Source organism: Chiloscyllium plagiosum, chromosome 24, assembly GCF_004010195.1.
Source record: "Chiloscyllium plagiosum isolate BGI_BamShark_2017 chromosome 24, ASM401019v2, whole genome shotgun sequence".
In the NCBI taxonomy this organism is placed as follows: domain Eukaryota; kingdom Metazoa; phylum Chordata; class Chondrichthyes; order Orectolobiformes; family Hemiscylliidae; genus Chiloscyllium; species Chiloscyllium plagiosum.
The window spans coordinates 40,180,340-40,252,428 of NC_057733.1; the positions used below are offsets into that span (position 1 = coordinate 40,180,340).

General features: G+C 40.0%; 1 long non-coding RNA gene across 1 annotated transcript; it reads left to right on the plus strand.

Moving 5' to 3' along the window:
* The first annotated feature begins 14,478 nt into the window (after positions 1–14,478).
* On the plus strand, positions 14,479–47,782 carry LOC122561929. The gene is made up of 3 exons (XR_006315157.1): positions 14,479–14,687; positions 15,562–15,611; positions 47,707–47,782. It is a non-coding gene; the product is annotated as an uncharacterized LOC122561929 (long non-coding RNA).
* The last annotated feature ends 24,307 nt before the right edge of the window (positions 47,783–72,089 follow it).

The following is a 72,089-nucleotide window of genomic DNA, read 5'->3' on the forward strand; positions in this document are numbered from 1 at the left end:
GGATAGACATTACAATAATAATCCGACATCTGTGTTTTCCCATGTGCCAAACAATATATTAAACTCTTGCTGTCCTAAGGCACTTCAAACATTATGGAGACAAGAGGAATTGTAAAGAATTGCTTGTAGTTGGCAGCTAGGAACATATTAAAGCTGTATTCCTTTGGATAGCTTTATTAAAATGTTTAAAAAATTAACAATTGTCCAATACTTGAATATGATTCATGGAAAGAAGAGTTGCTTTGGAAAAGTGTGAGTGATCTGTTCAGTCAGAAAGCAACTGAAAATCAAAGAATCTGCCAAGTCACATATGCTTGGGATTTATTTTTACTTTATTATTATATGACTGGCAACCTTTTGGTACCTGAAAAAAATCAGAAAATTGATCTCATTCTGGCCAGTTATTTTACTGTTAAAACTTTTTTGCTTTTTAGAGCTATTTGAACATAATGCTAATTTTGTTTTTGTTCTGAGGTGGGTGATAGTTTCAGTATCTTCCAAGGCTCAATCCTCCCAATCTCTGTAGTCTCATCCACCCACCAAGATATCTGCACTCCATCCTTTCTGGCCTCCTGAATGACCCTGATTTTAATTGCTCCATGTTTGGCAGCTGTGACCTGAATTACAAAGTCCCAAAGCTCTGGAATTCCCTCTCAAAACCTCTCCACCTCTCTTTCCTTCTTTAAGCTGTGACTTAAAACCTAATTTGTTGACCAAATGTTTGGTCATCTGCCTTCCTTTTATAGCTCTGTGTCATTTTTTTCTTTGTAATGTCTCTGCGCAATGCTTTATTTTGGTCAAGGCACTCTATAAATGCAAACAGCTGACTAACCTTCAACACTGCTCACCAGGCATTAAAACATTCGTTGTCATGACTAGGAATTGCAATTGCCAATGCAACTTTTATACAAGGGATACAGGGAGAGTGCGGGTAAGTGGCTTTGAAATGGCCATCAGCTGTGATTGAATGGCTGAGTGGACTTGATGGGCCGAATGGCCTTAGTTCCACTTCTTTTTCTTATGGTCTTATGGCCTGGAATGAAGAACACATACAGTACGTGCATGGGAGTTCAAACTGAATATGGACTTTATTATCAGACTTTAATACATGTAACGATTTTTTAATATTAGTAGGAGCAGAAGTTAACATCATAGCATCACCAAAAAGAATCAACCATTTTTATAACTTCACCCTTACTCTGACAACTTCATCGCAGCTTACATCATTCTCCACTTATGAAAATGGCTCTTCTGTATGACCTTTACAAGTGTGTTCATTCTGTTCACTGTACATGAGTGATCAGGCCTGATAATGGGCTGCAAATTCTCTTCACCTTTATAATATTCACTTGGCATTTCTCTCTCTGTCAGCCGCTGTGTGGGAAACCATTAAGAATTGGAACACTAAAGTGGAACATGAGCACAAATGTCAGCATGAACTTCACCACTGTCAAAAAGGTATATAATCTTCCCACCCCAACTGAACACATTTCCACTTGGATTGATGGCATTTATTGTGAAAAGATGTGATTTTTTTTTAATCAAGGTGTTGGATGACAAGAGTGAGGCCATAATTTTCATGAGAAGAACAATTGAAGCTTGTTGTAAAAATCCAGTTCAGCATTAGGCATAGAGTTCTGAGGGTGGGTGAATAGTTAACTTACTTGGTGATGCTACTTCCATCTCCCTCTGTGGAGGAATTAGCTGGTTTTAACATGTTTGTGTGATGAATATCAGAGAAACCAACCCCTAATATCTCCTGTCATCATAACAAGATCTTGACAACATGATACTTAATGGAGACTGTGTTTCAAACCAGCAACATCATTATTATGAAGCATAGAATTATTAAGCATAAAGGTAAAAAACAATCTGTTCAAATACAGTAGGTGATACTCCAAGATTTATTGATCTTCCCTATTGCCCAGATCAAATATTTCAAGGAATTGTAAGATGTCCACCTTATAGATTTTTGGAATAGCCCTCCGCAACCCCAAGAAGCTAAATGAGTAAGTGTTGATACTAAACATGTAATGTACATTATAATTTTACCTCGAATACACCAAGTCAAAAATCACTCGACACCAGGTTATAGTCCAATGGGTTTATTTGAAAACAATAGCATTCGGAGCACTGCTCCTTCATCAGGTGTTAGTGAGCTCACTTACACTTGATGAAGGGACTGCCCTCCAAAAGCTAGTGTTTTCAAATAAATCCATTGGACTATAACTTGATGTGATTTTTGACCTTGTCTAACCCAGTCCAATGCCGGCACCTTCACATCATAGAAGTCACCAGGCACTTATGTACAAAATTTCTTTAAAAGGAAACAAGCTTCTTTTTAAATACAGTATTCCTCTTTGTGTGGACTTTCCTTTCTTATTCAGGAAAATAAGTTGTCTTTTTTCCATTGAATTGAACACCTAATACTAATTGCAATAATGCAGGATTATTCATGGCTGTCACAAAATGTTGTAGTGTAGTTAAGTATTCCCTGGAGTATGGATGATATTTAAGAGTGTTTTTCAGTACAGAACTGCTGGATTCTTGTACTGTCACTTTGGACTGTGCTCAGCTAGTTGCTTTATAGAAGAGCCTAAAGGGTTTTACCAAGTTTCACATTTTAAGCAAACCTTCAAAATGTCATCTTATTTTAATTCACCATGATTCTATCCAACACTAGAATTTGATACAGTCAATATTCTACCCTTTTTTTTTGTCACAACAGGTTTTAATGTATTTCATATGGCCTGATGTCATTGCCCTTCCAAAACAACAGGGATTGGTTAAAATGTAATGGCACCAGATTTGATCAATATTGTGACAATTAATTCCTTTATAGTTGATGGTTAGCAGGCCATCTGTATTTGATTGAAATAATATTGCAGTGGTTGTATATATAATAACATTTACACAGGCAGCATGGTGGCACAGTGGTTAGCACTGCTACCTCACAGCACCAGGGACCCGGGTTCAATTCCCACCTCAGGCAACTTTCTGTGGAGTTTGCACATTCTCCCCGTGTCTTCATGGGTTTCCTCCGGGTGCTCTGGTTTCCTCTCACAGTCCAAAAATGTGCAGGTTAGGTGAATTGGCCATGTTAAATTGCCCATAGTGTTAGGTGAAGGGGTACATGTAGGGGAATGGGTCTGGGTAGGTTGCTATTCGGAGGGTCGGTGTGGGCTTGTTGGTCCGAAGGGCCTGTTTCCACACTGTAAGTAATCTAATCTAATTTCTTGTTCCTATATTCAAAAATAACCTCTACTTCTGCTCAGATCCATGCTGGATAAAATCACATCCTTGCCAAACCGCCTTTGGTTTGCTGATTGATACTGGTGATGTTCAAAATGATTGGAGAAGATCCTCCCAAAATCTCTTGAGATTCTGAAGACAGTTGGTTTTTGCCATATCTATTTTGAAGTAGGATAACATGAGGCAGGATGCCGAAACAAAGTTAACACAGGATCATTGAAAGAACAATGAACCAGGAAAGTTAGCAAAAGTAAACAAAATACTGCAACACAGAGTGTGAGAGATCTAAAACAAGGAAGCAATGGAAAAAGAAACAAAGAAAAGAGAGGTGACAAGAACAGGACAGCGAATGTGGGTGTTGATGAAACTGGTCTGCAAAATTAAGTATTAAAAAATGCTGAAAATATCATTATGTTGAAAAATCATCAACCTATAATATTAGGTTCTCTTTTCATAGATGCTGCCAAACCTGCAAAGATTTTCCACTATTTTCATTTTAGATTTCTAATATCTGCAGTGTTTTGCCTTAACATGAAAGTGAATTATGGTCTCACCTGTAATAAAGAACATGATTTTGGTTATTTCCATTGTTCGCTCGGTGATTTTAAAGTTCACATTAATTGTGTTCATTTTAATATAGTTCAGTTTAATATATTCTGTTTAATATGATTCTGGAAATCTAATTAATATGGTTTATCTAGTCTGGGATATCTAATTTCTAGGCCTAATCAAAAGCCTGGAATGCAATAAAAAAATTAAGTTCTCATGGGCAGATGTTCTCCATAAGCTGATTTTAGCAAGCATCAGTCCAACAGCAGAATATCTGAAGGTTTCAATCTCAGTCCAGATTAGTGAACTCTCCAGTGAGGTGAATCTCCTCCATCGAAATTTCAAATCATCACTGGCAGGTTCACTCAGTTGAAACTACAGTAGATACAGATCCTGATCCTGATATGGTGCTTAAACTACTGATCCAGATCTAATTGACTCTTAAATTCAGAAAAGTACTTTGCTCTCTATGGCCTCATTCCCATGTTTTTGATTTTGAATTGGCTACTGAAGTATTATTTGTATGATCCAAATACTCCCAATCAGAATTGTTAATTTTCGTACATGGAATAGCTGCAGTATCTGCTATAAAATCTTATACCACCCAAAACTGGCAGACACCAGACACCATGTATTTAGTATCAGCCTGTTCCTGATTTTAAGTGGCCATACTATCACCATTTACAAATAGCAATTAGGCAGCGTAAGCTCAGCTTTAGGTATCGTACCACTGTGGCACTTTATTTATCCCTGAGAGAACACTGCACACTGGTTACCCACAAGAGCAATCACTATATGGCAAAATATTAGACTGATGTTGGCCAGAACAATTTTATAATCATAATAGTTTGGAAGTTCAGTGAGATTTATTGAAATTTCATACTTTGTATATTGGTTTCAGTTTTTCTCCTTACTCTGTTTGTACAGACAGCCATGTGCTTATATTGAGTATAATAATGACCAGAAGTTCGACTTGGAGGGACTTTGCTTGTGTTGGCTCAGTCTGACTAACTGCAGACAGACTGTTGGAGTTAATTACATTAAATGGTGAGAACATTATTTGACCTTACTGGTGGAGTACCAGATGGTATCCATTGTACTTTCTTAAGTCTTAGGGTTTAATGGCAGCCTGATATCTGAGCATGCATGGAGCTGTTTTTGGCAGGGGAGGCAGGGGGCAGATTTTGTGGGTGGTTGTCAGCTGACCAAGCTTCCATTTTTGTCGTATGTTACATTTTGGCAGAAAGCAGCAAAGTTATGTATAATTTATTTTATAAAATGATTTTATTGGATTCAGGAACTATGCAATGTGGATAGGTAATTCTGTTGAGGTGAAGATTCAAGATTCCAGCTGGACTGAAACAGAAGAGAGAATGTTCAAATAAATTCAGGTGATGGGTAATAATCGACCTCCTTTAATTAAGTATCAAATGTAGCTCTGGATGAATACTCCCCAGTTAGAGAACCAGGAATCAGATGGTGCATCAAAAAAACAGCACAGCTGCAAGCTGAACTAAACTGAAAGTTGACTCTCAGCCTCTAGCGGCAAATGTTTAATATGTTGCTGCTGGTTTTGAAGGGGATTAGAGTAGATTCTCTACAGTATAGAGACAGGCCCGATAAGTGCACAATGACTCTCCGAGAGTAACTCACCCAGACCCATTCCCCTTGCCTAAATTTACCCCTGCCAATGCACCTATCACTATGGACAATTTAGCATAGCCATTTCACCTGACGTGCACATCTTGTGGATTGTGGGAGGAAACCCATATAGACGCAGAGAGAATGTGCAAACTCCATACAGACAGTCGCCCGAGGCGGGAATCAAAGCCGAGTCCCTGGTACTGTGAGGCAGCAGTGCTAACTACTGAGCCACCATGCCACTCCAATTTTGTTTATTCTCTGGTCAACCAAGTTATAGCTACAATTATCCATTTGACAAAATGTGCATTTGGAAAACACCACTGGGTTTTCCTCACAGGTAGGAATAAATTAAGACTCCAGTCTGCTCCTGCACACCATTGGTATAGGGTCATCTTCCAGCCCTGGAATGGTAGGCACCTAACAAATGTCTTTGTTGTTCTCTTCTTCAGAGCTCGACTTGAAGGCAGTCTTTTCCATATTGCCATATGATCTCCATTTGTGGGTAGGGCAAGGAGGCAGGTCAAAATCCACCCTATCACTGCAAGCAATGCCCTTGCTGTCAACACCAATCTGATCCACATTGGTGATCCAGGTCAGTAATCCCACTAGCACCCCCACAGGGAATCTACATTGCTGTATGACCACTTTTTTTTTTGAGATTGGATTCCTCACAGTGTGGAAATAGGCCATTTGGCCCAAACAAGCCTACACTGATCCTTTGAAGAGTAACCCATCCAGACCCATTTCCTTCTGACTAATGCACTACATGCATGTTTTTGTTGAGCTATGCATAGTGATGGTCGAATCTCCAATTTATCTCCATCACAAAATAGTGAATTTCTCCCGCTCTTATCACCTGCCACTGATGTATATTTGAAAGACTTACAAGTTGATATTCAACAAAATAGGTAATGTGGTGGGCAACAAATAAGATTAACTTAGAGAAGGGATCTTGATCAGATGGGCCAGTCGGCCAAGAAGTGGTAGATTGAATTTAATTTGGATCAATGTGAGGCGTCGCATTTTGGTAAGACAAATCAGAGCAGGACTTACACTGTTAATGGTAGTGCCCTGGGGAGTGTTGCTGCACAAAGAGACCCAGTGGTGCAGATGCATAGTTTCTTGAAAGTGGAGTCTCAGGTAGAAGAAGGTTGGTACACTTCCCTTCATTAGTCTGTGCATTGAGTGAAGGAGTTGGAATGTCATGTTGTGGCTGTGCAGGAAATTGGTCAGATCACGTTTGGAATACTGAGTTCAATTCTGGCTTTCCTGCTACATATTGTTAAACTTGAGAAGGTTCAGAAAAGATTTACGAGGATTTGAGCTGTAAGGAGAGGTTGAATAGGCTGGGTTTTCTTTGTCCTGGAGTGGCGGAGGCTGAGGGATGATCTTATAGAGGTTTATAAAATCATGAGGGGTACGGATAGAGTGAATAGCCAAGGTGTTTATCCCAGGATAGAGGTGTCCAAAATTAGAGGGCATAGGTTTAAGGTACAAGGGGAAAAATATAAAGGGACCTGAAGGGCAACTTTTTCATGTAGAGGGTGGTGCATGTATGGAACGAGATGCCAAAGGAAGTGGTGGAGGCAGATAGATGTCATTTAAGAGTCATCTCGAAGGGTTTAGAGGGATATGGGCCAAATGCTGGCAAATGGAACTGGATCAGTTTAGAATATCTGATGGGCATGGGCAAGTTGGATTAAAGTGTCTGTTTCCATGCTGTATAACTCTGACTCTATTATAGCCATATTATAAACCTTGGCTGTTCACAGGAAAATGACCCAGAGCTCCTGCTTCAGAGACAGGTAGGCCATCCTAAACAATAGCTCTTAGATACCTCCTCCTATCTCCCCTGGACCATGACCCCACCATGAAACATCAGGCTGTCATGCCCACCACTATCACTAATCACACGTCATCTGGTGATCTCCCCTCCATTGCCTCCAAGCTCCCAACCCCACACAACTTGCTTCAACATCCTTCCCAAAATCCACAAACAAGACAGCCTGGGTAGACCAATTGCTGTTGCCTGCTCCTGCTGCACAGAACTCAACTCTTCCTATCTCAACTCGATTCTTTCTCCCCTTGTCCACTCCCTATCCTGTGATTCCTCTGACACTTTACGTCAATTTCAGAAAATCCAGTTTGCAGGCTCCAGCCACCGCCTCATCGCCATGCATATGCAATCCCTTTACACATCCATACCCCAGTAGGATAGTCTCAGGGCTCTCGCATCTTCTTCCTGGAAAAAAGGTTTGCACCGCTCCATCCACCATCACCCTCCTCTGCCTGACCGAGCTTATCCTCACCCTGAACAACTTTCTTTTAGCTCCTCTCACTTTCTTCAGGTCAATGATGATGCCAACTTCGAGAAAGTGGCCTCTGAAATGTCCACCTTCTTTCTCAACCAAGAATTCCCCAGTACTGTAGCTGACAGGGCCCTCAACCAGGTCAGGTCATCTCCCCACTTCAGCCCTTACCCCCTCTCTCCCATTTCACTACAGTGATAGGATCCCCCTTGTCCTGACCTACCATCCCATCAACACCCACATCCAGGAGATCGTTAGCCACCATTTTCACCACATCTTGTGGGATCCCATCACAAATACCTATTCCTCTCCCCTCCTTATCAGCCCCAAAGACTGCTCCCTCTGGGACACCCCTGTCCACCCACCTTCAGTCCCAAAACCCCCTTCAGATCCACAGTACCTTCCCCTGCAACTACAGAAGGTCTAATACCTGTCTGTTTACTTCCTCCCTCCTCAGTTATCAAGGGCCCAAACACGCCTTCCAGGTGAAACAGCGCTTTACTTGCATTTCTCACAATTCACTTCTCACAACGTAATCTCCTCTACATTGGGGAAACAAAGCATAGACTGGGTGACCGCTTCACAGAACGCCTACGTTCTGTCTGTGAAAAAGACCCTGGGCTTCCAATTGCCTGTCACTTCAACACACCACCTTGTTCCCTGGCCAACATGTGCATCGCAGGCTAGCTGCAGTGCTCCAGTGCAGCTCAGTAGAAGCTTGGGGACTCGACAGCCTTCTGGATTCAATATCAAGTTCAACACTTTTAAGGTTTGAGGCATCTTCACATGAGCTTACCCCAAACCCTACACAGCAGGCCTTGTTATCACATGGTCGACTATTACACATCACCCATCGTTAGCCGCTAATTGTCCACTAATTAGTGGCTTTCCTTCTCCCAGGCCGACTGTTATCTACTCTTCTGAGTGTCCAACTGATTTTCACTTCATTTGGGTTCTATCTGACCCATTGTTTACTCCTTATCGCCTCCCTTCAATCTCTTTTTTGCATAAAAACCAACATTTACCGAGCTATCATCAGTTCTGCGGAAGGGTAACTGAACTCTGATTTCTCTCCACACATGCTGTGAGACCTGCTGAGCCTTTCCAGCAATTTCTGTTTTTGTTCTAGGTATGCAATAGCTGCGCCACAAGACTCAATTAAAGATAAGGGAGGATGTATTAATCTAAAAATTTTGGGAGCAATACAACTTTAAGAAAAGAAAAAAAAAATCTTTAAGCATTACAAATGAAAGGCTTGTGGCTTGTGTGCTTTAGTGACAACTGATTGGAACCAGCAGGAGCTCCTCAAACATAACTTACAAATATATACTGAACAGCTCCTGCTAACTCTAATGACTTAAAGGTGCTTTCCTGCACATTTGCAAGCCTGAAATTCCTAAATACACAGCTGAGTAGCTTAAAGGTGTTGGTTGAAATGTAAATTCACCATAGTCATTTACGAAGGTCTCTTCTGCTGTCCAGCTCCAAGGGTGTAATCTTCCTCAAAAAGAATACATTTTAATAAAACAATGGCAGCAAACCTCCATCTCTGTCACCATCCGTGGTTTTGGACTAGTTACTGTTTACATGCTGGAACTTCAGTCGACTGACTTTGTTATTCATGAAAACCATATGGCTTTGTTCTAATGCTCTATTTTAATTTTAAAAAATGAAGACTCACTGCTATAAATTAGGTGCTAGAAACAATGATGTTTGCTCATTATATGAAAGAAAGAGTGGCCAACCAAAATCTAACAAGATATAAAATGCACATACTTTCAATCAGACTCAGTAGCAGGAAGTCCATTTAACCTTCACATTGCTGTGGCCATTGCAAATGAACTGTTGAATTCTATTTGGGTTGTCTCCACATTATGTTCATCACTCGGGTCATGAAAAGCTTATTCGTGATTGGGAAACTATAGCAGCTCTTTCACTCTGGGGCCACTCTTCATTATAAAGAATAGAAGAGTTAATTCCGGTGACTTGATGATATTTATCCCTCAACCAGCAACACGAAAATGAATTAAAGCAGAAACTGCTAGAGAAACTCAGTGGGTCTGGCAGCATCCATGGAGGGAAAACAGAGTTAACATTCCAAGTCCAGCAACCCTTCTTCAGAATACATTATCTGGTCATTGTTGTTTGTGAGACCTTTCTGTGCTCAAGTTAGCTACATATTTCCTGGCATTGCGACAGTTACGATACTGCAAGCTACTTAATTAGTTTGAAAGCACTTTGGGATGTCATGTGATCAATCACACAACTACTTAAATGTAAATTGTTCTTTTTTTTTGCTTGATATAATATGGTTGATCAAAGTTTTGAAAAACATGTATTTTACATTTTAGCTGATGGAAAATTTCCCAGTAAACATGTTCTAATTATGACACATTGCGTTATAGAGAACATAGAACAATACAGTGCAGAACAGGCCCTTCGGCCATCGATGTTGTGCCGAACTATGAACTATTCTCAGCTCGCCCCCCCCTACACTATCCCAAAATTATTGTGACCACAGACTACAATTTCATTTAACTACCTTCATTGCACATAATGAAATTCATTAAGCTATCCATGTTTTAATGAACATATTTTCTATAAGTAATCTTGAGGCCAGAGCTGTTGCTATGCAATACAAGGAAAAATCTAGTTGTTTTAAAATTACAATTTTACAAAGAAATGTTATGAATCCTTGTAATTTAGCAACAAAGTAGTAATTTAGTCAAAAGATTTATGGGAAGGCCTTAAACTGTGAGAGTGAAGTTCAAGCAGTGCATGTTCATTGTATGAACCCTGAGTTTATGTTGCTACAAATTCCCTTGCATCTGTTATTAGTTATTATCTATGCCAGGTTATGTATTTTCATATTTTCTTTAAAAAGATACTTCTGTGCTACTGAGACCCATTTGTTTGATTTTCAGATTTTCGGATATTGTTAAATTTGAAAGTAATGTCATGTGACATATGACAAAGAACATTACCATTCCAATTTTGTATGATCTGAAGGTATGTTGATGATGTGACAGGAGCTGTGTCATTGCCAACTTCTCTTTCTAAGCAGGTTTTTTTTTAAATATTCTTTCACGGGACATGGGCAACATTGACTCAGCTGGAATTTATTGGCCATTCCCAAATCCATTTAAGAAAGTGATTGTGTATCGGCTTCTTGAATTGCAGGAAGATTACAGCATATTTACTACCTCTTATGGACTCTATCCTGGCTCTCCCCAACCTCTTGGTGCAAGGAAGTTTTTTCATCTCTTCTCATGAGGCTGCCTGAGATATGATCACGCATATTTTCACAGACAAGAATTACAAAAGCGAATAAAGTGATCAGCATTTTGATCACCAGAGATTAGCGGAGACAGCGCACTCCTACTTTGAAGAATTATGTGCCAGCATTTAGTGCAGTTGTCAAAAGAAGGGAAGATTTTACATGGTAATTCCTGCTGTCATGATGAGGGCAGGTGGGAAGCAAAAAAACCTGGCATTTTGTATCCCATTCCTATTGGAATCTCACTGTGTATAATCGTATTTAGGCTGGTACTAATATTGCCAACAATTTTCCAATATTTAAATACGGCTTTAATGGGTGAATAGCAGATTGTGTGTGATTTCTAGTTTTTGATGGGATGACACTTGAAACTCCAGTTTGCCCACTTGGATTAGGCAGTGAGGAAGTTTCATGAATAAAGAAGCCAACCAAAAATTCAAAGGAACATCTTTTTGTCAAAGGTGCTGTTTTTCTTACGGCAATATTTTCCGATGATTTTTGTAATATTATTTTTCTTTGTGTGTTTCCTTGCTTTTATTTTCTCTTTTGGCAGCAGAACCAATTGGAAATGTTTATGTGACATTAAAAACAATAGAAAATATTTTCTGAGAAATCTCTATTTTAAAGACTTCAGCAGAACAGTAAAGTAATAAAAAGAATAAATGTTAAAAAGAGGAAATATAATGGAGGCATTTAATCCAGTTCAGTACATCAGACATCATTCAATCACAGCTTGTTTGTCACTTGATGGGTCCACAAATCATGTAGAGTCATCGAATGGTTGCCTTACTGAAACAGGCCTTTCCATCCTGTCAGGTCCATGCTCTCAGCACTAGTAAGCTAGTCTCACTCTATTGTCTTTTCCCTGTCAGCTTGCAATTTTTAATCTCTCCAGATAAATGTGAAGTGCCTTTTTGAAAGCAAAGATTATTTTTATCTTCAATCCATTCTCAGACAATAGGACAGGTTTTCCCCCCACATACTCTCATCTTGATCCCTTGTGACTGTGGAAAGTTCTATCAAATTCCTTCTCGACTTTACGTTTGACAAATCTGGGTCTGCTATCCCATATATCCCTGTAATTGAAATCTCTTATCCTCAAATCTACCACTGTGAATCTTTTCTGCATTGTCTTTGGGGCAATCAAGTGTGATGGGGAAAGGGCAGGAAAGTGGATGTGAGGAGTGTTGGATCAACCATGATCCTATTGAAGGGTGGACCAGTTTCATGTGGCCAAATAGCCAACTCTTATTCCTTTTTCCTGTTCCTATTTCTTACAGTCTTGATGCCTTTACATCACTTCTAAATGTCTGTCAGATAGAATTGCTCCAACTTAGGCTTATCTATGTTTCATAACTGTTCAGCATTGTCGCTTTTGTGTTTGAGGAGTAGAATGTTTTGCATTTACAGCTAAAATGTTTTGTCAAGTGTGATTCATGGTGCTTTTCCGCCATGACTTGGAGTGACTTTTATCAAGAAATCCTGACTTCATTAATTAAGTATCAGCACCATTCTCATGGAATCATAGCAGTAGAGGTGGAAATGCTCGCTACTGCTAAGATCTACCAACATTCATGCCACTGGTGACGTACATCAATTCATATGCTGCGAGACAGGACCAACCTCTCATACTGCGGTGCTCATCAATATCAACAAAGGAATGAGTCGGAAAGGTAAGCTAGCTCCCTGCCTTGCATCTAGGGACCTAAAGATGCTGCTGGATAGAGTGATGGAGAACAAGGCTATTCTTTCTCCTGCAGATCACCAAAGAGGCCACACCACCAGTCACAGGCAGCTTGTGTCCTTAGTTAAACAGAACACACAACAGTGTGGGGAGACGGTTAAAAGGCACCTGCATTCCTCCCAGCTCAGTACCATCATCTTGTCTCTGTTACTTCACACTCAAAGGGCCACTACTTACTCTAACTCTGCCACGACACATGCACCAGTGCTCAGGGACTATGATTCTCACTTTTTTGCAGATATTTGTTCCAACTGCACTTCATTCTCCCAAACTACTAACTCTTTCCTACCATCCAGACTTCCTATCCACTCATGGGGGACATCTCACCACCTCTCCTGTCCTAGTATCAGCATTAACTGCTCTTCCATCCACCTCCATCAGTCAATCCCTCCCTTTGTCTCACAGGAACAATTGGTTCACAACTAAGTAAAGACCAATAAAGGTGCAATGGACATTCAGGCCCTCACACCATCCTCCTCACTCCAAAGTGGTCAGAGAAGAGCACAACCACTCACAGATGGGAAGATCGCAATATCACACCACTCCATTAAACTTCACTGTCCTATGCTGTACTCCTCTTCCATTATCACCAACACTAACATGTTCTGACTCATGTTTTCTGGAAGAGATTTACATATCATAATAATTCACTGCATTAAAAGTATTTTCCTCACCTCATTGAATTTATTATCCCATCCTTTTACGCATAAAGGTGTCATGTCACGGATTGTCTCAAGGTTCATGTTTTGTTAATCATTGATCTCTTGTGAAACTACAACTCTGTCAATCTGAGTAGCTCATTAAAAGACAGATACCTAACAGAGCATCCACTTTTGTAAAGTTGGTGTTGTATGTTCTTATAATAGGGACTGCAGAACACTGTCTGTACGTTATTATAATGGGGACTACGGAATACTGCCTGTTTGTTATTATAATGGGGACTGCAGAACACTGTCTGTTCAGTTATGCTTCCTACATTGCAACAGGGATGATACTTCCCGGGTACTGCATAGGTTAAAAAAAATGTTCATTTAAAAATAAGTTATTATTTATTTATAGAATGTGGATGTAAGTCCTGCATTTATTGCCCATCTTTAATTGCCTGTGACAAAATGGTAGTTTGCCAGTTCTTTAAGTATAATGGAATGGCTGGCTTGGCTATTTCAAAGGGCAGTTATGAGTCAGTCGCCTTGCTGTGAGTTCAATATCATAAACGACCAAACCTCATAAAAGTGGCAGATTTCCTTCTCTAAAGGGCATTGATAGGTTCTCATTGCAACCTCGTGGTCACTGTTACTTACACAAGATTATTTTATCATTTCAAATTAATTTATTTAATTGAGTTCCTCAGTTTCTGAGACAGAGTTTTGAATTATGTCCTTAGATCATAAGTCTAACACTGTTAGTGCACCAATGTTGGGATATGCTGAGATTGTGAAAGTCTTTCCCTTGTTTAAATATAGAGTCATTGATGCTAAGTATATATTAATGTCGTTCGCTGCAGATTATGTTCAAAATGGATATATTAGCAGCAAAGTAATTTCAGCAAATGCCCTGCCAATAGCAGGTAAATGTGGAAACAAGCCTGAATTTTGCATTATTTCTTAATTTAGACATTTTACACTCTAAAAGATTAATTGTTCAGAGTCACTATAAATTAAAATTGTAATTAAGATAATTCTTTTATTGATGTAGTAATTTTTTCCTGTCGCACTGAATAATATTGAGTTAACTTTATTGCTGTACATTAGCTGCAATGTAAGTTTTCCAAAAGGATTTTAACTGAACTGCTTAATATTATTTAGTTGCTGAGAGTGCTTCCTTATAAATACTCTTGTGATGGACCTAAAGCCGAACGAATTTGCGATCTAAGTGTGAACACTGGTCATACACATGCTGCAGTTCAGACACGGTTTGTATAGACAATAGAACTGGAACTTTATTCTTTTCTGCATGGGTAAACAGTAGTGTTCAGTAGTTTCTTACGCCTTCCATCAAAAGTTGGGACACCCAGAGATGGCAGTCACAGGATAGACATCACAGAACTTGGCACTGGGCTAAGTAACTTGTCTTAGCTCCAGATTGAAACCAGCACGCTCTTTGCAAATTACATTTTGTACACTAGTCATCTGAATGAGATTCTTGATTTATTGTCAATTAAGGCAAATTGGGGACAGTTTTCTGCTGTTGGCCTAAACTCACTGTAGGATTTGGATTGAGATTGTTCAAACTCACTTGAAAGAAGACTTTCATAGTCAATAGACAAGGGGGTCTTTCATCCTTTCCCTTCGGCTCAATTTGAAGCAGCTCCCAATGGTGCATAACAGCAATATTTGAAACCTGTTCTTTAATTTGGCAAAATGGACTTATTGAGCACTAACAATTTGCTTTTGAAAAAAATACAACAATAAACTATTCTATATAGCTTGATTAGTTGTAGACTTACTTATAGCAACCGAGTGCAATAAATATAATTATAATTATGATAGATGGAAGAATCTGTTTTGTAACTTGTCATATTCTGCTTGTGTACATTAGGTTAATTCGTCAATCTTATCTCGATTACCAAAATATGAAAGCTCTCAAACAGCTTCCATAAGCATTACATACTTTTGTATAGAGTGACTAGGTTAAGTTTGCATTACAAACAATGAAACCAAGAATTTACTGTGAAAATTCAACAAATTATTTATTTTGTATGCGATAGTATATAGTATATGTTTTGTCATTTGCAACTATAATAGCACTAATGAACAAAATTCCATAGTGTGTTTCTGTTAATACAGATTGGAATGAAGTCAACAGTAAAGAAGCAGAGTGGGCAGTTGTCAATGAGGTAAGTCGTGAGCAAAGTCCTCACTGGCACCTGATTTAATGCATCACCACTTACAGAGTATTTGTAGCATCTGTGAGTGAAACATGAGATAGGTAGTCTGCTCAACAAATCAGATTGAAGAATCCACATAAAGACAAACAGAATCTAAAAAAAAAGCTCAAAGCAGAAACTCATCAAAGTTTATTACACTATATAAAAGCATATGGTGTGGGGTCATAGTAGGATGGACAGATGATCAGTTAGCTAGATAGGGTAGGGCATAAATTGATTGTTTTCAGGTTGACAAGTAGAGTGGACAGGTTCAGTGTTGGGCCTCAACTATATCCAGTCAAAACAACTGGTTTGGATGAAGGGGTATAGTGGTTAATTTGTTGATGGTGGGATGATAGTAGGAGAGAAACATGTAAAGAGGACATGATGAATCTGCAGAGAGACATGAGTAGGTGAAGTGAGTGGGTAACAATTTGGCAGGTGAAGTATAATGAGGGAAAATACGAACTTATCCACTTTGGCGGGAAGAAAAGAACTGGTTTTGTCTACTTCTTGAAGAAAAGATATACACGTGCTACAAACAGTTCAGAGAAGGGTCAATTGATTGACACCTAAGATTGAAATGATGGAATATCTTCTGAGGAAAGGTTTGGCAGGTTAAACCTGAATGCATTGGAGTTTAGAAGAATGAAAAGTGATTTAATTGAAGCATACAAGATCCTGTGTGGACTTAGCAGGATGGATGCTGAAAGGATGGTTCCCTTTGTAAGAGAGACTAGTACAAGGCGGTACACTTTAAAAATAAAGGATCTCCCATTTAAGATGATGATGAGGACAATGTTTTCTTCCAGATGGTTGAAAATCTTTAGAACCATCTACCCTGAAAAGTTACAGATGCAGGGTCATTGAACACCTTTTACGCAGAGATATATTCCTGGCTAATAAGTGAATCAAAGGTTATTAGGGAAATGTGGAGTTGAAGCCAGTAGAAGAGTGAACATGAATGCCAGAGCAGGCATGAAGGGCTGAATAGCCTACACTTGCACCTGATTCATATGTTTAATGTTCATATCAGGAAACACAGTTAATTAAAAAAAAACTCCATCGTAAAATGACTTCTGAAGAAGTGCAATTCCACACTTGCAAACTGAGTTTTCAGGATTAGAGTGATTGTTTGACGGAAGTGATGAAATGCATGTATTTCAATGCTAAGTCAATGGATGAATTCAATTTTCTCATCTGTGGTAAGTATGACGGTGTGGCATTTAATCAAATGAGAGAATAGTAGGTGGGTCAAGACCACATACCTCCCAGTATTGTCATAAATTCATGTCAGAAGATTTGTCAGATAGCCTTCCAGTCCTTCTATCAATTGACGTTTGAAGCCATTAAGTAGGCAAGTCATTCCTCAGCCACTACCACTGACATTGACCTAGCTACAGCTGTGTATGGTGGGATCCTCACTATACTGGGAGTATGATAAGCAAACCTATGCATTGTTATACACATGCTCCTGGGGAGGGTGCCTCATTCAAAAGCACTCAGTACCTGACTGAGGGACCTGGCATTGGGAAAATAGAGCCTGCTAACAGCCAACCTCTTGATGTTCACCCTCTCCACACTGGTAACCCTGACATCCTCTTGCAATCATTCACTTGGAGCCTGGAATCAAGTGGATAGCGTATTGGCACCAGCCACTGTCTCCCCATTGACCAAAACAGTTCACAGAGCTGCAGGTCTCTGATTCACCGGCAGTGCCTGGCAACAAGAGTTTGGCCTCTGGGTGTCTGAAACCACTCCTGTCCTGCTCTGATGTATTAATAAACCAGAGTCTTGAGTTTGGAGATAGTTCCCTTAACATCATGGATCTGATTCAAATTGAGCTGAGAGCATATTGCATCATTCAATCTACCTTTACTACTCAATGTTGCACCAAGATGGAACAACCCTTGATATGAAAGAGCTTTGTTATTTTCAACTTGCTACTGGTTTCGACACTGTGTTTTTAAAAAAAAATTGTCCTAATGTTTTTCAGTTCATAAAATGCGAAAATATTTCAGCATGCACCTTTATTGACGTTCCTAATATAGACTGTCACTCAGGCAGAGCAAAAGTAAATAATTTCTACAAACAACAAGGGGTAGGTTTTCAAGTGTATTACACTAGATAAAAAAGAATGTAATGAATGTAAAATGCAAACTGTTGTACATATACTTCATTATCACATTGTCAGAACATCACACTATGAATCCCACACAATATTTGGAGTGAAGTTCAGTGACTGCTGCCAAATAGATAATATATGAATCAAAACATCCATTAAATTGACGAAAGAGAATGCTTGCATTAATATGGTGTCTTACCACTTGCTCAGGCCATTGCTATGTGCTTGCCAACCCATGAATTACTTTGGAAATGCAGTTGTCGTCATTAAGAAAATAGCAGATCATGTCAGGTATCTTCTTTCACCTTCCTGCTCCTCTCAAGTGTTGCACCAACCAGGTAGCAATCCCAATTAATCAAGTGTGCAGGCGATAGAAGCATTACGTGTTCCAAACACTGGAATTTAGTACGGTTGATTGAAAGAGTCTGTGGGCTAAGAATAAATCCTGCAAGCCTTCTTCAATTCCCTACTGTAGTCTGCAGGCCACATGGCATTATCTTTTATTTGATCAGGCGTTCCCAATATTAAACAAAACTGATTTCTTTGGCATAGAGTTTTTTTTCAGTTAACATTCATGTATTTCAGCTTCAGTACAGTTTAACACCTGGCAGCTGCCTAGCTCCCCAGCTAAGTCAAGGTATCCTCCATTGAGGTTAAAAAGATGGATGTGCGCCAATCGGAATGTAAGGCTGTCTAACAATGTGAGTAAGAAAAAGCATTAGGTAGCAAGTTTGTGTTAATGTTGTAGTAGCTTGGCCACATTGTACATGTTCTGTTCAACTGTTCTTTGGACGCAACAAAAAGAAGTTACAATTTCTTTTTTTCTTTTCTTGGACTTCCAAAGTTTCCTTCTTGGATATAATCAACAAAACTTCCCTCCCTCTCCCCTACATGCCAATTACAACCAAACATTTGCTTATGTCAGCAAAAATCATTACCCAAAGCATTTGAATTTGGAATATTCAATCACACCCTGATAAAAGTACTACCAGGGACATAGTAAACTAATGATGCTGCATCACTGAGGTTTGAATCCACCATCTCTCCAATCGCCAGCCTGAGAAGGGTATAACGTACAATTTAAATAAACTTAGCATAGGAATATGAATAGCAAGGAACATTTGCTGAGTCAAAATGAGGCAGATATTTGAACAGTAATACTTTTTGTGTTTCATATGAATAACCATTGGCTTGTAAACTTGCTCCACAGTGTTCTCGAAAATCCATATTTTGGTTTGTTGATTGTTTCAAATTTTCTGCACAAATGGAACTATACTGGAGGCATTTACAATGGGAATAGAAGTTTCCATTACACCATTATTGTTTGGTGTGCAGTCCATCAATATATACCGTTTTAAAAGTTCGTTTGATTCTTCGTTTCCAGTATATTTATTGGTACAATGTCAGTAACACAAACATGCTGCAGTAGATCGTTAACAGTTAGGATTAGTGTTCACTTCATCATTTCCAGTTATCTAATTCTTTTAACATGCACTTATTTGTCAGTTAACTGAATGAATTGCAGAACAAATGTTTACTTAGCAAGTTAATGTTCTTATGTAATGAGCAGCCTAATATGTTAAATTAATTAGTTATATTTGTGAAGGAATGGGTTATTGGAAGGAGTCACAGCATCCTATCATTGTCTTCGGAAAGGCTTCAGTTACAAGGAAGAAATCATTGAATCATAGAATGTCTACAGTATAGAAACTGGCCTTTTGGTCCAACAAGTCCACACGGACCCTCCGAAGAGTAGCCCATCCAGACCCATCCTCCAACCCTATTTCCTTACATTTAGCCCTGACAAATGCACTTATCTTACACATCCCTGAACTCAATTTATTGGCAGGTGTGGGCTATGAAAAGAGAATGTGTCATGTCTTTCAAAAGGTCTCATGTAGTTTTTCACAGCCCAAGACAGATTGTGATGAGCACTCTTTATGGGGAACTGTGTGAGTCAAACACATAATGCTGAGGACACAAACTTACAACTGTATCAAACATTAGATGATGTTACAATGATTTTTCCAAAAATCTCTATTTGCTCCTACTGACAAACAAAAATGTAAAATAGCAGGGCAATTACTAGCACTAACTACTTCAAACACATCCTTTTCATGGAATTGATGGCAAAACATATTTAGTCATACAGTCATAGAAATGTCCAGCACAGAAACAGACCCTTCGGTCCAACTCGTCCATACCGACCAGATATCCCAACTTAATCGAGTCCCATTTGCCAGCATTTGGTCCATATCCCTCGAAACCCTTCCTATTCATATACCCATCCAGATGCGTTTTAAATGTTGTAATTGTACCAGCTTCCACCACTTCCTCTGGCAGCTCATTCCATACACATACCACCCTCTCTGTGAAGAAGTTGCCCCTTAGGTCCCTTTTATACTTTCCCCTCTGACCCTAAATCTATGCCCTCTAGTTCTAGTTTTGTCTATTTATCCTATCCATGCCCCTCATGATTTTATAAACCTCTATGAGATCACTCTTCAGCCTTGGACACTCCAGGAAAAACAGCCTCTCCCTATAACTCAAATCCTCCAACCTTGACAACATCCTTGTACAGAGGAACCTCGATTATCCGAATATCAATTATCTGAATTTCAGATTATCTGAAGAAGATCTCAAGGTCCTGATAGAAACATTGCATTAGAGAGGTGTTAACAACACTGATCATGTCATTTGTTTACAATGATTAAAAGTGAATTTGGCTTACTGAAATGCTGCCGAGAACAGTCCTGGACATTGAGGGGAGCCCAGGCACAGTATCCAAATGACTGACCTCCCGTGCTCTCTCTCTCTCACACACTCTCTCTCTCTCTCTCTCTCCCCCCACACTTTCCCTGGAGTTCTACACAGGAGTGTACCCTAAACCACCCTTCCCTAAATAATCTCTCCAACATTGTCCTGTACAATGTGAAAAGGTTGTGTGTTTGCACATGTGTGTGTGTGTGTGTGCGTGCTATTTTGAGACTCACTCCCAAAGGCAGCAACAGTTTTGCTATTGGTGTTCAGTCTGGCTGCTGTCTCCATTCTGGGGGCAGGGGTGGGTGGAGGTGGGGGGGAAGCAGGGCGAGGATGGCGGTGGGTGCAGGGGGTTGCGCAGTGTGCTGCTGCCTAGTCTCCTGAACCGGGAATGGACACAGCAAGTGCTTATTCTGTCAATCCCATTGAAGTGAAGCAGCGGTGGGGAGAGGCTTCAGCAATGCTGCAGGTGCCTTACATACATGTGTATGTCTGCTCAGAAACAATCCCTGAGACAGAGAGAGAGGGAGCAAGGCAGGCAAAGTGAGGAAAAAGGCAACTTCAGAAAACGCCAGGTCCCAGAGGAGAGGCATTGAATCAGTTATCTGAATAATCAATCATCCAAACGAAATACTGCCCGCCCATCTCATTTGATAATCGAGGTTTCTGAACCTTTTCAAGTTTCACAACATCCTTTCAATAGAAAGGAGATCAGAATTGCACGCAATATTCCAAAAGTGGCCTAACCAATGTCCTGGTAAAAACAATGACTGCAGATGCTGGAAACCAGATTCTGGATTAGTGGTGCTGGAAGAGCACAGCAGTTCAGGCAGCATCCGCAACATGACCCCAACTCCTGTACTCAATACTCTGAACAATAAAGGAAAGCATACCAAATGTCACCTTCACTATCCTATCTACCTGCAAATCTACTTTCAAAGAGCTATGAGCCTACACTCCAAGGTCTCTTTGTTCAACACCACTCCCTAGGATCTTACCATTAAATATATAAGTCCTGCTAAGATTTGCTTTCCCAAAATGCAGCACCTCGCATTTATCTAAATTAAACCCCATCTGCCACTCCTCAGCACATTGGCCCATCTGGTCAAGATTCTTTTCGAGCAAATCCATTTACTGGTGGCTAATCTTTGCACATTTTAATTCCTCAGTGCAAATACATTTCTTCATTGGATAGTTTAAGCCCAGAAACTCTACTTTACAATTACATTTCTTCCATCACTAATGACTGATGCATTTCTCCTCTTGTTACAGTCACATCTCTTCAGGACTGATTTTATGTCTGCTCATATCACCACAATTGCTAGTGTGCCTTCTGATGGCCTTGAAGGAGAATGCAACTCTCCAGGGTGCTAACTTGCCAAAGATTCCTTTCTTGGCATCACTCCAGTGAGCAACTGTAGAGAACTTACAGAGAACGCTGTCATCAGCTGCCTGCAGTCTGTTGCCACTTGGAGATTTCTGAGGGCAAATGTGGTATGCGTTTGCCCAAATATCTAGGGACTGAGTCAATGAGACATTAATGGCGTAAAATGCAATGTTTGTTTCTATCTGATCAAGTTATGTAGAGATGTTACAATGAAGGATTTGGGACTGAATCTTACCAGGAATTGGCTGCATGTCATTTTTGGAAGGTTTCTTAGATGGTATCCCTCTGTGAGGGGGAGCATGTTTTCTCAAGTTACTGTCCCAACTTTCCTCATTAGAGGAGAAAATAAGGACTGCAGATGCTTGAGATCAGAGCTGAAAATGTGTTGCTGGAAAAGCGCAGCAGGTCAGGCAGCATCCAAGGAACAGGAGAAGAAGGGCTGAAGAAGAGCTTATGCCCGAAACGTCGATTCTCCTGTTCCTTGGGTCCTGCCTGACCTGCTGCGCTTTTCCAGCAACACATTTTCAGCAACTTTCCTCATTAACCAGGTACCACACCCCTATGGTGCCCCATTCATCTACTGTTAGCCTGCCTTTCCCACTTGCTGTAGAGGAAAGCGCTCACCACTGCCAGGGCATCATTGGTTATGCTGCCATCTTTAAAAGGTCATTATGCACCCAGTGAAGTGCGGGTAGTATGGAACAGCCATGATTGGGTTGCTAGACTCGCTCCAGACATAGCAGATGAGGAGAAATTAGCACCACACTTTGCAGATAGGAACCTGAAGGTCCTAGTGGATGGAGTGATGCAGACAAGGGCTGCTTTCTTCCCCCAGGACTGCCAGAGGAGGCCACAACCCAAGTCTCGGCCAATCTGATTGTTAGTAGGATTGTTGTAGTTTCGCCTCTCTGGAGAAATGCCCAATTTTGTAGGATCTTTTCCATTCATCCAGGTTAAGTGCCATCATCATCTCTCTGCTACCTCACATTCACTGTGCTTTTGCTACTGCACCCACATCCCAACAAAAATCATCCTTCCCCATGCTCACATCTTCCCTCACTCGCTCTCAAACACCCAATCCCCTCCCTCCCTTCGACCGCTAACTCTGGATGGCCTCTGTGCTTCATCCTCCTTGGGATGCCTCAGCACTTTGCCCCACACCAACACTAGCAGCTGAGGCAGCCGCTTTCATCTCACTCAATCACTTTGTTCGTCTCATTCCAGAAGATGGCCCACAATATGTCAGAAAGAGCCAAGACAAAAGGAGGGGTGCTTGATATTCAGCTTCTCATCCAGTGTGAAGACAGCACCCTGACCATGACTGCCCGGAACAGCTGACTCACCATGCCTAAGCCCCTGCAATGATATTGGGTGATACTGTTGACCTCCTGCCTGAAGGGTCTGTCACTTGATTTGACTTGAATATTCTCCTTAGATTTGAAGTAACGCTATTTGGTTGATGCACATGCAGTGCGTTTGGCGCATTCACTGTGGGTACATGGTGCAGGTGTAATGTAGGTACCATATAGCAAATCTTCAGACCCTCATTATGACAACTATGACAAGCTGCCCAGCCTTGTGCCTGGCCAGGCAAGACAGAGGTACTATGAGCCTGAAACACACAGAAACAGAAATTACTGGAGGAACTCAGCATCTGCGGAGAGGAACAGAGCTTACTTTTCAAATCCAGTGAACTGGATCCCGGGCTTGACACATTAACTCTGTTTTCACTGCACAGACGCTGCCAGACCTGCTGAGTTTCCCCAGCAATTTCTATTTTTGTGTGTTTTCGATCTCTGGCATCCACAGTTCTTGGTTTTGTTATTGTACTATGAGTCTGTTAGCTCTAACTGAGGAGCAAAGTATAGAAATGCCAGGTAATGCAAGGCAGGGATGCTGTGAGCATCTAAGTAGGCTCAAGGTGGATAAGTACTGAGAGAGCCCTGAAATGCTTTTCATTCCATGGGGACCAATTCCTGTGGGCAAACTGTCCATGCAGCAGCACTACACTGAAAGATGCCAGTAAGCTCCAAAGTGTAGCATTAAAGTGCAGACAGTATTGTGAGTGAATGTGCCACAATCGTGTGATGAGGCTGCTCTAATTTCGATGCTAATGTTAATGGACAGAGAGCATGCTGGGAATTGTTGCCATCTTGTTTCTAACTGGAGGGTGGGCGAATAGGAAACTGGATGGTAATTAGCTCTGAGGTTCATCAATAATGAGGGTGCAAATGACGGATAATCCATACAAATAAGCCTCTCGCTGCTCATTTGTGAGAATTATGTATTGCCATCTGTCTTGAAACGCAAAGTAATTCCAAGAGGTTCTTCGGATTCGGTTAAGTGGAATTAAACGAAGACTCAACAACATCAGTTTGCTTAAATATGACCATTGATTGAGTAATAATAAATGGAAAAGAAAGGAGAAAAACCAATAAGCCTCATGCCCTTCTCTCTCTCTCTCCACTTTCTCTGTTTTTCTCTGTCTCTTTCTCACGTAGTCTTCCATGTGAAGTATATTGTTTCCTTCCCCACATGAACAACAGAGAATAAATAGATCTGAGAATGACAGGCATTTTCAGGTTTTCTTTAAATATATTTCCACAGTTGACCTCTAACAAATATTTGATAATCTTAGTTAAAATTCATACAACACCAGGTAGTGTTGTCCCAGTCGAACTCATGTTGCTTGTCATTGACTGGGACAACACTATTATTATAGGACAAGCCAAACAGAGAACAGCCAGGGAATTCCTAGAGGCATGGCACTCATCCACAGATTCAATCAATAAGCACATCGACCTGGACCCAATATACCGACCACTGCAACGGACAGCTGGAACTGACAACCGGAAGCGGCAGAGACAAACCACTATAAATGCTGGAGGAAAGATCACAGAAGCGCTTCACAGGAGGCTCCCAAGCACTGAGGATGTCACCTAGACAGGGGATGAAACGTCTGCAACACAAATTCCCAGCTCGGGGAACAGAACCACAATAAATTCTGATCTTATGATCTTATACCTTACAACTATCTGATGAAGGAGCAGCGCTTCAAAAGCTAGTGCTTCCAAATAAACCTGTTGGAATAGAATCTGGTGTGTGATTTTTAACTCTGTCCGCCCCAGTTTAACACCAGCACCTTCAAATCTTAATAATCTTAGGCATTGTAATATGTGGAGAATGCCTCTAAAGATTATTTTGATTAGGATCAATGCCTTTTTTTAATGTTGATGAGGAACTTTGGGTAGTACTACAATAGGGACAGATGGACATTTTGCAGCTTCTGTTTCCTTTCAAACTGGTAAGATAAGCAATCAGACATGCAAGCTTCCAACAAATCCATTCATTTCTGAATAAATAATTTATACTAAATATTGTGTTATGGCTAATCGGAATAGTTTGTGAGAGAAAGTTTTAGTGCTCTATGGAGTGCTGACTTAATTCACAATGTGATATTGAAATGACATTTCCCAGTAGGCCATTATTCAGTTAAAACAGAATCCCTTCTGTCACCGCCTGCTACTGTCCAGCACCCTGTTGCTGTCCAGAACAGTTATCAGGTTAATTCTTGATCTTCACAGTATTGCAGTCACAGTGCTCACTAGGAATTCACAACACATGTTAAATAACGAAAGATCAAACAACATTATGTACATACAATTCATATCTTTACTAGTTTCAATATTTAAATAGAAGAAAGCATGATGCCATTCCTGCATCTAGGTAGTTTCCCTCATTTCACAAAGGATCTTGATTAAGATTGTTGTAAATGGACAAATCTGATGTTATTCACCTTGTGTGGACACTATTTTACACTGTGATAATATTTGCAGTGTAAATGTTCCCTCAGGTGTGCAAGTGAAGTTTTTGTGTGTATGCTAGCTGACAAAACTATCTGGAGCTACTGCTTGTAATAAGTTTTGTTGCCGCCATTCTGTTGAAGTGTATGAACAGCAGGTCTGCAGTGTTGAAGAAAACCACTGAGAAGACTGTTTTAATTAAGGTATAGTTTATTGTATGCTAGCAACTAGTTGCAAGTTATATTGAAATGATAGACATTGTTTGAGAAAGATTAAATTTTAGGTTCCTCTCCTTTGAGGTCCAGACCTTTCCAGCTCTCAAGTCCATATGACATTATCAAAGTGAATGGTGCTGAGGGCATTCCTCAATCTTAACCCTTTTTGACACATATTTGGACATAGCAGTAAATATGTTATCCTTACAGCTATTCTGTATTCTTAGACAAAGATTCTCTTGATCTTTAGGTAATTATGATTTGCACTTTGTTAATCATTTTTCTCTTTTCTAACCATAATGTCAGAGCAGTGCTGTCTGGAAGATGGTGAGATTTCTGTCTGCCTCTTCTGTTGTTCATCAGTGGGAGACCATGCTGAGATGTGTTAGAAATTTATAATATCAACCCTTGCCCAGACATTTTCACACCTCGGTGTTAAAATGGATTTAACACTCATCTTGACGATGTGTTTATTGGCATTTGTTTTATAAGCTTAACCTTTCTCGCTCAATGGAATTTTTTCCAAGTGTGCATTTAAATCCAAGCATTCAACTTACTTTTAACCTTTAGTAATCCAGACTTAGAAAATAATATTACTAATTAAAAAAATGTTTTACTGAAATTTAGAAGGTGAGGCAGGTTGTGTAACCAAATTATCAAATGTCACACATGGCTAATGAAGCAGGCTTTTGTTGTTATTTGTTTTCACACACTTTGGTTGATTAATTGATTTGGGTTATTGTCACATGTAGCTAAGTACAGTGAAAAGCTTTGTTTATGAGCAATACAGGCAGATCATAGTAAGCAAGGACATACAGATCATAGGATGAAAGAAACACTTGGACAGAAGTATGCAGGTTACATCGCACAGGGCGTGCACTAGGCAAGATCAACATTAGCAAGGTCAGCATTATTTAAAGTCAGAGAGTCGGTTCATCAATGATAGGGAAGCAGCTGTTCTTGAACCTGCTGATACATGTGTTTAAGCTTCTGTATCTCGTGCTTGATGAAAGAGGTTGTAGGAGATCATTACTGGGCTGGGATTGGTCTTCAATGATGTTGGCAGCCTTTCCGTGGCAACAGGCCGTGGGAATCCAAAGATGGAAGGTTGGCTTCCACGGTGATCTGGGCTGTGCACACAATCTTTTGTCCTGGGCAGAGCAGTTGCCATACAAGGCCATTATGCACCTGGACAGTATGCTTTCAATGGTGCTGCTGTAGAAGTTGGTGAGGGTCCTTATGGACATGACAAATTTCCTGAACTGCTTGAGAAAGAAGAGGTATTATTGTGCCTTCTTGACCATTGCATCTACATGGGAAGTCCAAGACAGCTTGCCGGTTATCCTCACTCATAGGAACTTAACGCTTAAGGCAAATTGTGAGGAATTGAGGCTGGCTGGGAGACTAGAGTTGATGGGAGCCATGACCAGCCTTTCAAAGCATTTCATGATTGTGGAGGTCAGAGCCACTGAGCAGTAGTCATTAAGGCACATTGCATGTATGTTCTTAGGTACTGGGATGGTGGTGGTCTTCTTGAAGCAGGTGGGGGATTCGGCTTGTAGGAGGGAGAGGTTGATGATGTCAGTGAGTCCCTCCGCCAGTTGGTCTGCACAGAATCTAATGTTTGGCAGGGGACACTGTCCTGGCCTGCCGCTTTCCTTGGGTTGACTCCTAGGAAAGGTAATCTGATGTCTTCAGGGGTGATTGAGGGAACAGGTGAGTCCATGGCTTTCAGGGTGGGTGTCACCGAAGGCATTCTGCTCAAACCAAACACAGAGAGCATTGAGTGCCTCAGGGAGGGATATGTCTGTGTCTGTTATCTAGCTCTGCTTCATTTTGTCCTGCAATGTTGTTTAGGCCTTGCCATAGGTGGCGGGAGACTGTTTTGTTGGTTTGGGCCTCTATCCTAGTCCAGTACTGCCTCCAGGAATCCCTGATGACTTTGCAGAAGTCATATTGGATTTCCTGTATTAGTCTGGGTCATCTGACTAGGATGCTTCCTTATCTGACCTTCAGTAGGGATTGGATTTCCTGGTTCATCCAAGGTTGACAGTTGGGGATCACTTGGATTGACTTCTTTGTTACGCTGTCCTCTACACATATGCTAATGAATTCCGTGACAGTGGTGGCGCACTCGTCTATGTTTTCCATTGGGTACTTGCATTAGGTCGAGTCCAGTGATTCCAAGCAGTCCCAGAGTTGGTCTTCCACAGCCTAGGACCAGCATTGTGTCTGCCTTCTGTGAAGGGCCTTCCTGTTTCAACTTCTGCTTGTGAGCTGGGAGAAGGAAATCAGTGATTTGATTTTCTGAAGTGTGGGGGGTGGGATGGTTTTAGATGGTTGTGTAGCAGTGGCCCAGAATGTTTGGTCCTCTGGTGGGGCAGGAGATGTGTTGGTGGTATTTTGGCAGTACCGTCTTGAAGTCACATGGTTGAGATTGCCGGTCATGATGAATAAAGCATCGGGGAATTTCATCTCCAAAGTGTTTGCAGCAATGTAAATTTCATTTCGGCATTCTTCACATCCGCATGGGGTGGTATGTAAACTGCTGTCAGGATGGTGGAGGTGAACTCTCGCGACAGATAGTAGGGATGGCATTTTATTTTCCAACTATCATTCCACTTTCCAACTACCATTGCACATTTCAATGGTAACATGTTACTGAAGAAGTAACCTTGAGTCCGGTGATACAAGTTCAAATCCCATGATGGGAAAGAGGAGATTTAAAGTTTAATTAATCAAATCTGGAATTAAATGCAAGCTTCATTCATAATGATCACAAAACTGCTAGATTGTTATTTAAGAAAAGATGCTGTCTGATTCACTAATATCCTTTCGGGGAGTAAATCTGTAATCACATCTGGTTAGGCAGATTGCAGATCCACTACAACCTGGTTGATTCTGAATTACACTTTGAAATGGTGCAAGGAGCTACTCAGCTGTAACAATTATTACAGGAAAGAAATTTATGGTGTGTGTTTTTATATGTGGACTATCATGGTTCAGGAAAGCAATTCACCACCGACTCAAGCTCATTTCAGGATGAGCAACAATTGCTGGCCTAGCTGGTAACACTCACGTTCTAAGAATTAATAATAATTTCTTAAAATCCTTGGGATTTTCTTTCACATTATAGGATTACATCATTCAACCAGGGTCTATATTGCTTCACATATATGTTTACATGTGTCATTTAAATTAAAGAAATGATGATTAATACCAAATGGGGGAGATATTTAACTAGGGTGCAATCAGTAATTCAATGACTGACACATTCTCAGGCATGTTGTACTTGACTAAAAGATTTAAGGATATAAGTAAGGAAACTTTGCACTGAAATGTGGTTTATAGTATTGTATTTCTAATCCTGACATTTTAAAAGTTCACCCTTTTACCTTGAAGAGTCGTGTTGAAATCAGTGCCTCTGCAGTTTTCGCATGTAACCACAGCTATGCTGAAAATGTATTAATTATAGCATCATCTGAAATAAAAGGCAGATTCTGTTTCTCTGACCTCAGCATTTTTTAAAGTTTTGGGTACTACGGAGATGTAATTAGACATTGTAAACAGACTGGAATATGGACTTCTGAAATTATATGCTGCCAAACCCTATAATTTCATGACATTTTGTCATTTAACATTTAGTTCACTATGTCAATAGTGTTCCCTCTGCTCCATCAGGTCAAAAACTAGTTGCCTTTTGTGCCCAGATTGCAGTTGGCAGCTTAGTACAGGATTCTAGAGCAGCAAATGGTTGAAGGTTTTATCCTTAATCAGGGCCAATAAACTGAGTTTAGACTGGATAAATATTTCACTGAAATTCTGGGATCTCTCGCAAATATTTCTTGAGAAAATCCTTCTCCATATCCCACATTTCCAGGTTGAGATTATGCCAGAAAGGTAGCGCCAATTGTTGTATAGGATATGTATATCTAGTCACAGCTAGGAATCTGAAGGTCACTTTCATATCTCCTCATTGTGCTATTGTGTTCAGTAACTGCAATCATTATTGGCTGGAGCCTCACCTTCTCTAACTTGGCCCTCAGGCTTGTTGACTCTTCAGTTAATCTTACCAGCGGTCATCTCGTCCTGAATTGGGAGAGCAACCTCTTGCCTTCTGAAATCATGGTGATTTAAACTTTCCCTTTGGCAAGAAAGATAACTATGAATTGGTGTAAAAACCCATGACCTGCTGACTTCCTCAACTAGTTTAGCCTATGTATGACTCCAGTACCACAATACTCTTGACTCTTCACGTGACTAGGGATGAATAATCAATTTTATTTTGCCTATTTGTTCATGTCCCACAACTTTGGTCAAATTGTAAAAATTTATAATTTTTGGACTGTCGCTAGAAATACAACCAGGAAAGCGGTTTGGATTGTTCTAAGAATCTAATGGTTCATCAATGCTCTTCAGTGAAAGGAGGTTGTAATCTCCTGCAGATTTAATCTATGTGTGACTGCAGTTCCAAATTAAAAGGTCGTTTTGAGTGATCTCAGGGCAATTAAGATTGAGCAGTATCATCACTGAGAGAAGGTTGGTAACATCCAAAGAATAAAATTGAAAAGAAAAAGTTATTATTAAAGTGCAATTAAATTGAGGAATGGAGGAAATATGCCTACCAACAATGAGGGAAGTGAAAGATAGTGGGCATGTCATCTTGGATCAGAATTATATAACCTCTTTGAGGTGCAGTACTGGAAAAGTTAAGTCATTGTTAGGTTGTCTCTTGGCCCAGGAACAGAAGGATAGTGAGGAAATAACCAATACGAAGCAAAATGCCAAATGTTTCATGCGAGGATGAGGGATCATAACTCTGGATCACAAATGAACATTTGAGCTATTAATTTTTTTTGCAAAGTGAATACAGCCAAAATTAACTAAGGGTGTATATGATACACAATGCATTGCAGTGACTTTCTGGAAGACCTGTTTGAACTATCCCCACCCTTGATGGAGACCCTGGAATGTCACACCTGATGGGTGCTAAGGTAGCATCATTGAGAAGGACAAATGAAGAAAGCTACTGCAAATTTAACAGTACTCTCCTGTGAGTTGTCTCATACTGTGAACATAATAAAAGAAAAGAGAGCAATGTATATCAAAGAAATAGCTGTCTTTCTCTCTTTCAATAATACAGGAGAAATTAAAAGGCTGTATGAACTCGAGACTGAATGGTAGTGGGCGAATGTATGTGTTGTGAGGGTCAGAGCTTAGAAAACCATTAATTATCCCTCTGATTCAGGTAAAAGGAAATAACAAATCTCTTTCATAGAATCCCTAAAGTCTGGAAGCAATGCCATTTAGCCCACACCGAACCTTTGAAGAGCATCCCGCCTTGACTTTATGCTTGCATTTCCAATGGTTAATCCACCTAGCCTGCATATCATTGGACTGCAGGAGGAAACCAGAGCACTCAGAGGAAACTCACACAGGCACGGGGAAAATGTGCTAATTCCACACAGACAGTCCACTGAGGCTGGAATCAAACCCAGGTCCCTGGTGCTGTGAGGTAGCAGCGCTAACCACTGAGCCACTGTGCCTCTTTACCAAGACCCAGAAGACAAGTGAAACTGCATTAAACAGAAACAGCACAAGGGCTTTACAGCTGTCCTGCCAAGCCAGGTATCTCAAAAATGGTAAAAACAAGGACTGCATTACTGGAAACTAGATTCTAGATTACAGTGGTGCTGGAAAAGCACAGCAGTTCAGGCAGTATCCGAGGAGCAGTAAAATCCTCAGATGCTGCCTGAACTGCTGTGCTTTTCCAGCACTACACTAATCTAGAACCAGGTATCTCAAAATCAATGACTCACGTATTAACATTAATGCTATCAATATATTTGCCAATGCAAAGACAGCAAGTCCTCATTGTCTACTCTTCATGGAATGTAGAGACTGATCCATGTATCTTTCCTAACAACTTTTTGGTCTTGCATGCAAGTTAGAACCGAGAGATATGCATGTTGTGCTGTTAATTATCTCTTTCAGTTACTAATAAACTTACCCTTTTGTTAACCGGTCACATTGACTTCTTTTAAACATAAATTCATTTGGGTCTGAGAAAAGGCATTCACAAGGGAAAAGATTATTTTCAAATTAGCTTTGTTGTAACCAATGAAGGGGACTTGTGAAGAAAAAAGGAAACCAGATCCTTACTCCTCACCCAGAAGCTTGGGAACTTGGGCTATCTCTTCTGCAACTGTAATAATATGCAGCTGTATTGTGTTCAGTTCTGGTAACCTCATTATAGGAAAGATGTGGAAGCTTTAGAGAGGGTGCAGAGGAGACTTACCAGGATGTTGCCTGGACAGGAGGGCACGTCTTACAAGGAAAGGTTGAGGGAGTTAGGGCTTTTCTCATTAGAGCAAAGAAGGAATGGAGGTGATTTCATAGAGGTGTACAAGATGTTGAAAGGCATAGATAGAATGGATAGCCAGAGACTTTTTTCCCATAGAGGATATGTCGATCACGAGGGGACATAATTTTAAGGTAATTGTGAGAAGGTTTAGGGGAGATGTCAGAGGTAGGTTCTTTGCTCAGCTAGCGGTGGGTGGCATGGAATGCCCTGCCAACAGAGGTAGTAGAGTCAGATACATTAGGGACATTCTTTCTCTCCCTAGTGATGTACATGGCATGACATTATCACAGGTTGCCTTTATCCAACAGGTTCACTTGATGACTAAACCTCTTTCTTCAAGGAGTTCCTGAGTAAAATATGCAAGGTCCATTAATGTTCTGTAGGAGAATAGGCCTATCATTGTTTTCTTAGTCTAACCCACCATGTGATAGTTTTTTAATGCTCTCTGAAAAGGTCTAGTATAGACATACATATGAATGCATAAGTTAGGAGCAAGCGTTGGCCACTTGGTCATCATCAAACCTACTCTACCAGTTAATAAGATTGTACCTGATCTGATTACTCTATATTCTTGCCTGCTCCCCTGATATATCTCACACACTTGTTTGGCAAAAATCAACATATTCCCCCTGCCCCCACCAAAAAATATTTAAAGATTCTGCCTTCATTACCTTTCAGGAAGAGAGTGTCAAAGATTCACAACCCTTTAAATGTGTAACCATTGCCTTTTAGTTCTAGAATCTCCCATAGTACAACACATGCACACTGTCAGGACTATTCAGGATTTTGTATGTTTCAACTACTGAGTCACCTCTTAGTCTTCTGAACCACAGCAGGTGTAAGTCTATCCAGTTAATAATTCCTCATACGGCAATCTGTCTATTGCAGGTACTCTTTAGAAAACCTTCTCTAATCTGCTTTCAATATATTTGCATCCCTCTAAGAATCCACCCCTTCTGATTTCAGGCATTTGTAACAATTTTCATTTGGAAATGCCAAATGTAAGGTCCGTCTTGAAGTCTCCACTATCAGCAATGTTAACCTTCACCAAAATTAAAAATCACACAACACCAGGTTATAGTCCAACAGGTTTAATTGGAAGCACACTAGCTTTTGGAGAGACGCTCCTTCATCGGGTGATTGTCATCAGGTGAAGGAGCGTCGCTCCGAAAGCTAGTGTGCTTCCAATTAAACCTGTTGGACTATAACCTGGTGTTGTGTGATTTTTAACTTTGTACACCCCAGTCCAACACCGGCATCTCCAAATCTTCACCAAAATTGGTTCAGTCCACGTGGTATTAAAAAAAATCATTGAACATACTGGATACAACAAAGATATGACTCCTGTCAGCATCCCAGCTATAGTACTGGAAACATGTTCCAGAACTATCTGCACCATTGGCCAGTGCAGCTATAACATTGACAACTACACAATCATGTGGAAAGTTACTTTCGACTCTTTCTAATTCCCAAATAACAAGATGATTACGACCAGTAACTACTTCATTGACCTATTCTCAATCATCAGCAAATGGATAGCGTTGTTGTAAGGATTATCAAAATACACTTATTTACCTATAACCAAGTTACTCATTCTTGGTTTGAGTTCCTGCAGGGCTATTGCATTACAGATCTCACTAGAACTTTGGCCCAAACAGTTGGAAAAAGTGCTGACCACAAAGGCAGCATTTGTCTGAATATTGCAGCAAGGAATCCGAGTAACATTAAAGCCAGTCAGGGATAAATGGGAAATAATTAAATAGCACCCTTATAGGTTAATCACATTATTTCCTGAGAGACAGCATTTAATACTTCTAAAACAAGATTGAGTGAGAGTTCAGAGTGTGCTTGGAGGTGGAGGTGTTCCTGTTTATAAACTGTACTTTTTCTTCATTGTGGTAGAAGCTGCACAATTGGGAAGAGCTGCCAAAGTGTGTTTCGTGAAATAAGGGATTACCTGGCCAAAATAAACCATGCCACAACTTTGGTGTCCTTGCAAGCAAACTATCCACCCAAACATCATTTAGTACTATCTTGTTCTTATTTTTGTCTGAGGCAGACAGAATATCATAGTAGAAAAGCATTTGTTGGGAAAGTTGCTTGTAATACAGAATTATCATTGGGTTGCCTATTTATGTGCTGTGCTCCTTGGATATGAAAGTTGGTACCAAGTCCATCTGATTTAGACAATAGACAATAGGTGCAGGAGTAGGCCATTCTGCTCTTCGAGCCTGCACCAAAGCTTCACTGGTGAAACTGCAATAAAATATTACTGTAACTAGATTATCAGGAACACTAATCTGCAATGAAATGTTGTTCTCTCATGTATTTGTTAGTGTAAATATTTAGTTGCTATAGGAATAGATTTTTGAGATTAGCAAAGATTGGCTAACAATTTTGGCATCTCCATGAGATGTAAGTCAGGGTATATCTGATAGCACACTGACAGAAAAGTAGCATGCATTGAGATTAAATAATATTTGAATTAAGTCGTGTTTTACAATACCAACATGGCTCCAAACACTTCATAAAATTAATTATTTGTCAAGAGTGCAGAGACCGGTGTTTGTGTAAGTAAACTCAACAGCCAGTTTACAAAGCAATGTTCTCACAGCGCCATGCACTGAATCATTGGTACTGCACTGGAGTATCAACTGTGTGCCCAAGCTCTGATATGGAGCCACACTTTTCTGATCCAACCCTAAGAGTGGAGCTAATGACATTTTTTCCTGTTTTAGCATATCTGGGATGCTGTTTTATTATGATCGCTTCTGACAATCTAATTAGGTCACAGTCATTTTTGCTAAAATATCTTTGGATACACATTTTGCTCCTGCTGAAATATTGCACTGAATCTGTTTTTGTGGGCTGAGGTTATGCAAGAGGCTAAGATGCAAAAATATTGCAAGAAGAACTGAATCTGTGCCGACTTGGCCACTTCTGGGTCAATCATGTTTACCATTCAAATATTGCAATGAAACTGTCTGCCTGAACCTCAATAGCATTAATTTCTGTTGATAATTTAATGATCCCAGCTGAAGTTAAGGCTGGAGAAGCCAAATCCCATGGTGAAACCTGGCTTGGTAAACCATATGTTTTATTTTTGTAAATTGGTTACTGTCGTGTTCAGTCACTGAACATAATTATATGAGATTGCCAAAGTACTTTTAATAAAAGATTATAAACTTATTATACAAAAGAAAGGGAAAAAAAAAGAAAGTTAAATATAAGACAATTTGGAAAGAACTTGCCATAAATAGGAAAAAGACAGATTTAGTTTGCAATAAGCAATAATCACGCCTCAGTTAAACTTCAGAAGCTATGACATTCCCACTGGGCAAAGCATTCTTTTTCCAAGCAATATCTTTTATAGACACTCAGTTGCAGTGAGGTAAAACTCTTGTTCCTCACTTTAAGTTTTCTCACTCAGCTGACATGGTTGCAAGCAGTTCTCTTTTGCAAATTTCTGCATATTTGCCAGATGGGCTGAGGAATTGCAAATAAATGCGAGGTGTTGCATTTTGGTAAGACAAACCAGGGCAAGACTTATGGTAGGGCCTTGGGGAGTGTTATCAAACAGGGAGATCTAGGGACACATTTTCATTGTTCTTTGAAAGTGGCATCACAAGTAGACAAGGTGGAGAAGGTGGTATGCTTGCCTTCATCGGTCAGAGCATTGAGTACAGGAGTTGGGACATCACATTATAGCTATACAAGCCATTGGTAAGACCACATTTGGAGTACTGTGTACAATTCTGGTCACCATGCTATAGGAAAGATGTTATTAAACTGGAAAGTGTGCAAAAAAGAATGACAAGGATGTTACTGAGACTGAAAGGTTGAATTGTAAGGAGAGGCTGGAACTTTATTCCCTGGACTGTAGGAAGGGTTACCTTATAGAAGTTTATAAATTACAAAGAGCACAGATAAGTTGAATAGTGAAGGTCTTTTCCCCAGAGTAAAGGAGTCCAAAACTAGAGTGCATAGGTTTAAGGTGAGAGGGGAAAAATTTAAACGGGACCCGAGGGGCAACTTTTTCACTCTGAAGGTGGTTCATATGTGAAACAAGGTGCCTGAGAAAGTGGTTGAGGCAGGTACAACTACATAATTTAAAAGACATTTGGACAGGTATGTGGATTGGAAGGATTTAAAGGGATATGGGCCAAATGCAGACAAATGGGATTAGTTCAGTTTAGGAAACCTGGTCAGCACAGACTGGTTGGACCAAAAGGTCTGTTTCCATGCTGTGTAATTCTATGAATCTGTGACTCTGTGATTCTTTTTGTTACGTCCTCTCCACAAGACATGGACATGTGTTAACTCACAAAACTCGAAGAAAATTCAGAGCTTTTCCCCACCCTATCCACTTGGACTGCTAAAATGACAAAAGACTTCTTTCCTGCTCTGATGGCCTGGAGAATACCAGAACTAAACTGGCATGAATCATTTCTCTACAAGCTGGATCTGCTTATAGGCCCTGTCTATTGGTCTCTCTGTGTGTCATAAATCCTAAACTAGTAAACACTTCAGCAATTGTTTCACCAAGTGGATTGTTGGGAATTTAGCTTAAATCACATCTTGGAAATACTGTTTTATAAGAAATAGGGAACAAGAATAGGCTGTTTGGCCCCAGGAGCAACTTCTAAAACAAAATAGGTTTCTGACCCTTAAAGAAAATAACCTGTATTGAAATGAAAACCAAAAACTCATTTACCTGCATTTTTCAACCCACATTCCCAAATAATAATAATAGTAACAATAATATATTTAAACATTTTTAGATTAGATTTGTCACACTAACGACAGGTAACTTGGTTTTCTGGGCTTTGGGAAACTCAGCAGCTGAAAGGAAGTGAAAAGTATCTGAAGAAAAAAGTTGAATGCTTTTACAGAACTGCTGGTTGGCCAGAAGTGATTATCGAACAAAGTAGACTGTAACCCTTACCTTGTCTCCCCATAAACCCTCAACCAATCTTCTCCTTGACCACTATTGTCCTTCCACCACTTAACTACCATCTGCTCCCTTTTATAATTTGTGGACACCCTCACCCCTGCAATTGGAAACACTCTTTCCATAATTTCTCTGTTTTCTCTATCCAGCTATTTGCTCTTATAAGCTTTGATCTTGTAATGTAAGGGCAAATCAGGCCCACTGAGGGTGGAAATCCCACACAAAAGAATTTGATAGAGCCCCGCTAATTAAAGACTGAACATTGAGGTCTGCCTCATTGTCTCAGTAACAATGTTGACTGTAATGATATAACGTGTACCTCACTATTATCATGCAATGTGCTACATTTTATATGGGACACAAACGCTAGACCATCTTGCGTTTTTCCCTTATGACACTAGACCAATCAGGCCCTCTAGACCACTACCAGGAAAGAGCATGGTGGTGACAAATTTCCCAGATGGAACTTCCACCATGATGAACTGCAGGGAGGATCCATCATACGTCAGTGAAGAGTCAACGACTTACATAAGGTTGAGAAAAGCCATGGTTGATGCTGTTTGTTAGAACTTTCTTAAATTTGCCATGCAGTGATAAACATGTCTGTTATATCATTCGATGGGAGAAAACTGTACTGTGTCAGGAAGGAGTTCCTCAGTCGCTTGAAGGAAAGGCTTGAGGAGAACCCTTGCAATGATTTTCCCTGTCTCAGATTGTTATGTTATTCAGTCACAAATTATAATCGAGAGATCAATGCTTCACTCAATATATCAGTGTAATACTGAAAGAATACTACGCAGCTAGATGTGCCATCCTTCAGATGAGATGATAAACTCATGGTCATTAGCCTCCTTAGTTTCTACGGCACATATCGAAAAAGACCTTACAGAGGTTTATAAAATCATGAGGAGCATGGATAGGATAAATAGACAAATTCTTTTCCCTGGGGTGGGGGAGTCCTGAACAGGAGGGCATAGGTTTAAGGTGAGAGGGGAAAGATTTAAAAGGGACCTAAGGGGCAACTTTTTCACACAGAGGGTGGTGTGTGTATTGAATGAGCTGCCAGAGGAAGTGGTGGAGGCTGGTACAATTACAGCATTTAAAAGACAAATGGATGGGCATATGAATAGGAGGGGTTTAGAGGAAAATGGGCCAAATGCTGGCAAATGGGACTAGATTAGGTTAGGACATCTGGTCAGCATGGATGAGTTGGACTGAAGGGTCTGTGCTTTACATCTCTATGACTCTATGACTGAGTAGACCAGCTCTTCCTGGTGTCCTGAACAATGTTAATGTTTCAAACAATATTACTAAAACACATTTACTGATCATTGTCACACTGCTGGTTGCAAGAGCTTAATTTTCACAACTTAGCTGCTGTGTTTTCTACTTTAGAACACGGGACTACACTTCAAAGCTACTTAATCAGTCTTAAGTTGTTTTGGGACATTATGAGTTGGGTGATAGGCACCATATAAATGTGAGTAATTCTTTCTTTGAGATGTGTCGTCAAGTTAGGTTTCAAATGGGCAGAGATAGGAAATTACCTTGAGTCATATCCCAGGAAGCTCCAGCACTTCTCAAGTGAGGCAAAGACACAATTTTATTAAATCCTATCCAATCACTTTTCAGTTGGAGCATCATTTTTATTGATGAATTTGCTTTTATGTAGTGTATTGTGCATTAGGGTTACAGCAATGTGCAGACCCCAAACATTTTACTAATTTAGAGAGTGGAACTGTGTGCCTGCACTAAATATTTAGGTTTGATATCACATAAATTTAATTGTATGTTATTTCTAATGTGTACAGTCTGTTCCTGATCACTGATTCATAACTTTGCAAACAAATGAACGATCAGGCCAAAAACCTTTGGAAAGCTTGTTCTGATGGAAAAAGCACAGTCATTCTTTGGACATATTCATAACTTGGAACAGCAAATCTGTTTTTTTCTCTCTTCTGCGTGACAACGTAAAAACCATGCCTTTGGTAGTGGCATTGAAGCATGTGTTTAAATATTTGTTCTAAAAACTATGACCAGTCAGAATTGAGGTCTTATTGTCAAAAATCGTTGGTGTTCCACCAATGTCATTCAGCTTAGGATATTTATTCAGTTACTAGCTTGTCCAGAAATCATTTTATTTTGTCAGTGACTAAGAAGTCATATTATAGAGAGGGTGCCACATATGATTTCTTTGTCAATAAGAACATCATAATCAGTTTATGTATTAGCCTAAGCTTTTTATAATGAAACACAACATTGTATTTTGAATTTTTAATTTGGTGAAGCATTTCATGTCATTACATGGGAGTGTTAACAACTAAATTTTAGCAGCAAGATCTTAGTATAGGTGTCCAAACATTTGGACAAAGAATGAGTTTTTGAGGAACATCTTAGGACAGAATAAGAGTCAAAGGGGTTTAGGAAGCAAATTCATGAGATTTCGAGCAATGGCAGCTGAATGAACAGCAAGCAGTGGTGGTGTGATGGAAATCAAATTGTAAATGAAATGAAATGGAGGAAACCAGACAACCTAGAAGATTATAAGACTGATCTGGTTTTGGAGCAGGTTATATCAGGACAGGACATTGATTGCCAGCATTGTTGTTTATTACTTGTGAATAGAGGTGATCTTGCATTTGAGAAAGCTAAATGCTTTAAATTAAAGCTAAAGCTCTTTTGTTTGTCTTGAAGTGATTTTCCTCATTAAAATATCTCTTCCAGTGACTGAGAATTGATAAAACTTATTATTCAATGAGGCTGAATGTAATGAAAATGAATCTCTTGTATCAAAGTTTGGAAGCATAGACAGATGTTCAATACAGAAATAAATCATTCAGTCCTTCATGATCATGATCACTCAGTCTAATTCCCACCCAGTCTAAATCATAGTCTGTGACTTAGTATGTGAAGGCAATTCTAGGAGAAGTATAGAATCCCTACAACACAAAAAGAGGCCACTTTGCCTATTGAGCCTGCCTTGACCCTCCAAAGAGCATCACACACAGACCTATTGTAGCCACACAAGCCAACATTTACCATGACCTCGCCTGCACACTACAGGGCAATTTAGCATTTACTTAACACACACTTGTTTGGGCTGTGGGAGGAAAGTGGAGTACCCAGCAAAAATCCTCACAGATACAGGGAGAAGGTGCAAACTCCACACAGACAGTCACCCAAAGCTGGAATTGAACCCCAATCCCTCATCCTGCGCAGCAGCATTGCGCATCACTGAGCCAGCATGTCACCCTCACATATAAAAGTGTTCTTTTAAGTGTAATAAGGATTTCTGCCTCTATCATGTAATCAGGCAGTGAGTTCCAATGCATCCCCGGGTTAATGTAAATCAGTGATGATGTAAGCATGACATAAGCAGAACAGTTTGAGAAGGAGGCTGAGAGAGAAGCAAAATTCTGTATCCGGACTGGCATGAATCCAACCAATAATAACAAAAAGAGAAATTGCTAGAAAAGCTGGAACACTGCTTTAATTAAAAAAAAACAAAAAGAACAGTGATAGAACACAGAACATAAAACATAGAACATAGAACATTACAGCATAGTACAGGCCCTTTGGCCCGCGATGTTGCACCGACCTGTGAAAGCAATCTGAAGCCCATCTAACCTATACTATTCCACTTTCATCCATATGTTTATCCAATGATCATTTAAATGCTCTTAAAGTTGGTGAGTCTACTACTGTTGCAGGCAGAGCATTCCATGTCCCCTACTACTCTGAGTAAAGAAACTACCTCTGACATCTTTCCTGCATCTAACACCCCTCAATTTAAAGCTATATCCCCTCATGCTCACATCACCATCCAAGGAAAAAGGCTCTCACTGTACACCCTATCTAACCCTCTGATTATCTTATATGTCTCAATTAAGTCACCTCTCAACTTCTCTAACGAAAACAGCCTCAAGTCTTTCCTCATAAGACCTTCCGTCCATACCAGGCAACATCCTATTAAATCTCCTCTGAACCCTTTCCAACGCTTCCACATCCTTCCTATAATGCGGTGACTAGAACTGTAGGCAATACTCCAAATGCAGCCGCACCAGAGTTCTGTATAGCTGTAACTTTACCTGATGGCTCCGAAACGCAATCCCTCTACCAATACAAGCTAACACACCGCATGCCTTTTTAACAACCCTATCAACCTAGCTGGCAACGTTCACGGATCTATCTACGTGGACACCAAGATCTCTCTGCTCATCTACACTACCAAGAATCTTATAATTAGCCCAAAGTTAAGAATCCCACAACACCAGGTTATAGTCCAACAGGTTTAATTGGAAGCACTAGCTTTCCGACCTCCGCTCCTTCATCAGGTGATTGTTGAGGCATCTCCAAATCATATCATTAACTCAGTACTCTTTATTGCTGTTGCTCCTTCCAAAGTGAATCACCTCACACTTTTCTGCATTAAGCTCCATTTGCCACCTCTCAGCACAGCTCTGCAGCTTATCTATGTCCCTCTGTAACCTGCAACACCCTTCAGCACTATCTACTGCTCTACTGACCTTAGTGTCATCTGTAAATTTACTAACCCATCCTTCTATGCCCTCATCCAGGTTATTTATAAAAATGACAAACAGTAGTGACCCCAAAACAGATCCTTTCAGTACTCAACTAGTAACTGAAAGGTTCCCATTGTATTTTAATTTTTGGGATATTATCACTCATTCATTTTAAATCATAATTACATATTTTGCCATATCACTTGTTCAAGACCATTCTAAAATATTAGAAAAATCAACACAGACTGTAGGCTTTGCAATTAAAAATGATTTAAATGCTATTTAATAATAAAACTAAAGTTTAAAGGAACCAAGTTAACATTGCAATAGGTTTTCAGTATACTCATTGGGCTGCTAAAGAGGTTCAGACCATTCTTTAAAAAAAATTTTCTCAAGTTCTTTTTCCTCTGTGTGTGCTGACTAATTTTAATGACTCATATCAAAGCCTTAACTAAACTCTGTCCTTTCAACCTACTTTCCATTATGACAAGCAGGGATTTCTCATTGAAACTACTGCACCACTTTATAAAACTCCAGATTTAACAATTCAATGGCGTGATTTTTACTTCCAATGAAAAACCTATCAGCTGGGAACATTAGGAAGAATTTGGCTTGCATTGGTTATGCTGAAGATAGGAAATCTAATGAAAAAATGATAGCACTAGGTATGATCGTTGGAGTGGAATGTTCTGTTTTTAGCGCTGATATGAACTATTCAGTGTTGATAAGGTGTAGATCTATAATGTAAACAGATTGGTTTCTTCACAAAATTAGACTAACCACGAGGTCAGCTAACCTCAACCAACAGTGGGAAACCGATGTAGTGTTAGCGTTGATTTGTAAAGCATAAAAGATTGCGAACATCAGAGTATTAATTGCTAATCTGAAGGGAGATTCAATTCATGTGCTTAAACTATTGCACTGCAATGAACTTCTAAAAATATATATATTGTGAGATTCGGTGGTTTTGTTGACCTTTCCTTGTTGAAACTTTATTGCTGGAACAGCACAGCAGGTCAGGCAGCATCTAGGGAACAGAAGATTCGACGTTTCGGGCACATGCCCTTCTTCAGGTACAAGGCCTTTCCTTGTACCCTTCCTATGACGAGAGAGCAGTCCTATGGTCCTCTGGCACTATGGCAAGTTTACCTTACATTGTCACTTTCATTATCTACAGTTTCTGTTTGATCAACATTCCATTCTATGTTAAGACAAATCCTATCTCTTTCCAAATTCAACCAACTGCTTTGCATTTTTGAATAATTTTTGTTCTATCACTTTCATTACTTAACAAGTATGTGGGCGCATATAATGAATTTTGAATTTTTCAAGTCTTTATTTTAAATTAATTCATTTTTGTACATTGTTGTGGTCATTTGCTGAAAGCCTTAAAGCAAACATAACATCTTGCTTCTCATGTTGTGTGTGACTGTCAGATATGTAGCATAGATCACAGGAATGGCATGTTACTTCTCCTCCTGTGCAGAAACTTCCACAGTATATTTATTTGCTTAACATTTTTTACAAAATAGCTTGCCACATTTGCTGGGCCAGGGGTTGAAAGCTATGGTCAGTATACAGAATGAAGTACACATAAAATATGACTAAAACTTGAAAGACTTTCACTAGTTTATAGCTGCAAGTGGAAAACAGATGCAGAACCCTGACACACTGGACTCTCTTGTGACCTTAGTTAGTGAAGCTTCTGTCAAGAAGTGCAATAAATTGCCTATCAACTGAGCAACCCAGTCTGACCACAACCAGTCTTGCCAGCAGGGGCTATTGACTTAAACCAGCCAAAGACCACTTGAATAAGCTAATTACTACATTGATGAGTGGATTAATACGGTATAAAATTTCACATTGTCTGCACAAAAGTTCAGCAGAAAGTGATTGAGTTTCATCAAACTGTTGACAGGGAAGCGGTGCCTTGAGGTCTGCAGAGAATCTCTATTAAAGCTTTACTGAGGAGATTTTACACTGTCCATATCTAATGGGAAATGCATCAACTGTGCGCTAGAGAGAACAGAAATCTTTTACAGGAGTGAACTGTGTGTGGGGGAATTTTATTATGATTTTATGGATTTTGCCAAACTGTTTTACACGAAGCTTGAGATTGTGTTTTTAACTTACTCAAGCAGGGATGCAATTTCTATTTCACAATAGCTTATATATGGCCTGTCTCCGATAACAGGACTGATGTTTGTTCATGCACCCATGTGACATCCACAGCAGACTTCAAAATGATGTACATTTTAAAAAAACATTTCTTTTGCATTCCATATCTATGGGGTATTCTAGCTTTAAATATAACTCTTGTATGTTGTCCCACGCTTGTTCTTGACTCTGGAGTTGAGCCGAATTGCAAGCACACTTAAAAGGAATAAACTGTATTATTGTTCAAAAAAGATGTATTTATATAAGATTGCTTTTTTTTTCAGGTCAGTGCTCAGAAAGGTAGAGATTTTACCCTGACAATTTTATAGCTTCATTATGACTGAATCCTTTGATGAATGGCCTTACTCCATTTCATTTTGGAATGATTTTAAGCCTTTGTAGTCTACTTACACTTCAGTGACATGCTGGATCAGTGGTTAGCACTGTTGCCTCACAGTGCCAGGGACCTGGGTTTGATTCCAACCTTGGGCAACTGGATGTCTGGAGTTTGCACATTCCCCCTGTGTCTGTGTGGAGTTTGCACATTCTCCCTGTGTCTGTGTGGGTTTCCTCCCACAATCTAAAGATGTGCAGGTTAGGTCAATTGACCATGCTAAATTGTCCATAGTGTTCAGGGGGATGTATATTAGTTTGGGGGTAAATGCAGACTAATAGGGAAATGGATCTGGGTGGCTTAATCTTTGGAGGGTTGTTGGGGACTGAAGGGTCTGTTTCCACATTGAAGGGATTCTATTCTATGAAAATCTGATGTGATGCTAAATATGTGGAGTATAGTTGAACCTCAAACTAATTTTGACTAGACAATTCCTTGCAAGCATGCAGAGAAAATTGGTATGGCAGTCATGAATTAGAACTGCATCCAGCTCCTACACATTCACCCATGGTCTTCCTGTTTTACCTCACTGCCATCTTTCTCAACTCTTCTTGTTTCTGCACTGAAGCAGCTTGTGCAATATCCAAATTTGGATGTGCTGCAGTTTTTCTCCTGCTGGATATTGAGAAGACCTGTACTAACTATTAATTTAATTTAAGATAACATTGCTTTGTGAAGTCTGGTTAGCTCAGATGACTGGATGACTGGTTTGCAATGCAGAGTAATGCCAACAGCAATCCCACACTGGGTGAGGTTACCACATAGGATTCTCATTCTCCCCCTCTCCCCTTGCTTGTTGTATGATGACCCTCAAGTTAAACCAGACCAGTAATCTCTCTCTGATGAGAGGGCAGCTCTACGTTCTGCGAGGACTATGGCCACTTTATCTCGTAGACAGACTTATATGCCTATCTTCAATTTGCACCTTTCATTATTTTTAACTCTTCCCTGACTGCCCTCTTTCTGTTGTGGCACGGAAGACTGTTTTATTATTTTAAGGCCGTCTTTAAAGCCCATCTCTTCATAAACTGCTAGTCTTCCAATCCTAACCTTTCCTTTTCTTAATATCCAGTTGTTGGAACTTTTTGAAAGTTTCTTTTTCTATATTGAAGACGTCGTATATGTGGAAAATTGTTGCCGTTTTTGCTTTATGCGCTCAAAACGTTTCATTTCATGTGTCTGAATTTTCAACATTTGTTACCATTGAACTTTTGGATTTGAGTCCAAAAAAATTAGCTGAAAATTGTAACTGGCGTATCCCTACTGTAACTATATTTTCAACATATTTGCGAGGTTGTAGTATATAGAATTCTTTGTTGCATTCAGACTCATCTCATTTGGGAATTAAAAGCAAATTGGCTCAAAAAGTCACATGGTTGCACACACTATGTGATCAAGCAGAGAAGCCAAACAAAAGCTGTCTGGTCTGGAAGCATGTGGTGTGCTGACAGAAGAGGCGTGTTGCACTTGCAGAAAAGCAGTAAAGCAGCAAGACTTTGCCATATTGTTTGTACAGTCTGTGTCTCCGTATTTGTACTTTAGTCTGACCAGGACATGGGCTTGGAAAGGTTTTGTGTTCTTGATGAGGCCATACAACTTCTAAGCAGCGGGAAAAATATGATTGTCTGTGTTGGTTGTAGATCTTTTCAAAAAAAGAATCTTTTGAAGCTTGCTTAATAGAAAAAGAGAACAAATTGAAATTAGTTTCACCTTGCGACTGATCACACACTATAATAACATGTTTTGATTTTTAAAGCTCGGCACAACGTGTATCTAGCAAAAAATACATTCAAGAGAAGCATAGTGTGGAAGTAAGGTTACAATAGTAAGAATGCAAGCATGTTCAATATACCCGATATTCCCACCTCTTTGGGAAATTGTACAGTTATGATTTTACCTTGAGAATTTTTAGCTGTGTCTGAAACCTTTGGTGAATTATCTTATTTCACTCCATTCTGAAATCAAATTGGACTTTTACATTTAACACGATAAATCTACAATTAATATGAAGCAGTTTCAGATTAACATCAAAGGTAAATATTTCATCTCAGAAAGTTGATTTATATATGGAAGCAGGGGCATGTTAAATGAATACTTTGGATCTATTCTTACTGAGGAAGGAAATGCTGCCCAGGCCATGGTGACAGAGAAGGTAATGCAGACACTAGAATGCTTTAAAATTCATTGGAGATAAGTTTTGGATAGGTTGTTGAGACCTCAAATTGATAAGACACTGGGACCAGATGAGATGTATCCAAGCATATTGAAGGAAGTGAGAGTGAACATTGTAGAGACACTAAGATACGTTTGCATTCTTCCTTGTGCTTAGGGGTTGTGCATGGGGACTGGAGAATTGGAAATGTAGCAACCTTGTCCAAAAAATGTTGCAAATCTATTAATTACAGGTCAGTCAGTTTAACTTCAGCAGTGGCAACATTTCTTGAACTAATTATTCAGGGTAGAATGAATGGATGCATGGAAAGTCTGGGTTAATGAGGAAGGACCAGCACAGTATTTAGCAAAACACTCGCATAGAAGATCTCGAATGACAGTGAACAGATATAAGGCAGTTCGCAAAACAAGCAAATGGGATATGAAAAATATCTTGTTCACACTGTGAGTAATTAGGGTCTCGAATGCATTGTCAGGAAGTGTGCTGGAAACAATATTCAGGATTATGGGGAAAATGGAGGAGGATGACATTCAATGATAATGCTCAATCTGATTTAGCACAGACAAATTGAAATGAGTGAACAACTTCTGCTCTATAACAATTCTGTAGTTCTGCGTCTAGTATGATTGCACCATTATTTCATTTGAAAAAACCTCTCAAGTAATGTTGCAATTATTTATGTAAAATCAAAAAAGGAATTTATCTTAATTGAAATAGTGATCAAAAATTGTCTTGCAAGAGGAATAGCACCAAAGTTCGCTCACATTGCTGGATTCTTGAAATTGCAGGGCACCAGATATAACATACACAGGAAACAGCTCTGCTGTTTCGACCAGGGTATGGTCGAGTACGAGGGAAGACGGGGATTGTTGCATCTGGAGGGCAGGTCTAGTGGCAGTGGAGGAGGTGCTGTTGGGACCTGGGGTTAGACAGAGTGCTGGGATTCTGGGATAGCTGGAATTTGTTCTGTTCAGTGGCGATAATGGGGTGGTTGGTGCTGGGTCCTGTGTGCAAGTGGATTTATCAGGGACTGAGGGAAATAGAGAGTGTCAAGTCCTGGGGCAGAGAGGAGTTTGTTATGTTCCAGGTAGAGAGTGGGTATTTGTGATTCACTGTGTGGGAGAGATAGAGTTGGATGTGTTTTGTACTAAATTCTGGGGTCAGTTGAACATTTACTCCTGAGTTTTTTAATCGTCGTATGTTTCCTTTATAGCTCTTTGCTTAACTGCAGTGAACAAAGAACAAAGAAAGAGAACAAAGAAAATTTACAGCCCAAGAACAGGCCTTTCGGCCCTCCAAGCCTGTGTCAATCCAAATCCACTGTCGAAATCTATCATCCTAAGGATCTGTATCCCTCTGCTCCCCGCCTACTCATGCATTTGTCCAGACGCACAAACTATTTATTCTAATTCAGCAAAACAATGATGGCTGCAGTACTACTTTTCCACACCCAAAATCTATTGATTGATGATGTTACAAATTATAGCAGGGAAAAGATATTTGAATTGCAATAAATGGCTGGAATCATTTTCTTAGAATTAGACATTCATTTTCCACAGTATTTATTTTTGCTACACCTTAGTGTAATCTTTTTTATAATTCCACCACTGTTTGAGAGAATGACTCCACATGGTGAATTATGCCCAAGTGGCAAAAGTGGTTATTAAGAGCCCCAAGTGGATTCTGCTACTTGACACAAACTCAAGTAGATCTGAATCACTTTTTCCAGTTAAGCTACCCTTGTGAAAAACTTAGTATATGGGAAGTTTAGTTTCACAGCACCACATTTCTGTACAGTTGGCAGAACTAGATTGTGGAATATTTATAAGCCTGACCGCAATGTTTATTTTATGCCTTGTATTGTCTTATGTTAGTGAATTTTGAGAAGATTTATAGCTCAGGTAGAGGTTCTGGATGAAAGTTTGCTCGCTGAGGTGGAAGGCTCATTTTCAGACGCTTCATCACCCTACTCGGTAACATCATCAGTGAGTCTCTGGTGAAGCACTGGTAGTATGGCCAACTTTTTATTTATGTGTTTCGGTTTCATTGGGTTGGTGATGTCATTTCCTGTGGTGATGTTACTTCCTGTTCTTTTTCTCAGGGGGTGGTAAATGGGTTTGTTGATAGAGAAATCTACTGCCATCTCCTTCAATTCCAAGCTTCAATGTACACCATTCAATGTTAAAAATTGCAAGACAACTGATAATCACAGTCAGTGATATAAAATAAAGCTTAACATACTAAGCAGCAGGGATCAAGGTGTTTTAAGTGATGAACTGTTTATGGGGTAGTTCTAGTTCATATAAACATACATATCAAGGATTTAGAACACTGAAACAAGCAGAACATTATATAGAGCACATGTTGCAGCCAACTATGCTCAAAATCTGACATCATTTGTCGAATTGACCAGATTGACCATATAATAAATGTTAAAACTAAGAACGCACTGCATGCTGCTCTCATTCCGGTAATGTCAAAAACTTGACGAGAAATATGTTCAAAAGCTAATTTTAACCAAAGATAAAACTGAAGTGACACCTATCCCTTTCATTGCATTGCTTACGTTGTTAAATGATCTCACAATGATGATGGTACAGTCTATTCTGATTCCACAGTCTTAGAGAATGAGATAATTTTTTATAAAATAATTGTTTTAAAGATCCAGATAAACTCAAAATGTTATCAATGCAACACGATTATTTTACTGTTTCTGTCATGAGGTTGGTCATGATTTATATGACATTTTTAAAATTCAGATTCTGACTTCCAGGAAATAGTGTAAGAAGACTCGGTTTATAAATGCTTCTCAACTCTTTACTATTCTTCAGATCAGATCATTCTGTGACAAGACATGAGTTTGAAATATGTTTTTTTCCCAGTGACTAGGGATACAGCAAGCAGATCTTCTGAAAATATTGACTATTTTGTCAGTTTTCACTATCCATGACAGTGAGTTCCGAACTCTGACAGTTACTGCTCTCAAGTGGTTGAATCGACAATCAAGCCCAGGAAATGATCCCATTAAGTTTCTTTTCTAATGCACATGCCTTTTTCCCTTGTGGTATGTTGCTTTGTAAATTGACTGAATTGGAATTCAGCCAGCAGATTTTCACCTGTTGATAATCTGGTAAACTCGGACAGTGCGGAAATGTGTTGTCCTTTTAGCTGAGAATCAGTTTGGAGGTAGGAGTCAGAAAATATGGGCAAAATGTATAGGACGTAAAATAATAGGATGTGACTTGTGGTGCCCTAAGCAGATTTGCATTTGGTCATTGTCCTCTATAAATTACTTAGATCAAAGAATAGAGAACCATGTGTACAAGATCGGATACATTTTTGTGAAACAGTAAATTATACAAATAGGTGAAGAACGATGCAAAGGAAGATTAGAAGAAAAAAGTGATTTGGCAAAATTTATTGTTAATCTACTTTGGAGTTAAGACGTTTAGATCAGAATATTTTCTAAATAGAGTGAAACTAGGAATGGTGGAGGAGCAGAGGCATTTGGGATCTAAGTACAGATATGAGTAAAACTAAGTCAGGCACAGAAAGTATTTTGCAAGGTTAATACAATGTTGGTCTTTATCTCAAATGGGTTGAAAAGCAAATTGCTTGGAAATTATATCGTTATGTATAGCTTTCTTTAAACCCCAATTAGAATTCTGCAGTTCTATGCACTATACTTTCACAAGGTTATGTTGGCCTTGGAAGTGTGCAGAATGAAACAGTTAAGCTTCACCAAAATGGTTAAGTTATGAGTACATAGAACAGGCTTGCATTTCTTTGGATCCAAAAGATTAAGGGGTGATTTAATTGAATTGTTTTAAGATGATTAAAGAGGTTAATTGGGGTGAAAACCTATTTCAACAGGTGATCAGAGTAAAGGGCCTTCAAAATGAGAGCTAGATCATTCATGGGTGATGCCAGGAAGCACTTTTTCTTGGCTTTATTCTTTATTCAAATTGTTTGGATTGATTTGATATGAGTAAGTAACTTGTCTGGTCATTCCAGAGGGCAGTTGAGAGTCAAGCACATTGCTGCAGGTCTGGCGTCATATTTAAGCCAGAGCTAAGGACCAAATGGCAGATTTTGTTCTCAAAATGATGATATGAACCAGATGGGGTTTTCTGACAACCTAGTCATTTCATAGCCACAATTACTGAGACTAGAATTCTTTTCCAGATTAATTTAATAACAAAATGCATTCCCCAGATGCCATGGTGGGGTTTGAATTCATTTCTCTACAACATTAGTGTAGCAACAATTCTACTATTTGCACTTATTGCATACCTGAGTCCTGATAATGTGCTGATAGCATCAATTTCATGTTGTCTCTGCAAACACATGGACAGGTGTGTGAAACCTGTGCCTAACTTCAAACCCTGTAAAACCAGTTTCAGTCATGATCACGTTTCTAAGGCCAGTTTATTATAGAGACCCAATGCCTCACTCTGATCCCATTTAAACACAGAAATATAACGAGGTACACAACTTTCAAGAAAACACAAGCCTGGTCCAGGTATTCAAGTTGCCTGAGCCATTTGTTTTTTTTGTCAGGATGAGCTGCAGAATTGGTTGCAGCACAATCTTGGCCTAGTGATTTACCTTTCTCATGGATTTTCAAATAAGCTCTGTTTTATTTTCATATTGCAATTGATGTTTCATACTCCTTGCACACAGACATTTGGCTTGCTAACCCAACTTGTTGGATCCAGGTTTCATGACTGGTCATGTAGAATTTCTTTGTTGACTCCAGCTCTGAAAAAGCAGTTTAGTGTAAACCTACACGGTGAACTGGTTCTGCCTTTTGTCCTCTTGTCAATGTTCTTGAATAGCCACACTTCCTTCCGCTTTATAGGAACATCTTTAAATCTCAAGTTAAAGGATAATTCTGAATTTTAACATTTAGCTGCAAACCTTATTGTTCAACAATAATTAACCTTTTAGATTAGATTACTTACAGTGTGGAAACAGGCCCTTCAGCCCAACAAGTCCACACCGACCCTCTGAAGAGCAACCCACCCAGTCCCATTCCCCTAATTTACCCTTTCATCTAACACTACGGGCTATTTAGCATGGCCAATTCACCTAACCTGCACATCTTTGGACTGTGGGAGGAAACCGGAGCACCCAGAGGAAACCCATACAGACACTGGGAGAATGTGCAAACTCCACACAGACAGTTGCCTGAGGAGCGAATTGAACCCGGGTCTCTGGCACTGTGAGGCAACAGTGCTAACCACTGGGATTTAAAAGTTGGTCATATCATATATCAGGTAGGTGAAAATGAGGACTGCAGATGCTGGAGATTAGAGTCGGGAGTGTAGTGCTGGAAAAGCAGGGCAGGTCAGGCAGCATCCGAGAAGCAGGAAAATCAACGTTTTGGACAAAAGCCCTTCAGCAGGAATGAGGCCTTCATCATTACTGGTGAAGGACTTTTGCTCGAAACGTCGATTTTCCCGCTCCGCTGATGCTGCCTGACCTGCTGTACTTTTCCAGCACCACATATCAAGTATCAGATCAGGTGTGGATAGCAAATTTCTTTTTCAAGTGCATTGAGAAAAGAGATGACTTTTTATGACAATCTTACCATTTCATGGTCAATGTTATTAGCTGTTCATTACAGATTCATTGAATGAATATCTGAATGAAAATCCCATCGAGTAGGATTTGAAATGATGGGCAGGATTTCCCTGATCCTGAGCTGGTTATCTGGGAGGCAGGGCTCAGAGAAATAATGAGGAGCAATTTGGGGATGGCAACATGAGAAGGGTTTCCAGTCATGGGACTCGATGTGCATTGACTGTCTGCCAAATGGAGACAACAAATTAAAATAATTGAGGGTCATTTTTGGCAGCTGCGGATATTATCCTGGTGTCATGGCAGCTTCCTGCCACAGGGGAAACCTATAGCTTCATAAAGGAGGCGTCCGTCAGGCCATGGGCGAGGTTAAGAAATTGAAATGGAAAATCCATACCCCAAAGAGGGGACTGTGGCAGATCAGTCAGGGCTGGCCTGTCTGTTTGGCTCATTCAATTTTTATTTGCGTTTTTCATTTGCCCATCTCAGAGTGCTTCCAACTAAGACCATAAGACAATAAGAAGTAGGAACAGGAGTAGGCCATTCAGTCTATCAAGCCTACTCCACAACTGAATAGGATCACAGCTGATCCGCCATTTCATACGTCTATTTTTCTGCTTCTCCCCATAATCTTGATTCTCCTAAACTAGAGGTTCAGTTCAAGAGCCCAGTAATCTAGGTTATAATCTAGCAATGTGTTTCAACATAATATCGGACCCTGTTGTTTGTGAAACACTTCTGATTATTCTGAAACATGCTGTTCAAATCCAAATCTTTCTTTATTTCTCCAACATTCTCCTTGTATCTGCATGAGTTTCCTCCAGGTGCTCCAGTTTCCACCTACAATCCGAAGATGTGCAGGTTTGGTGAATTGGCCATGTTAAATTGCCCATAGTGATCAGGTTAGGTGTGTTAGTGAAGTAATGTGAAATGTGAAGTAATAAGTTAGGGGTATGGGTGGGATGCACTTTGAAGGGTCGGTGTCGACTTGTTGGACCGAATGGCTGTTTCCACACTGTAGGGATTCTGTGATGATTCTATGATTTCATGTCTAATAAAGGAAATTGAAATGTATGAGTTTTTTTTAATGCCTAAGAGTTCCTTTTTTCACCCAGGTTGTTTGCAACGGAAGACAGCTTTCCACTCTTGGAGACTCTGGGGCAATTTCGGCAGGTGGCCAACCTATCGCAGGCATACTTTCATCAGCTTACAAAAAGCGTTCACGTGAAGCCATTTCTCCTGCACCTTCATGCAGGTTTATTCTGCTGCTTAAGACAATGAAGCACTTTGTTATGGCAGCCTAAGGGTTACCCTCTTTCCAAGCACAATTCTGAACTCTATTAACAATTAAAGAAAATTGGGGAGCGTGCAGCATAATAAATGGGTTTGACACGTAATAAGTGTTAGCATGTTTGTGGCTTCTGAGAATGTTTTGATAAGACTATTGGAAATTTGGTGAACTGTGAATTGCACATGAAGAGGTGAAAGGTATAATACTTCCATATGTCTGAGGTCTGCTGATTGCCATTGTTTCCAACAAAAAAGTCTGCAAAAGTGGGGAAAGGAACACAGCGTGGTGTGTAGTGCAGGACGAGGAGGTAGGAGAGATCTGGCTGCACGTTGACCCTAGTTGTTGAGAGCTGGCCTATGTGCAAAATGCAGTGGGGTGTGTTATTAGCCTGTTTCAGAACGATTCGCATCAGTGATTATCAAAGACAGCAGTTTCTCCCCTGCTGACGTTTGGCCAGAAATTTTCCTTCCACTGAGGTCTCTGCTCAGGGCAACATTTACAAATATTCTGGGTTGCTCGGGATTCGTGTGGACTTGATCTGTTTTACCGTTCGGCTGAATTTTACTGGTGGTTTGACAAATATGCAGCTGATTGAGCATGTGCAACATCGCAGTACATAAAACATGTTTTATACACAAATAAACTCTTGCAATTCAAGACCTGGCAGCAAGAAGGAACTTATGACTTGCCTTTAAAGTTTGGCATGAATTTGCTTTTTTTAAAAAAATGATTTGCAATACAAAAATAGATATTGATGCCTAGTGATGAAACTGGATAAACCAGAATAGAGACAGAAATACTTCTATTCTTTTGTCTCCCTACTATTTAATTAATGATGCAATGTTTCTTTCCACACAAAACTGGTAAGACCACCATTGGAGTCAGATGTTACCTTGTGAACTATTTCATACTGATTCCATGTCAATAGTGAAACTCTTCTCTCCTCCCATGAGTTTCGCTCCACCAAAATGTAGCCTGCATTCCTCAGTCTACCTTTCAAACAAAAGAAAACCTGGAGGCTAACAAGAGCCCAGCCCATCAGCTCAGAGCTTAGGAGAGAGGGGGACACAAGGCAAATGAGGCCTGCTCCCAATAAAGCTTGCTTTAATCCTTGGGCTGTAGGTATATGAATTCTTGCTGTTGGTAGACAAGGCTCCCTGTTGGTTCTCCTTGGTATTGGTATCCAAATTGAAGCAGCTGATCTTCAAAGATTTGGATTCCACTACAATTTGGAGAGTACCTTCCCGTCAGTCGAACTGTCACAACAATGCCTGACTTTTCCTCTTGTGAGCTGTTTGGATTGTCTCACAGCATCATAGAAATCCTACAGTGCAAAAAGAGGCCATTTGGCCCTTTGACCCTTCAATGAATATCCGCCCCAGACTCAGCGCCCCATCCTGTCCTGAAAATCCAGCATTTCACATGACTAATCTACCTTGCCTGCTCATCCCTGTACACTACAGGACAATTTAGCATGGCTAATCTACATAACCTCGACTGAGCTTTTAGTTGCTAATATTGTTAATTTATCAAAGTCTTCCAGTTGCTCCTTTTTTTTTCTCTCAGGCCAAATTTACACAACTTGTGCAAAAATACTTCAGTTTGTTTTATAAAATTAGGTGAGGAGCTGGCTTTTAGATGAGGGTCAAACTGGTCAAACATGCTCCTTTGTGTCTTTATCAAGTGGGAAAGTTTGAAATTTCTCAAAGACCACTTCAATGTAAAAATTCTTTAATGATAGCAGACGTATGTGCAGGAGTTGATGGTCAGGGCCTTAACTTCACATAAATATCAAAATCATTGAATGGAGATATACCTTGATGTAAATAAATGGGTGAAAGTTTTGATGTTGCAAGTGGAAATATACATTTCTGTTTAGAATGTGTAATTAACCAATTGCAATTTCCTGGCTGACCTTTAAACCAATGCACTGGTTAACTGTGATTGGAGGAAAACACTTTAACAGACTAGGAAGGGTTTGGAAGGATATGGGCCGGGTACTGGCAGGTGGAACTAGATTGGTTTGGGATATCTGGTCGGCATGGATGTGTTGGACCGAAGGTCTGTTTCCATGCTGTACATCTCTATGACTCTATACTATTGAACGTACTGTGTGATTCACCTTTTCATTGTTTGGTGATTTTGTTCAACAAATTCCAGTTCAATCTTTATAAAGTGAAGTTTGGGAGATCTGGACACTCAACACTCAGACTCTATATATGCTCTCAGCTGGGAGCAATGCTTGAAGGTAAAAAAGGTGGTCTGCAATGTTGTTAGCTCTGCTCAAAGGAAATATAGGTTGGATAATCAACTTTGCAGTGTGCACCTCTCATTTCAAATAGAGTCATCTATCTGTGTGCAGTATCCCAATGTAAGTGCAAGGCCTGTGAATTTCCCCTTTCTCTAAAACTCTGCCAGATCTGTGTTATAACTTTGTTTGTCAATATCATAGCCATGATGATGAACAAGAAATTAAATTGGTCTGTCTCACCGATTAGGATCTTTTCAAGAAGAATTTGCAAGGTGTGGCAGGCTGGCATTTATTATCCTGTTATTAAGTGACTTGTTTGAATTTTTCTGAGGACTGTTAAATGATCAAGCCCTTTGCCGTGGGAGTGCAGTCACCTATGTCACATTCCTATCCTAAAGACTGCTTCTGAATGTTTCGTGGTCATGTTTATTGAAACTTGATAGATTTTTACATTTTCAGATTTAAACTGAATTTAAAGTGTCAAAATGCTAGAATGGAATTTGAACTTAAACCCTTGTTAACTTGTTTGAGTAGAATTTCACTCACATAACCACTGCACTACCATATTTAATATGTCACTTGATAGAATTCATTTTCGTACATTTTAATCAAAATTAATTTGATGCAATTCAAAATTAAGCACTTGAAGTAATTGAATCATTACACCACAGAGAAATGAATGTTCATGATTTAAAACAAGGTTCTGAATTCTCAGCTCTCAAATTGCCAGTGTTCCAGGAGAGGATAAAAAAAATGCTTCAAAAACTTAGAATCTCTCCCTGACAAACAGCTGCATTAACAATAATGATTGGGAGCAACTTGGTACCAATTGTTGAAAAATGGTGACCACTTGACCACCCTCAAAGGTTTTGCATATCCTTTTTGGCTATGATGAGACTTCATGGGAAGAGGCATGTCATCTACCAAATGGCACAGGCTCCTGTGATGATAATCCTCCCTCCCTCTGTTTTCCTCATGGTCAATCCTGTCAGACATATTATTGGGATTGTTTTGATGTGGATTTCTGGATGCACAGGCTGCTCTGTTTTACAGTGAATCTCCGCATCGAATCCTGCCAACTGAAGCATGTATGGGGAAAACTTCCTGAAGAAAGCAGACCCCCACTCCCAGAGCTACTGTTGCCTTTAATGGCACCCCGCTCCAGTGCAGACCATCCACTTCATAATGTTGGCATTGCCTGCATACATCAAAACCAAGCAATTGCATCTCAATGCTGGTTCTCCCAACCACAATGTGAATGTCTCAGCAACATTGTAATTCTCTCACTCAGCATATGGAGTAATGGGAGACAATCCTGCATGAAATGTAAGACGTGCGAGCAGTTAGTGACAGACTGTAACCATTTATACATTTCAGATACAGAAATCAAATGCAAGACTTATATATTTGTGCTATAAAGTTATTCCAAAGTTACTTTACAGAGTAACTCAATCTATTTTTACTATTTAAAAGATATCTTTCAACATCCCTTCCCAAATTATTTCTTATGTGTGGTAACTTGTAACTTAGACTTGACTGTGCATCATATTCCAATCATTTTTCAGTGTCTTGGCAAATGCTTTTAACCATTTTGAAATCTTGACTAATCAGATAGGCATGACTTAATTGTTCATTTTTGGGTCTATTTTCGCAATTATGGTGTTAGTAAATCATCCTGATTATTATCCAGTCCTTTAAAAAATCTCAGAATTGTCACAATCATTATGGCACAGAAGGAGGTCACTCAGCTTATTGTGCCTGTACTGGTTCCATTATCTATTGAACACATTTGGGTGCAGCTTTCAGATGCAGAACCAATTGTAACTCTGTGTACCTGTTTGGAATTGAGTGTGCCTGTGATGAAAACTGGGGATGCCTGTGGAACTTCAGTATTCATGTCAGTATTCTGTTCCCACTAGCTGGTTAGACACTGATCCCTGATATTGGACAGCACGGTGGCTCAGTCATTAGCACTGCTGCCTCACAGCGTCAGGGACTCAGCTTCGGTTCCACTCTCAGGCGACTTTCTGTGCAGAGTTTTCACCGTGTCTGTGTAGGTTTCCTCTGGGTACTCCAATTTCCTCCTGCAGGGATAGGGTGGAGTGCTGTTCAGAGGGTTGCTGAGGACCCGATGGGCTGAATGGCCTGCTTCCACACTGTAGGGATTCTATGATTGAGGCAGATGGACAGTGAGTTAAGACAAGATCTGGAATTACCATGTGAGCCTATCCTTGTCAGTTGTCCCCAGTTAAAATCCGAGTTTAGTGTCTGTCATATTGCAGGAAGTTCAAGGCACAAAAAATTGGGATTCAAGGTTCAGGATCCTTTCAATGAAAAAATAAAAGCACTATAACTGAGAAAAATAACATGAATACACCAATGTATCAATCAATTGTAATATAAAATTAGTGATATAAGCCTGATAAATGTTAATAGTCATTGATGTACCTGAGAACACAACAATAGGACCAGGAATAGGCCATTTGGCCCCTCAAGCCTGCCCCATCATTCTATGAGATTATGGCCTCAGTGTCAAGATTAGAGTGTTGCTGGAAAAGCACAGCAGGTCAGGCAGCATCTGAGGAGCAGGAAAATCGACGTTTCAGGCAGGAGCCCTTCAGCCACTTTATACAGTGTGTCAACTGCTCAGTGTTTCAAAAACCTATCTACCTCCTCTTTAATTACTTTCAGTGATCTAGCCTCCTCAAGTCTTTGGGGTAGAGAATTCCAGACACTCTCAGACCTCCATCCAGACCTCCAATATCCACCAGATTGGTGCAATTGTAGTCTGTTTCTCCCCTCAACCTCCACTTAACATGGGAGCCAGGAAACCTGCCACCTTTCTCATCTGCCTGATAGGCAAATAATTGGAGAATTGGTGATTGAAGTGTTTAAGTAGCCATTATTTGATTTCATAAGGACCTTAATTTGTCATGAATCAAGAAGGTTGCCAATGGACCTTTTAACCCAGAACTTTTAACTCTTAGCCTTTTAGTTCTAGCTCTACTTCTGGAGTACTCTGTCCTATTCTGATCACCCTGTTATAGGAAGAATATTATTAAGCTGGATTCAGAAGAGATTTACTAGGATGTTGCTGGGAATGGAGGGTTTGAGTTTTAAGGAGGGGCTGGATAGGCTGGGACTTTTTTCCCTGGAGTGTAGGAGGTTGAGGGTTGGCCTTCTAGAGGTTTATAAAATCATGAGGGGTAGAGATAAGGTGAATTTTTTTCCCTAGGCTGGGGAATTTCAAGACTAGAGGGCATACTTTTAAGGTGAGAGGAGAAAGTTTTAAAAAAGACACAAAGGGTAATTTTTTTACAGAGTGATTTGTGTGTGGAACAAACCTCCAGAGGATGTGGTGTATGCAAGTACAGTTACAATGTTTAAAAGACATTTAAATAAATGCATGAATAACAATGTTTGGAGGGATTTGGGCCAAGTGCAGGCAGGTGGGATAGGTTTAAGGCATGCATGGATAGGTTGGAATGAAGAGTCTGTTTCCATGCTGTACGACTCTGACTCTATGACTGTAAACTCGATGAGTGCAGGGGCAAGAACATGGTTGAGTAACTCCCTAATGCCAATCTGCACAATTATCTCTCCCAGAATGTCGACGGAGAGGAATATCTGTTGAAGCAAAAATGATTTCTTGCAATGCCAATCTTGCTGTCAATAATTCCTTTCCTGATGCCAGGATAAACAGACAAAGTCTTTTCCCTGAGGTGGGGGTGTCAAGAACTCGAGGTCGCAGGTTAAGAGTGAGAGGGGAAAGATATAAAAGAGACCTAAGGGACAACTCTTTTCCCACAGAGGGCAGTACGTGTATAGAATGAGCTGCTAGTGGAAGTGTTGCAGGCTAGTACAGTTGCAACATTTAAAAAGCATCTGGACGGGTATATGAATAGGAAGGGTTTGGAGAGATATGGGCTGGGTGCTGGCAGGTAGGACTAGATTGGGTTGGGATATCTGGTCGGCATAGACAGGTTGGACCGAAGGGTCTGTTTCTGTGCTGTACATCTCTCTGACTCTATGCCAAGTTACCTCATTGTGCAACAGGTATGGCCAAAAAAAATCAAGTTATATTTGCTACAGCATCTGACCTTTAAAGTAGAAGAACCTGCAAGCAATACAAAAAGGTAAATAATTTTTAAAGTGATGTACGTAAGCACATTATGATGTTCAATGGTGGAATCAAAGGAATTTTTGTTTTGCTTATTTTTAGATTATGCTGTATGATGCATATATAATCATTATATGCTAAAGCTCAAGCTCAAGTTAAGATCTAATCACACAACTAATCCTTCAAATCTCCCATTCAGTGCTCAGGAGTATACAGTTACAAATCAATTGATTTCTCAATGACGTGGATTAGTTTTGAAAAGGACTGTTGTTTTAAAGACCTGGCACTGCATATTGATATAACAGTCTAATCTTACATCTTGATTTTATTTCAAGGCAGTTTGATGTACAGAGATAAAGAAAAAACAGCTAAGATTGTTTTCTTTGAGAATGAAAATGACTAAGGAGCATGCAACACTCAATGGCTTGTGGTAAAATCTCCTGAAAACTCATAATAATTATTGAATGTTGGATGAAGTGATAGTATAAGTCAGCCTATTTATGAACGTTGATGACCAAACGGATTTTACAGAAGAATTAAGTAGTTGGAGTTCTAGTCTTGGTATCCATATTAAAAGTTTTGAGATGTTACATTCCAAATTGTTCACTATGCCAACTATCTTGATAAACACCTATGGCTTTTCCTAGCTTACCAAGCCTTTCCCAAATATGGATCAAAGATAATTAATCCTCCATGTTTAATCTTTGATGACAGTATTCTCTATCTTTCTTCTGGTGTTAACCTTTGCATTTCAACCATTGGAGTGGAAGTCAATGGTACATTTGGATGGTGGTGGATTACTTTAAGGTTTTCGTACAGATAGAAACATTCATTTTGGGTGATCGTTTGTCAAGGCAATATCAGTGATGAGAATCACTTTCAGTACGATCTACTCTTCATGTAGCTGGGAAAATATTTCTTCAGCAGAAAAGAAGGAACTGTCCGCAGGGAATTTGGCACACTTGGTTAAGTTTTTTGCTAAGCCCTTGTTGATCTGTTTGAATCTCCAGTTGGGAATAGCCCCAAAATAGAACCAACAATTATGGGCCCAATTGTCACTCCTCCACCCCCTCACCCTCCTCCCGCTCCTGCATGAAGGAGATTACATGATTTTAAGTAAATGTGACCTTTTGTCCCATTTACCTGTCTTGAGTTTGCCTATCATCGCCTTGATCACTTTGTTTGCACAAATATTTTCCCTTTTTTTTGCCCTGACCCGATTTGGTAAGTGCATTAGCATTGTCCTTGTTCAAGCAGTCAGGAGATTTGAACAGATTCTATATCTGATCACATAGCATCTGTGAATGCAGTGTATGGATAATCTCGGTAATGTTTTATTATTCGAAGCACAGTGAACTCTCAAAGTCAGCGTCCAGAGACAATGGAAATCCCACTCAATTGTAGAAAACTCTGTGAGCAGGTGGCAGATTTACATTCCTGCAAGCGCTATCAAGTTTTCCTTGGGAGGCAGGAGTTCAGCATTCCGATGAATATTAGCTTGCTTTCACTGGGAAAGCTTTCATGAAACATCCTTAACATTCTCAAATTTCTTCAAATCAGGTGTTCTTTTTACATTGTGCGGCTTGATAGAGGTTAATGGAGAAATCAACTCTCTGCATGCTCCTAGAAACACTCAGTATGATTGACATACAGCTATAGCACATTTGATATTTGCCTTAGCTTGTACGTTTTAATGTTACTCTGCAGAAATCTTTATTGGATGTCAACTGCTTCATATGTCCCCTGCTCTTAGCGTACACAGAGGAAAAGAATTGTTAGCTACAAAAATGGAAAATATCTGGCAAAAGCAAATGTAGGACTGCCAGCTGTCTATCCCATTTGTGAGATAACCTCATAGAGTGAAGATACCCAGGTATTACTACAGGAAGGTGATAAGGGCAGGATGAAACAACTTTGATAATAAAGCAGGGAAGCAATGAAAAGAGAATAATGAGAATTGATAGGGCATTACACTTAAAGGTGAAAGAATTACTGATGAAAAGCAGATATATAGATGTCATCCTTGTGAAAAAGTAGTGTGGGTGGTTTTTGGAAAGAGTTGCTCAGGAAATGGATGAGAATGCATCAGGCCATAAAATTCCTATTCAGCATAAATTAATCTTCGTTCATTGACAGCCGAGTGACAATTGAAGGAAACTGATTCAGGTATGGTTAATTCAACTGAAATCTGGCTCCGAGAAAAGGAAGACCAGGTGGAAGGAATGCAGGACCACAATAACTGTCAACCTTTCAAATGCTGGACTGACTCACAACAAAGAGTATGTTTCTTCATTCGTGTGGTGACAACCTCTATGTGGACTTTGGCCAAAGGAAAACTATATCTCTGATTAAATCTAACATTTGACTTAGACGGTTACTTGAGTGTAATGAAATGTCCTAAGCCACTTCACAGGAGTGTCATAAAGTATGAAACAGAGCCACATGTGGACAGGATTCTTGGCAATGTGGAGGAACAGCGGGATTTTGGGTCCACATACATACGTCCCTCAAAGTTGCCACCCAAGTTGATAGGGTTGTTAAGAAGGCATATGATGTTTTGGCTTTCATTAGCAGGGGGATTGAGTTTTAAGAGCTGTGAGCTTTTGCTGCAGCACTATAAAACCCTGGTTAGACCACATTTGGATTATTGTGTCCAGTTCTGGTCGCGTCATTATAGGACAGATGGAGATGTTTCAGAGAGGGTGCAGAGAAGATTTACCATGATGCTGCCTGAATAGGAGACTTGTCTTATGAAGAGAGGGCTTTTCACACTGGAGAGAAGAAGGAAGAAAGGTGACTTGATAGAGGTGTACAAGGTGATGAGAGGCAAAGATAGAGTAGATAGTCAGAGATGTTTCCCCAGGGCAAAAATGGCTGTCACGAGGGATCATAATTTTAAGGTGATTGGAGGAAGGTATGGGGGGATGCCAGAGGTAGTTCTTTACACAGAGAGTGGTGGGTGCGCGGAATGCACTGCCAGTGGTAGTAGTAGAGTCAGAGACATTAGGGACATTTAAGTGACTGCTGGACAAGCACATGGACAGCAGTAAATTGAGGGATTTGTAAGTTAGGTTGATCTTGGATTAAGATAAATGTTTGGCACAACATTGTGTGCCGAAAGGCCTATACTGTGATGTCCTGTTCTACGTTCTATATTAGGGCAGGTGACCAAAGGTTTGATCAAAGAGTTGGATCTTAAGGAGTGTCTTCAACATGAAAAGTGACGTAAAGAACTGGTGAGGTGTAGAGAGGGTATTCCAGACTTTAGGGCTTTCGGCATAGCCACCAGTGGTGGAGCAATTAAACTTAGGGACACTCAGAGAGACCTGAATTAGGTGATTATTAGATCTCTTTGAGGGTCATGAATGCAGAAAAGGTACAGAGATGGCAAGAGCGAGGATGTACAGTATTTTGGAAACCAGTTTCATAATTTAAAAATCAAGATGCTTCTTGACCAGTAGCCAATGCAGGTTGGTAAGTACAGGGGTGCTGGGAGAACTGGACTAGATGCAAGTTAAGAAAGAGGTATTATAATTTTGAATGACCTAGGTATGTTAACGTGAAGTATTCTTCTCCTTACATTTCCAACCAATCATCCTTATTACCAATCCAACTTCATCACATTTTAGTGAACTGTAAAAAGCTCTGGGTCTGTCATTACCAAATATTTGAGATTTTCTCGATGTTTTTGTGTTGGACCTGCAAAACTGGAATAGCACTAAGACAAAGAAGCCCTTGATAATGAGGAGACATCTTCTTATGGTTTTGAGTGAAGAAGTCTGGACACAGAGTTGTTTCCGTGACCTTGTGGATGCATTCTGACCTTTGCTGGGCTGTCCACGAAAAGCATCTGATCAAGGTTCCAAAGAAGAATCACATCAGACAGATCCAGCCAGACCTGCTGAGATTTTCTAGCATTTTGCTTTTATTTTCGATTTCCAGCATCTGCAATACTTTGCTTTTGTATTGATCCAGGTTAATGTTCCTGAAGATGCTTTTATGCACAACTGTTTTAATAGCCACAATGGTCAAATCCTGCCATCTCAACTGGGCAATCTATATAATACTGAGTTGACACTCCCTGCCCACTAAGCACTGATTTTAACATGTCTCTTGTGAGGCTTTTGAACAAATTCCTCTGTTTTTCACTTAAAATCAGCAGTATTTAATTAGAACATTACTAGCACATTTTACAGTTTAACCAGGATGAAACAAAAATGTGGAAAGTGTTGACATTTGAACCAGTGTCAGGACTTGGATTATAATGTAAAGGCTAAGCAGTGTCAAATACTTAAACTAATTATTAAACATAAGCAACAGGGTTCTGAGGTTCTACAAAGCTCTAATACAAATATGAAGCAATAGGCTTTAATTAACTGAACCTGGTTCTGGGTCGAAGTTGGTAAGATTGGGGAAAGTGGTCTTTTAAACAATATAGTCAACCAAGGTTTTCAACTAAGTATGAAAGTACCTTCAAGCATATCTTTTATTTTAATTATGCAAATTAGGTGTTTGATTTGTTGAGTGATGCATTTTAAAAACAATATAACACGCTATTACTAGCTTAGCCTTCACATATACCAAGAAAGACTATTAGCTTAAAGTTGGCTACAGTCGATTGGGAGTCAAATGATTTCTGACTTAACCCTTGGAGGCCTTGCAGTATGTTTAATGATAAACAATTATGAGATAAGAACAATTTTGTTTTCTTGTGGTAATCCAAATGGGACATTTTTCTACATATTGAAAAGTTGGACGCATATATTTGTTGCACTTGTTGGAAATTTCCCAGGTTTCAGCCACCAATCGGGCCTCACACGTAGCAGGTAATTGTTGGAAAATTGCAATGTTCTGCCCGTGATTTCCTGTACATTGACATTAAAGAATGAAATAAATTACAAACAATGCTTCCACAAATCTCCAAAATGCACGCAAGGTCTCAATGATGCTTGTGGTGGGGTGGGACCTTGGAATGTTCCAGTCACTAAATCCCAACTGGACCAAAATGAGCCAGTGCACAATTACTCAGAGACTTTCTTTTGCTCAATGTAAGATTTGTCACCTAATCAGTTCTTCATAGTATAAATTAGGAAAATAAAGAGATAAAGTTAAAAGATAAATATTATAGTCCTTCTATAGCCTGCTCCATGCTGGGGCTTTCCACACCTGGTAAAATGCAGCAGTTAAAGAATGTTTTGATGTTGTCTGTGCGAAAACAGGCATTTACTGACAGGTAGAAATCAATCCGATGGCTGTGCTTGCTTCTCACTCCATCTTTGGCATGATGTTTGACAAAGGCAATCGTAAATCACTCACCATTTCCAAGTGGATGGTACTAACACAACTTATGAATCTACAATAGTGCAAAAGGCCTCCCATGAAACTCTAACCCTCTTCCATGAATACCACGATGAGTGAACAAAGAGTTGGTAACTTTGGTGATCGTATATATTCCTGGTTGGCCAGTTGCCATTTTGCGATTGTTCTTGATGACCTGATCTGAAGTCAGCATTTCTCAAAGCTGTAATTCCCCTGCAGGCTCCTGTTCTGTGGCTTAAAGGTTCTGTTTAGTGATTTTTTTTAACTGCATGCTCCTTAAGTGGTTGGAACACGGCAAGTGTCTGACTGTCGCACTGCTGTCAAAAGGACTTGAGAGGAGGGATTTGAGAAGGTCCAACTGAAGATTTCATCTCCTTCACAGGGATAGTTATTTCCTGGATCTGTATAATTGTTGTTACATTTACAGCTAAAGGATAGAGAGGAAGTTTGACAACAGAAGTATTATTGTCCATAGTGGCTGCCTCCATGACTATTAACCATCTCAGTGTGCCAACTGATATTCACGAAGGTAAACTTAATTGCTCATTGAGATCAATGAAATAATTGTCAATAATCATCTTAATTCAATCTCCTAGCTTATAACAAACATTAAAAAGACAGTGGACTCCAACCCATGCAATAGCGTCAGCATTCTTGAGAATTGGTCCAGTATGCACAGATGAGTCTGCTGGCGGATTGGTCATTTGAACTTCGAGCAGCATTGGTCTGTGATCCTGTAGCTGTGAAAGATGGATTGACTATCTGTGTGGCACGTGCGGTCCACTGACATCCTGTCTCTCCAGAGTGAAGATCCAATGGATTGTGACTGCAGGCCAGCACAGCACATCGTATCATCTGCTGCTGTCAATCTGTGCAACAACTTTGTCTGTCATTAGACTGCCTCTGCTGGCTGATCTTGGGTGGAGATTCAGAAACACTGGTACAGAAATAGTCCTGAAGCATGCAGACAGGCAAGGTGATGGTCGGCTGGGTGAGCCTAGAAGAAAGTGAGGACTGCAGATGCTGGAGATCAGAGTTGGAGAGTGTGGTGCTGGAAAAGCACAGCCAGTCAGGCAGCATCCGAGGAGCAAGAGAATCGATGCTTCAGGCATAAGCGCTTCATCAGGAATTGTTTCTCACTTGCCTGGTGTTACCTGTTGCAGTGCTACAACCTTCAGCTACAAACTTGTCTGTTTTAAAAAGTTAACCTTGATTGTCTAAGCATCAGAGTGGATCACACCCATTATACAAGAGTTTTATGATGATTGTTATTCCAATGTTTATGTGAATGACTAGCTTGGAAGATCCATCAGTAAATTTCCCCTCAAACTATTAGTAAGCAGAGATCATTTTATTAAATTGTGCAGTCCAACTCTCAATTCGCACTGATGGTCAGATTCATCACTCTATCAGTCAGTTTGAACATATAAAAAGTAAGATCTAAAATCGACATACGGGGTTAAACACGCTGGCCTGTAGTTACTGGATATGTCTACTTTTTTTTTGAATAAGGTATTAACATTTAAAATTCTTCAGGTCCCTGGCACCACAGAGAGTCAAAGGAAGACTAGAAATTATAACTACAGTTCCTGTAATTTCACTTCTCACTTCCCTGTGTATCCTTGAATGCATTTCATCTGGTCTTAACGCAGTTCACTTTAACAGAAAATGTGTTCAATATGTGTCTAAGCCAGAGAGATTCTGTCTTGAAACAACAACAGAAATTGCTGGAGAGGCTCAGCACATCTGGTAGCATCTGGGCAGATAAGAGTTAACATTCTGAGTCTGGTTACACTTCATCAGTTCAATACTGTGCGCCATGAAATACTTTTTTGATCATATATCTTGGCTTCCTCATTCCCTGGGCAGAGTGGGAGGGGGAGTTGAAATGTCCAGCCACGGGGCGTTGGGGTTGATTGGTGTGCTAATCAACCCCACCACCCCATGGCCAAACATTTCAACTTCCCCTTCCCACTCTGCCGAGGACATGCAGGTCCTGGGCCTCCTCCACAGTCACTCCCTCACCGCCTAACACCTGGAGGAGGGACACCTCAACTTCCACCTCGGAACACTTCAGCCCTAGGACATCAATGTGGACTTCACCAGCTTTCTCATTTCCCCTCCCCCTGTCTTACCCCAGTTCCAAACTGCCAGCTCAGCATCATCCTCATGACCTGACCTACCAGCCAATCTCCCTTCCCACCTATCCGCTCCACCCTCCCCTCTGACCTATCACCTTTATCCCCACCCCCATTCACCTATTGCACTCTTAGCTACTTTTTCCCCAGCCCCACCCACCCCTGCCATTTATTTCGCCACCCCAGAGGCTCCCAGCCTCATTCCTGATGAAGGGCTCCTGCCCAAAACGTCAATTTTCCTGCTCCTCGGCTACTGCCTGACCTGCTGTGCTTTTCCAGCACCAGTCTAATCTAGACTCTGATCTCCAGCATCTGCAATCCTCACTTTCGCCTTCCTCATTCCCTGCCAACCTTGTTTAAACCTTCCCTATGGCACTTGCAAAACACCTGCAAAGAACTAGTCCTATCTCGATTTAGGTGCAAACATTTCAGCTTCTTTTGTGTTTCCAGCTCCCTCTAAGATCAGTATAGAGTAAATAGAGTGTAACTATTTCTAATAGCTGAAGTGTTGACTCAGAGAGCACAGATTTAAAGTGATTGACCGACTGAAAAAACAGAAGTGACATGAAGACAAATTTTCTGTTTAAAATGCAATGAGTGATTATAGTTTGGAGTACATAATTTGAGAGGGTGGTGAATGCTAACTCAACAGTAACCTTCAAAAGGGAACTGGATAAATATTTGGAAAAAGATAGGGAAAGAAGAGGAAATTGGATCTACCTCGATTGTTCTGCGGAACAGCCAAAGCAGAACCAATGAACTGTGTGGCCTTCTGGACTATATTTTTCAATGTTTCTAAGACTTCATGCTAATTGTGGCCTTGGGAATGAAAAGACCAATTAACAAGTGATAGTAAAGACTCCAGTAAGGTGGTTAAAATACCAGAACATGGATCTAAACAAGAATTGTACCTACAGAGGCTCAGTTCTGACATCTCTAAGCTCCAATGTCAGTGAGTTAAGTTAACCTTTGGACAGCTGTTCCTGGCCCACCAGCTATGATTGTAAAGAAAACTGGGTTAGGGCTCTATGGGCTAGAACTACCAATGGAAAAAGTTTGAGATTTTGTTAGGTACAAATTTTCTTATTGGGTTATCTAGGCCATGTGATATAATTGAAATGCTGTGGGGATAATTAGGCAACAGAATTTAAAATACAGTATGAAACTTCCAATGAAGGAAGCCAACAATAGCAGCTGTAACTTGCATTGTAACATGTTAAGGGCCAAAGTAATCCTAGCAGCATTCAACTTATCCAGGATGAAGTCCAAATTCTTACACCATAAGAAAGTTGGGGTTAGTGTGGCATGGTGGCTCAGTGGTTAGCATTGCTGCCTCACGGCGCCAGGGACTCAGGTTCAATTCCAGCCTTGGGTGACCGTATATGTAGAGTTTACACATTCTCCATTGGTCTGTATGGGTTTCTTCTGGGTGCTCTGGTTTCCTCCCACAGCTCAAAGATGTGCAGGTTAGGTGGATAGGCTGTGCTAAATTGCCCACAGTGTCCAGGGATTTGCAGGCAAGGTGGGTTAGCCATGGTAAATGTGGGGTTACAGGAATAGGGAGCTGGGTTTAGAGAATTGATGTGAACTCTCTGGGCTGAATGGCCTGCTTCCACACTGTAGGGATTCTATATGACCAAAGCTGTCACATTACTGTAACAGATATTGGGTTTTTCCCAGATCCCTTACATTTGTGTTTACCTCCACTGGACATTTCCTGAAAATAATTAACAAATGTCCTCTTGGAAGTTGAGATATCTGTCAGAAAGAAACTTGAACCTAATTTCACTTCACGGAGAGAACAGGTGATCTCCTGATGTCTGCTTTATAAACCCAAGTGAAACTAGTTTGCTGCTTTGACAAAGAAATCCTGCAGATCTCAAGGCTTGGAATGTGGAGGTGGAGGAAAATTAGCATCTTTAATCTTGTTCAGTGGTTAATTGCTTGTGCTTTGCAAGATTCCTTTTTCTTCTAGTTTAAACCTTTGCATTTGTGCTTCTTCAGTAAGTGGAAACCTGGTTAAGTTATTTTTTGAAAGAAAGAAAAATGGTTGTTATCCTACATGATTACTATACTCCTCTCTCTCTGCTCCCCATGTAGCTTAATTTAAATTGATCATTATTCCATAAATCAGAAATCCAGATAAGACAGCTATGTATTAGAAAGCCTTTTCATGCAAACCAGAAAAGTAATAGCAAAATTAAATTTTAAGGCATCAATGTTATCAAATATGCTGTCACACTTGTTTCATTTCCGATCATTTAAACCATGAGATTGCTATAATATTTCCGCACATATTCACATAATGGTCAAGTTTAGATAATTTCTTATTTTCAATTTATTTATTTTGAAACTTAGTTGAAAAGTTTGACCTTAGTTTGAAGTATTTGTAAATTCAGCAGTTAATTCCATTCTGCTATACATGCTTGGGCACTTCAAGCTATTAGATGACAATGTTTTGACTATTGTATAGCTGTGTCTCAGTTGGGAGCATGTTCATCTATATCAGAAACTTGTTGGTTCACATGTCATTCCAGAGACTTGAGCGCAGAATCAAAGGTGGCATTCTGCGGTATACTGCATTTTCAAAGCTGTCATCTTCCAGGCTGAGAAATTAAGCTAATGCCTTGTCTGCTACCGTGATCGGACATTAAAGAACTCTTTGGAAGCAGAGCAAGCAAGGTTTCCCTGTATTCCAGCTCATGTCACAGGAAGATTATCTGGTGATCTTAATTTCTAGAAGAACATCGAACAAGAGCTCAGCTCTTTGAACCTGCTCCACCATTCAATATGATCATGTCTGATCTGATTTTTACTTCTGCTCGACAGTCCTGCAAAACCTTGATAATCTACACGATCAATTCTAACATTATGGGATCCTGCAGTGTAAAACTTGTCTTACATTTCCTACCTTACAACTGTGGCTATGAAATATAGTTGTGAAGCAGTTTGGGATGTTCTGATGTTGTGAAGAGTGCTGCATAAACTCAACTACTTTTGTTCTTTTGAATTGATGACTACGCAATATAGAAATGCAAGTGACTGATGGTTAAAGTGGCAACTAATAGTAAGACTCCTTCAGAAGTAAGGTAAGGTTGCTTTTAACCAATATTCCATACATTTTCCATATGATAGAACATCATTAAGTTTGAAGTTGAAAGTCTGTAGGATCATAGATCGGTGACTGTGTGTTTTGGATATCTTTGCAGTAATAGAATCCCTACAGCAGCCATTCAACACATCGAGTCAACACCGACCCTCCGAAGAGCATCGCACACAGACCCAACACCCTGCCCTATAATCCCGCATTTCCAATGGCTAACTCACCTAGTTTGCACATCCCTGGACACTATGGGCAATTTAGCATGGCCAATCCACCTAATTTGCACATCTCTGGGTTTTGGGAGGAAACTGGAGTACCCAGAGGAAACCTATACAGACACAGGGAGAATATACAAACTCTATATAGATAGTGGCCTGAGGGTGGAATCAAACCTGGGTCCCTGCCACTGTGAGGCAGCAGTGCTAACCACTGAACCACCGTGTCACCCTATGACAATTTTCTTTTTTTTTATTCATTAGGTTGAGGCTCATTAATAGCGTTCATGCCTCTGAATCAGATGTTCGTTGCTCCAGGGCATCACCTCTCAATCTAGGATGATGCTTAATGTAATGCTGTCTTTTTAACACAATGTCGTACTTTGGATAAGGTTAGGGCTTTGGCACTGAAGAAGAGTATGTCAGTTTTCCTTGTTATAGCCAGTGATTACCTCACAATCAGTGTGACTATAGGCAGATTAACTGTTTGTTCCTAGAACCTTCCTCTGAGGGCTTCTTGTTTCACAGTTATAATGCTCCTACCTCTGGGTCAGGATGCCTGATTTCAAGTCCCACCTCTTCCAGAGGTGTATAATAACATCTCTAATCAGTTTAATTAGAAAATACCCACATCAAATAGTGTGTTTGTTGCAAGTTGTTTGTCTATGACATTGTCGTTGTCCGAGGGAGACATAGGGCTACGCTCATATTAAAGAGATACGACTGATGGTGAGTTTAACCTGAGGGGCGTCACTCCTCAAATGAAGGGCAGGGTTGAGAAGGCAGGGCCTTTATCGTAACCTCAGCAGGTGTGAGACTCGAATCCACATTATTGGTGTCACTCCACATTCCAATTGCTGAGCTAGCTGACCCCATCATCATTATTTATTGTCTATGAAGCACTTTTGGAGGAGACTGAGAGAACATGGAAGATGTAGCTTTGCGTTCTATCTCCCAAGTTATTTTTAATGCCCTTTTTGGCAGTCAAGCTCTTGTGCCATCCTGCTTGGCAAATGCATTAATATCCTTATTACTGGAAATTTGAACTGAGCTTCTAATTTTCCCTCTGGGACATATGCATTCCCTTGTCAAGTTAACATTTGAGTAAGCTGAATTTATTGCTGAACTGAATATAGTTGCAATGTACTGAACAGACAATCGTCTTTTAGCCCCTTAGGATCTCTAGATCTGTTGCTAACTATTTGGGGAATTATTCTTACTTTAAGAGCCAAAAATAATTTGACATTTTAATGGATATTTATTTAAAAGCATAATGCTATATCTTAATTTTATTGATAGACTTTAGAGTATTAGGAAAGGCTGTAATATTCAGTATTTGATATCAATGAAGGAATGTTGACCTTAATATTATGTAAATTCATTATTAATTAGTTTGCACAGTTTTTATTACTAAATGGATTTGGTTAGATGGCATGTAAAAATCCATTGAAATTTGTAAATTAAGATCAAGCTCTGTGAAATACTTTTGGAATTGTAATGTAGATTATCTCAGGAAGTGCAAGGCTAAAACCATTCTAGTATTAAACTGTATTGTTGAATCTTCACAGGGAGGTTT